The sequence below is a fragment of the Oncorhynchus masou genome, chromosome 28 (genome assembly GCF_036934945.1).
Source record: "Oncorhynchus masou masou isolate Uvic2021 chromosome 28, UVic_Omas_1.1, whole genome shotgun sequence".
NCBI classification, from domain to species: Eukaryota; Metazoa; Chordata; class Actinopteri; order Salmoniformes; family Salmonidae; genus Oncorhynchus; species Oncorhynchus masou.
This window is the reverse complement of record NC_088239.1, coordinates 59,813,771-59,885,859: the sequence shown is the minus strand read 5'-3', so window position 1 is coordinate 59,885,859 and position 72,089 is coordinate 59,813,771. Positions and strand designations below refer to the sequence as shown.

At 43.5% G+C, this 72,089-nt stretch overlaps 3 protein-coding genes across 5 annotated transcripts in view; 2 read left to right on the top strand and 1 right to left on the bottom strand.

Moving 5' to 3' along the window:
* The first annotated feature begins 18,849 nt into the window (after positions 1-18,849).
* On the top strand, positions 18,850-27,001 carry wbp1 (WW domain binding protein 1). Its single transcript, XM_064942788.1, is given in 5 exon segments — positions 18,850-19,108; positions 20,034-20,136; positions 20,386-20,553; positions 20,818-20,865; positions 20,868-27,001. Coding segments are annotated over 5 exon segments (810 nt in total). The 5' UTR covers positions 18,850-19,045; the 3' UTR covers positions 21,296-27,001.
* Positions 27,002-27,553: 552 nt separating this feature from the next.
* lman2la (lectin, mannose-binding 2-like a) lies at positions 27,554-43,582 on the bottom strand. Of its 3 annotated transcripts, none has more exons than XR_010452098.1 (8): positions 43,361-43,582; positions 39,441-39,543; positions 39,195-39,312; positions 39,026-39,088; positions 38,588-38,620; positions 38,184-38,287; positions 32,221-32,323; positions 27,554-29,949 (listed from the first exon to the last, which is right to left on the bottom strand). XR_010452098.1 is itself a non-coding variant. In XM_064942787.1 (7 exons), exons 3-7 carry the CDS (start codon positions 39,240-39,242, stop codon positions 29,943-29,945), a joined length of 255 nt encoding a protein of 84 aa, XP_064798859.1. In that variant the 5' UTR covers positions 39,243-39,312; positions 39,441-39,543; positions 43,361-43,582; the 3' UTR covers positions 27,554-29,942. The 3 variants fall into 3 exon arrangements, 1 of the variants encoding a protein (XP_064798859.1); XR_010452099.1 differs by having other exon boundaries at positions 38,588-38,614; XM_064942787.1 differs by lacking the exon at positions 32,221-32,323.
* A 26,701-nt stretch (positions 43,583-70,283) lies between these two features.
* Positions 70,284-72,089, top strand: part of mtfp1 (mitochondrial fission process 1) — a 5,730-nt gene continuing 3,924 nt past the window's right edge. Inside the window, exon 1 of the mRNA XM_064942786.1 lies at positions 70,284-70,446. Coding sequence (XP_064798858.1) covers positions 70,377-70,446 — 70 coding nt within the window. The 5' untranslated portion in view covers positions 70,284-70,376. The remainder of the gene's footprint in view (positions 70,447-72,089) is intronic.

Genomic DNA, 72,089 nt, shown 5'->3' with positions numbered 1-72,089 from the left:
TTCCGTTGTCCTGGGTGAAAGGCAGAACATAAGATCCGCTTCGCGAAAGCCATATTCTTGGTCGTACTGATGGTGAGTTGACGCTGCTCTTATATTCAGTAGTTCTTCTCGACTGTATGTAATGAAACCTAAGATGACCTGGGGTACTAATGTAAGAAATAACACGTAAAAAAAACAAAAAACTGCATAGTTTCCTAGGAACGCGAAGCGAGGCGGCCATCTCTGTCGGCGCCGGAGGTCTGATAAGAATTCAGGGAACGGTGGATATGGTCACTAGTGTAACCAGGAGGAGAGGCCTCATTTAACATAGTAAATTCATCAGGCTTAAGCCACTGTTTCAGCAGTGATAAATTCATGAACTTCTTTGAGGAAAATATCATGATCATTAGAAAGCAAATTACGGACTCCTCTTTAAAACTGCGTATTCCTCCAAAGCTCAGTTGTCCTTAGTCTGCACAACTCTGCCAGGAACTAGGATCAAGGGAGACACTCAAGTTTTTTAGTACTATATCTCATGACACATTGATACAAAATAGTCATGCTCTCTAAATAAACCTTCAAGCTGCATACTGGACCCTATTCCAACTAAACTACTGAAAGAGCTGCTTCCTGTGCTTGGCCCTTCTATGTTGAACATAGTAAACAGCTCTCTATCCATTAGATGTGTACCAAACTCACTAAAAGTGGCAGTAATAAAGCCTCTCTTGAAAAAGCCAAACCTTGACCCCAAAATATAGAAAACTATAGGCCTAAATTGAATCTCCCATTCCTCTCAATTGTTTTAGAAAAAGCTGTTAAGCAGCAACTCGCTGCCTTCCTGAAGACAAACTATGCATACAAAATGCTTCAGTCTGGTTTTAGACCCCATCATAGCACTGAGACTGCACTTGTGAAGGTGGTAAATTACCTTTCAATGGCGTCAGACCGAGGCTCTGCATCTGTGTTCGTGCTCCTAGACCTTAGTGCTGCTTTTGATACCATCGGTCACCGCATTCTTTTGGAGAGATTGGAAACCCAAATTGGTCTACACGGACATGTTCCCGCCTGGTTTAGATCTCATTTGTTGGAAAGACATCAGTTTGTCCTTGTGGATGGTTTGTCCTCTGACAAATCAACTCTACATTTCGTTGTTCCTCAAGGTTCCGTTTTAGGACCGCGATTGTTTTCACTATATATTTTATCTCTTGGTGATGTCATTCGGAAACATAATGTTAACATTCACTGCTATGCGGATGACACACAGCTGTACATTTCGATGAAACATTGTGAAGCCCCAAAAATGCCATCCCTGGAAGCCTGTGTTTCAGACATAAGGAAGTGGATGGCTGAAAATGTTCTACTTTTAAACTCTGACAAAACAGATGCTAGTTCTAGGTCCCAAGAAACAAAGAGATCTTCTGTTGAATCTGACAATGAATCTTGATGGTTGTACAGTCGGCTCAAATAAAATGTGAAGGAACTCGGCGTTACACTGGACCCTGATGTCTCTTTTGACGAACATATCAAGACTGTTTCAAGGACAGCTTTTTTCCATCCATGTAACATTGCAAAAATCAGAAACCTTCTGTCCAAAAATTATGCAGAAAAATGTATCCATGCCTTTTTCACTTCTAGGTTAGACTACTGCAATGCTGTACTTTCCGGTGACCCGGATAAAGCACTAAATAAACTTCAGTTAGTGCTAAATACGGCTGCTAGAATCCTGACTAGAACCAAAAAATTGGATCATATTACACCAGTGCTAGCCTCTCTACCCTGGCTTTCTGTTAAGGCAAGGGCTGATTTCAAGGTTTTACTGCTAACCTACAAAGCATTACATGGGCTTGCTCCTACCTATCTTTCCAATTTGGTCTTGCCGTACATACCTACACATGCGCTACAGTCACAAGACGCAAGCCTCCTTACTGTCCCTAGAATTTCTAAGCAAACATTTTATGGAATGGTCCGGGTTGGCGCCCCTCCTTGGGTTGTGTCATGGCGGAGATCTTTGTGCGCTATACTCGGTCTTGTCTCAGGATGGTAAGTTGGTGGTTGAATATATCCCTCTAGTGGTGTGGGTGCTGTGCTTTGGCAAAGTGGATGGGGTTATATCCTGCCTGTTTGCCCTGTCCGGGGGTATCGTCGGATGGGGCCACAGTGTCTCCCGAACCCTCCTGTCCCAGCCTCCATTATTTATGCTGCTGTAGTTTGTGTCGGGGGGCTAGGGTCAGTCTGTTATGTCTGGAGTTTTTCTCCTGTCTTATCCGGTGTCCTGTGTGAATTTAAGTATGCTCTTTCTAATTCTCTCTCTCTTTCTCTCTTCCTCTCTTTCTCTCTCTCGGACGACCTGAGCCCTTAAACCATGCCTTAGGACTACCTGGCCTGATGACTCCTTGCTGTCCCCAGTCCACCTGGCCATGCTGCTGCTCCAGTTTCAACTGTTCCTGTTCACCGAATGTGCTACCTGTCCCAGACAGCAGTCTCTTTCGAGACAGCAGAAGCATTAGAGATACTCTGAATGATCGGCTATGAAAAGCCAACTGAAATTTACTCCTGATGTGCTGACCTGTTGCACCCTCGACAACCACTGTGATTATTATTATTTGACCCTGCTGGTCATCTATGAATGTTTGAACATCTTGTCAATGTTCTGTTATAATATCCACCGGCACAGCCAGAAGAGGACTGGCCACCCCTCATAGCCTGGTTCTTCTCTAGGTTTCTTCCTAGGTTCTAGCCTTTACAGGGAGTTTTTCCTAGCCACCATGCTTCTACTCCTGCATTGCTTGCTGTTTGGGGTTTTAGGCTGGGTTTCTGTACAGCACTTTGTGACATCAGTTGATGTAAGAAGGGCTTTATAAATACATTTGATTTGATTTGTTTCAGTCAGACCAATCACATCAAGATTATGATCATTGGTTAGTTCATTGACTATAACTGCCTTGGAAGTAAGGGATCTAAAGTTAAGTAGTCTTATTTTTCCTTGCTATGTTGTTGTCTTAAGGTCTCTCTTTATGTAGTGTTGTGTTGTCTCTCTTGTCGTGATGTGTGTTTTGTCCTATATTTATACTTTATAAATGTTTAATCCCAGCCCATGTCCACGCAGGAAGCCTTTGGCCTTTTGGTAGGCAGTCATTGTAAATAAGAATAAGTAGATATCTCAGATATGGGGAGTGAGGCTTCATTTGTTTTTTAACCTTTATTTAAACAATAAGAATGACTTGCCTTGTTTAAATAAAGGTAAACATTAAATAAAGGTTCAATTAAAAAAAGTTTTAAAAAAACAAATGAAGCCTCACTCCCCATATCTGAGATATCTACTGCAGCCCTCATCCTCCACAAACGACACCCGTTCTGCCAGTCACATTCTGTTAAAGCTCCCCAAAGCACATACATCCCTGGGTCGCTCGTCCAGCTAGCGATTGGAACGAGCTGCAACAAACACTCAAACTGGACAGTTTTATCTCAATTTCTTCATTCAAAGACTCATCATCAATCATGGACACTCTTACTAACAGTTGTGGCTGCTTTGCTTGATGTATTGTTGTCTCTACCTTGCCCTTTATGCTGTTGTCTGTGCCCAATAATGTTGGTACCATGTTTTGTGCTGCTACCATGTTGTGTTGCTACCATGTTGTTGTTATGTGTTGCTGCCTTGCTATGTTGTTGTCTTAGGTCTCTTTATGTAGTGTTGTGTTGTCTCTCTTGTCGTGATGTGTGTTTTGTCCTATATTGATAATTTATAAACATTTAATCCCAGCCCCCGTCCCCGCAGGAGGCCTTTTGCCTTTTGGTAGGCAGTCATTGTAAATAAGAATTTGTTCTTCACTGACTTGCCTTGTTAAATAAAGGTTAAACAAAAATAAAATAAAAATAAAAATGGGGACTAGCCCAAACCATGAAAAACTGCCCCAGAACATTATTCCTCCTCCACCAAACTTTACAGTTAGCACTATGCATTGGGGCATGTAGATTTCTCCTGGCATGCACCAAAAATAGATCATAAGTCAGATTGCCAGATGGTGAAGCATGATTCATCACTCCAGAGAACGCATCTCCACTTATCCAGAGTCCAATGGCGGCGAGCTTTACACCACTCCAGCTGACTTTGGTATTGTGCATGGTGATCTTAGGCTTGTGTGCAGCTGACCGAGTCTCAATGTTAACAGTGAAGAGGCGACTCCGGGATGCTGGCCTTCTTGGCAGAGTTCCTCTTTCCAGTGTCTGTGTCCTTTTGCCCATTATAATCTTTTATTTTTATTGGCCAGTCTGAGATATGGCTTTTTCTTTGCAACCCTGCCTAGGAGGCCAGCATCCCCGGAGTCGCCTCTTCACTGTTGTCTTTGAGACTGCTGTTTTGCGGGTACTATTTAATGAAGCTGCCAGTTGAGAACTTGTCAGGCGTCTGTTTCTCAAACTAAACACTCTAATGTACTTGTCCTGTTGCTCAGTTGTGCACCGGAGCCTCACACTCCTGTTTATATTCTGGTTAGAGACAGTTTGCGTTGTTCTGTGAAGGGAGTAGTACACAGCATTGTACGAGATCTTCAGTTTCTTCGCAATTTCTCGCATAGAATAACCTTCATTTCTCAGAACAAGAATAGACTGACAAGTTCCAGAAGAAAGTGCTTTGTTTCTCGCAATTTTGAGCCTGTAATCGAACCAGATTCGATGCTCCAGATACTCAACTAGTCTAAAGAAGGCCAGTTTTTTTGCTTCTTTAATCAGATCAACAGGTTTCAGCTGTGCTAACATAATTGCAAATGGGTTTTCTAATGATCAGTTAGCCTTTTAAAATTATAAACTTGGATTAGCTAACCCAACGTGCCCATTGGAACACAGGAGTGATGGTTGCTGATAATGGGCCTCTGTATGCCTATGTAGATATTCCATTAAAAATCATCCGTTTCCAGCTACACTAGTAATTTACAACACTAACAATGTCTACACTGTATTTCGGATCAATTTGATGTTCTTTTAATGGACAAACATTTTTTGCTTTTCTTTCAAAAACAAGGACATTTCTATGTGACCCCAAACTTTTGGACGGTAGTGGATATTATTAAAAAGTATTTGTATTATCTGTCATTTGCACCGCCTATTTTTTACATTTATTTTATTATTATTCTTTTTGATACTTTGCTTATTTAATTTTCAAAACCAGCATTTAAAAAACAATTGCACTTGTAAGTTATTTGGTTGTAATATAGAACAACACATCAACGACAACAATATAGCAAAACATAGAGAGACAGAGATAGAAAATACACTGTTTTTTTTAAATACAAAAAAATAAAAATAAAAAGGATAAATGTATAATTTGATACAGTTATAGGTCAACTAGAACAGATAATACCGTCCTTAACATCTGAGATGTCCTGTATGCACATACCAGGCCTCTTACATCACAAATATATAAATATACATCACTCTGGAACTGCATGGAAATGTAGTCGTTTAACATAAGAAAAGAAGGGAGCCCACATTGCATAGAATTTGTATACAGACCCATTGAGTGTGTTGAATTTTTTCCAACTTTATGCAACTCAAAACAGATTTAATCCAAAGAGCATGAGAAGGGGCTGCAGAGGATTTCCATCTAAGTAAAATTAATCGTCTCGCTAACAATGTGACAAAGGCAATTACATCCTTATTAATTTTGGTCAACTGTATTGTGGGTAAGGAAACCCCAAATAGTGCAATAAAAGGGTCTGGCTCGATCTGTGTTTCCCGCTTAATTCTGAGAGTGTGTTAAAGATGTCTTTCCAGAAACCAACAAGAGATGGGCAACACCAAAACATGTGTACATGATTAGCAGGAGACTGATTACATCGTAGACAATTATGGTTCACATCCTTGTTAATTTTGGATAATCTTGCTTTGGTCCAGTGGGCCCTATGAATGAGTTTGCATTGAATGAGGCCATGTCGAGCGTGGATAGAAGAGCTAGGTACTCCTTTGAGTGCCCCTTCCCATAGTTCATCAGATATTTCCTCACCCAGTTCCTCCTCCCGTGAGGATTTAATATTGTTCAATGAGATGGTTTGTAGTGTGCAAATTTGACTATAGATTATTGACACGGTGCTTTTCAGAGTAGGAAGTGAGATAAGAAATGTGTCGAACTGTGTTTTACCAGGAAGGGTGGGGATTCTTGGATCTATGCTGTGGACCTAACTCTGGACTTGTAAGAACCTAAAAAAATGATTTAGCTTATAATTGTTCAAACGTACTAAATGTGTCACGGTTTTCTTCTATCTCCTCCTCTGACGACGAGGTGTAGCAAGGATCGGACCAAAATGCAGCGTGGTAATTTTCATACATGTTTAATAACGAATAAACACGAACGATACAAAAACAAGAACCGTACCACCAAAACAGCCTATACTGGTGAAAACTAACACAGAGACAGGAACAATCACCCACGAAACACTCAACGAATATGGCTGCCTAAATATGGTTCCCAATCAGAGACAACGATAAACACCTGCCTCTGATTGAGAACCACTTCAGGCAACCATAGACTTTTCTAGATAACCCTACTAATACACAATCCCAATACCTACAAAAAACCCAAGACAAAACACACCACATAATAAACCCATGTCACACCCTGGCCTGACCAAAATAATAAAGAAAACACAAAATACTAAGACCAGGGCGTGACAAAATGTATTGTTAATATACAGATCTCTGAATCTTTTAATTCCGAGACTAGACCATGTTGAGAAAGCACCATCAACCACAGATGGGGGAAAAGCTAGGTTTGAGGCTACCGGAGCCAAAGAAGAAGATGTTTGAAACCCAAAGTGGCACCTAAATTGATTCCAGATCTTCAATGTTGTTTTGACATATATACTGTATTTTTGGTGAAGGAAGAGTAAGGGCCTGTAATTGAGGAGTGAGCGAGGGAAGACAATGATGCCGGTATAGACGAGGTGGCCTCCATCTCTAGCCAAATTGGGGGTGGGAATATCTCTCTGCTCTGCAACCATTATTGAATGATCCTAAGGCCCAATAATAGAATCTAAAATCCGGTAGAGCTAGACTGCTGTCTGGTTTGGGCCTCTGCAAAAGCTGTTTTCGCGTCCTGGGGGGCTTTTTGTCCCATATAAAGTGTAGTATTAGGCCGTCGATCTTTTTGAAAAATGCATTGGAAAGAAAAATCGGAAGGCACTGATCGAGATATAAGAATTTAGGGAGAGTATTCATTTTAATAAAATTCATTCTTTCGACTAAGGAGAGGTGTAGCAAAGACCAGCGTTCCAAATTGTCCTTAGTGCGGGTTAAAAGAGGAGCAAAGTTGGCTTGAAAAAGGTTTTCAAATCTTATTGTGACATGTACCCCGAGATAAATAAAACTACTGTGAGCAATTTTAAATGGCAAGTTATGTAAAGGGGATTTTTTTTGCGGCCATATTAAGCGGCATCAATTCGCTTTTACTAAGATTCAGTTTATACCCTGATAAGTGACTGAAGGATGCGAAAGTGGCAAGGGCAGCAGGAACAGAGACAGAAAGGTTGGATGTGCATAATAATAAATCATCTGCATGTAAAGACAGTTTGTGTTCGTGTCCATATCTGACTATACATTGATGAGGGGGTTGGAGCGAAGTGCCATTGCAAGAGGTTCTATGGCGAGGGCAAACAGTAAGGGATTGAAAGGGCAACCCTGGCATGTCGATCGTTGCAAAGGGAAGCAATTTGATTGAGTGTTATTAGTCCTGACAGAGGCTTGAGGGGATGAGTACAGAAGTCTTATCCAAGTCATGAATTTGGAGCCAAAAGCTAATTTATTTAGAGTGTAAAAAAGGAATTTTCATTCCACCCAATCAAACCCTTTCTCCGCATCCAGTGATATAATGGCTTCAGAGGTATTAAGGACAGAAGGATTATACAGTGGGGCAAAAAAGTATTTAGTCAGCCACCAATTGTGAGAGAACTTGCGCAATTGGTGGCTGACTAAATACTTTTTTGCCCCACTGTATATAATATTAAATCATTTTCGAAGATTGAAGAATGAGTGTCTATTTTTAATAAAAACCTGTTTGATCCAGAGAGATAATTAATGAGAGGACTGTTTCCAGACGCGTTGCCAGAAGTTTGGCTAGAATTTTATAATCAACATTTAGCAGGCTAATTGGACAGTATGATACACAGTCAAGAGGGTCTTTTTTTTAAAGAATAAGACAAATGGTTGCCTGAGTGAGAGTCTGTGGGAGAACACCATTTACAAATGCTTCATTGTACATTTCAATTAGAATGGGGGATATTTTGGAGATAAACTTTTTATAAAACTCTGCAGAGTAGCCGTCAGGCCCTGAGCTTCTCCCAGAATGATGGGATTTGACAGCATTAGACAATTCTTCAACAGTGATCGGCTGCTCTACTTTTTTTTAACCAAATCCCGGCTGACCGAAGGCACAGCAAGTAAGTGGAAGAAAGTGGAAGAAATCCAATTCCAATATATCCATATCTTTACTTTCAGAAGTATATAGAGACTGGTAAAATCTATTGAACTCATCATTGATCCCCCTAGGGTCTAATGATATCCCAGATGATGTACGCATTTTAGGAATCTGAAATGATGAGGATAGTTGACGTAACTTGTGAGCTAATAATTTCCTGACTTTATCTCCTTGTTCATAGTAAGGGCTCCTAGACTTGACAAGCAGTTCAGTAACCTGGTCTGTTAATAATGTGTTAAATTCTGCTTGCAGAGTTAAACGTTCCTTATAAATCTCCGGGGATGGTGAAACGGCCCAGATGTTAACACTCTGGGCAATACAGAGTGTTAACATAGACAGCCTATCCCTTTTCAGTTTGTTCTCATGTGCGGTGTAGGAAATAATTTCCCCTCTGATATAAGCTTTCAAAGTTTCCCAGAGAGTAGATGCAGAGATGTTTGGGGTTCTATTTGTAATCATGAAAAAGTCAATTTGACTCAAAACAAAACTGACAAAGTGTTCATTACTGAGCAGTTGAGTATTTAGCCCCAAGGAGGTCGCAGATTGTCAACATTTTGAAGGGCTACTTCCATAGCAACAGGGGAGTGGTCAGATACAACAATTGGATTATATGAACCTGACAATATGGAATGGAGGAGCCTGTCATCTACAAGTAGTCTATGCGCGTAAAAGTCTGGTGAACCCATGAGAAAAAAGAGTATGCTTTTCCAGCTGGATTAAACATTCTCCATGGATCGAAGACTGTAAATTCAGACATAAAGGTTTGTGTTTCAGTATTATATGTTGGATAAAGGAATAAAGACAGACACCAATGTCAAGTTCAATAGCCTTGTTCATGCACTGTACAAATCCCCACATGCAGAGTCCGGGGACCAGTCCGGCTAGTCAATTACCTATCAACTAGACTCCGTAACATCATCCTTTTCAATAGAAAGTGCAAACATAACGACATAACATTAAGTTCTTAACAGTCAAGACATAACAATTGAAAAAGCATCCTTTTTACTTCAGTTGTCATCTTCCTCTTTTATTATTTTTTATAAACAGAGGACAAGTTAATGCAGTCTCTTGCTCCTGTCTGGTGGCTTGCACAGCTGACCCATCCGTGAGTAAGCATTGGCTCTGACAGGGGTAGGATTAGGGCCACGAGCTGGAGAGCTTTGTGGGGTAGAAGCCTCACCTTCAGTTGGCTCGTCTCAATTCTGCGCCCCTTACCCTTAGGCCTGGGCTGTGATGCTGCTTATCTAAGTGAGTGTATGGCGTGTTCAGGTTTGTTGTCTGCTCTGCTAAGCGCAGATCCACCCGATTGCTACGATAGAGGGAGCCACCAACATCCACCAGGTAAGAACGTGGTGCAACTCTCTGCAGGCACGTGCCCAGGCTACAAAGTCCTTTGTGGTCTCCAGGCAACAGTTTCAACCTTATAGTTTCACCCACCTCCAGCTCTGGTAGGTCTCGAGCAGTCCGGTCGTAGAAGCACTTAGCGAGATGCTTTCTTTGACCTAGTTTGTCAGTGACGCCAACTATGACGCAGGGGTCAAGTATCTTGTTAGCTACGGGGATGGTATGGTAGTCTTCAGACGTCTGGGCAGAAGGTGGGTGTGTTCCTCCACTGTAAGATCGCTTTCCATGGGTCCTTGCTGTCGTGCAAGACCCTACTTAACAGGTTTTTTGCAATCTTGACAGCTGACTCTGCCTTGCCATTTGCTTTTGGGTGTCTTGGAGAGGAGGTCACGTGGTCAAACTCCCATTCTGAGGCGAAATGCTTGAACTGTGCAGTGAATTGTGGGCCATTGTCCGTGATTACCTTGTCAGGCTGACCTTGCAAAACTGCGTCTTGCAGTGCTTTATGACCGTCTCTGCAGACAAGTCAGGGAGCAGTTCTTCTACCCCAACCTGCGAGAGCCATGGACTTCACTGATTGTAGGTGTTCGTCCTTGCTAGTGTGTTGCCTGATCTGGGCTAGGCGGTGATCTGTGACGTTTAAGTAGTCTGCCTGATTGATCTTGTTGTTCCTGCTGTAGCGAACAGCAGGAACAATAGACAGTGCCTCTGTCTGTACATTGTGCTGTTGCCCTGCTCAGTGTGTCGTTGGTCCTGGCTTGTAAATGACCTTCAGACTGTAGTTTTGCAGTCAGGAGCATGCTTTGAAGCCACTTGGGCGCGTTAAGGAGAGGTTTACTGAATATGGCAATGAGTAGTTTGTGGTCAGTTTCAGCGGTGACCAGCTCTCGACCATATAAGTAGTGATGGAAGCGCTGGCAGGAGAAGACAATGCTGAGGCACTATTTCTCAATTTGTGCATAGTTTTGTTCGGTGGGGGTGAGCGTTTGAGGCAAACGCAATGGGCTGGCCTTCCTGCATAAGGCAGCATCCAAGTCCCCTTTGGCTGGAGTTGCTCTGGATTGTGACAGGCTTCGGGATGTCATAGTAGTGCAACACTGGCATGGATGAAGCCAGAGATTTCAACTCCTGCACTGCGGCCTCGTGCTTTGGTAGCCAGTGCCATGGTGTGTCTTTGTCCAGCAACCGGTGCAGAGGCTCACAGACTGCTGATAGGTGTGGCATGAACTTTGCAACATAGTTTGCAAAGCTGATGAGATGCTGTACTCCTTTTCCATCAGGCGGGTTTGGCATGTCGAGGATCGCTCTGACCTTGTCTGGGTCCGGGTCCAGACCTTTTGCCGAGAGAATGTGGCCATGGAAGTGGACGTCTTTCACCTTGAACTGCAGCTTCTTTAGGCCAAGACAAAGCTTAACTGATCAGCAGCGCTCCATCAGTGCCAGGAGCTTCACATCATGAATACGTTCTGCTTCTCCAGAAGGTAGTCATGAAGCTGTGTCCAGCCACAGCCTATGATCAGGACATCATCGGCATGATGGGTTCAATGCCCTTGAGCCCAGCCAGTAACTCGTGCTGCTTGCGTTGGTATACTACATTTTCAGGCGCCACTGAGACACAAAACGGGAGCTTGATGGCAAAACGGGGTTCTGAGACCGGGGTTTCCAGTGGGGTCCAGAAGGTAGTCATGAAGCTGCTTTATTCGTGAAACGAAACACGCGGACCAGTTTGCATTGAAGGAATGCATCTCGCCAAATCACAAGGCATCCACCAGTTTTAGGGAAAATTCTGGCCTTGGGAAGCTTGTAGAGGACATCCTCTAGTGTCGGCATGATGTAGTGGGATGAACATTCGAAAGTCCGGCCCTCGGCTTGTAGCGTTTCAGTTGGCTGTGGATGAGAGCTAAATTTTTTTTTGGTTCAGATGCTTTGGGTTGATGCAGACCTCAGCTTCTCTGTTTTTTTCACTATGACCATATTGCTGATCCAGTCAGTTGGTTCAGTCACAGATGTCATGTGGCCATCGGCCTCATACTTGTCCAGCTGGGCCTTCACAGCCACTTTCATTGCAATGGGCACATTGCGAGGAGCACACTGGACTGGAGTGATGCTCTCATCCACTTCAAAGTGTACCTCCCCAGGCATGGATTCAACGGGCCTGTTGAATACATCGTCATATCTGCTGAGTAGTTGATCTTTGGACAGGGGTCCATGCTGGACATGCTCCACAATGTGCAGGTCATTTGGTACAGTGAACTGCATCAGTCCCAGGCGTTCGCATGTAGAACCTGAGAGGAGAGGATGTTGACTGGTTTTCACAATCTCAAACTCCAGCTTGTGTTTGCGTCCCTGAATAACACATTCGTCTAAAAGGTACCCATAGTGCTCATTAGCTCTCCTGAGTACAGCTTTAGTCTAGTATCGCTGGGCAATAGATGTGTGTCAGATGCCAGATTGATTTTGTCTTTGTAGCTCATTACGTTGCACGTAGCACCGGAATCCAGTTGACATTGTTGTTGCTCATGGTGTAATCATAGTGTCACCAACCATTTATTCCCTCTTGAGTGTACAGCCCCAATGGATTCATGCATGTAAATGTCACTTACTGTACTGTACTTAGCTACAAAAATAACAAATGTGTGGTTTTTGAGCCTCTTCTGATACCATGTTTCAGTATGATATGTTGGATAAAGGAATAAAGACAGACACCAATGTCAAGTTCAATAGCCTTGTTCATGCATTGTACAAATCCATACACGCGGAGTGCGGGGAACAGTCCGGCTAGTCGATTACCTATCAACTAGACTCTGTAACAGTTCGGACAACTCTAGCTGAGGTTGATAAGGTGGTAGGTTTAGTGGAGGATCGATTCAAATGTGCGTCTAACCAACAGTTAAAGTCACCACCTAAGATCAACATACGGGAAGACATATCTGGGTGTGTAGAGAAAAACGATTTGAAAAAAAAATCACTGTTGCCCCAATTAGAAGCATCAATATTAACAAGAAGTGGCTTTGTATTGAGCAGCATACCACTGACAATTATATATCTACCATGGGGATCTGCAATCACATTAGAACATGTAAAAGGCACCGATCTGTGAAGTAAAATAGCCAACCCTCTTGCCTTACTATGAAATGAGAAATGGAACACCTAACCCACCCATCTGCACCTAAGACTTGAGTGTTGTGATACCTTCAGATGAGTTTCTTGGAGAAAGATGATGTGAGCTTTAAATTGATGAAGGTGGTGTAGCACTTTACTACGTTTAACTGGGTTATTTACGCCCCTGCAGTTCCAAGTAAGAAAATGAAAGCCATTCCCTCCAGCAGGATGGACTACACTAGGCTGAGTCATGTCTTAAGAGAGAGAGGATGTGTAAAGGACAAGGTACAATGTAAACTGAAGATCTTAGTTGAACCTAAAAGCGCAAATTTAAAAAACAAAGACAAGCGACGAGGCACAAAAAACATAATAAAACTATATACAAATAAAGAGGGAAAAACCCCGTCCCTCACAACCTCCCCAACTGAGATGCAAGCAAAACCCTGAATACAAAAAAACGTTTAGAGCAAAGCATGATAACTCTTACTCTGTGCTACCTGAGATGTGTGACCATTTAACTAGAGTAAGCCAAACATGCATAGATTGGTCCCCAGCAGAGTCTAAGGAAAACTAACCTCGGTTAAGAGAGGTTTAACAGCAATACAGATGGTAAAACTACGACTGAACCATGAAAACAGACGGATATTGGCATTAGAGGCGGCAACCTGGGTTGGAAATGAAAAAATAAAAAAAGAGAATGACATTCAAATGTCTATGAACCCAGCAAAGTTGGCTTCGGTAGCCAACCATTCGGCCTGCTAACTAGCCTGCTAAAAAGACCAGCTAACCAACCATTTGTTCCACACCATGCAATACAACAGCTGCTTTCACTTTCTTGTTGATGAAATCTGCCCGCTAAAGCCGGGTCCTCGAATTTGTGCGTGGAGCCGCCCGGTAAAGTCAGTCTCAGAACCGCAGGGTAGATGAGGCCGATCTTCACGCCCGGGGAGGCGTGTAGCTAGCGCTTCACAGCTCCAAAGCTAGACCGCTTCTTAGCCACAGTTGTGGTGTAGTCCGCAAATATCGAGACTCTTTTACCCTTATAGAGGAGAGGGGATGATTCTCCTCAGTATGTCATTGCGGACGTGAAAGAAATGCACCCTGATGACAAATGGTCGCAGGGGTCCTCCATCCCGGGGTCGGCTACGCAGAGTGCGGTGGGCCCGGTCTAGCTGTGGCTTCTCCTCCAGACCGAGCAGCTCCTGAAGCAGCTGGGCCATGAACTCCGTGGGTCTTGAGCCCTCCACTCCCTCCGGTATACCCAGGAGATGAATGTTGTTCCTCCGCATTCTACTTTCCATATCTTCGCATCTATTGTCGAGGTATGCCACCTTAGTTCTTAATGAGCTAATGCGAGTGCTGTGGTCTTTAGCACCTCGCTCCAACTCCGATAAGGCCACTCCGTGTGCGTCGAGCTTATTCTGTATACTCTCAATAGATTTTTTAAGCTCGACTTTGACCATTGATATCTCTGACCTGAGAATGGTAGAGAGAGAGTCAAATTTGCCGAAAATATGGGTTTTGAGGGTGCCTCTCACGGATTGTAGCATCTTCACAGTCAGTGTTTCCGTGGGGCCGGCGTTAGCAGCATCCGGTGGCGGGGGTGAATCAGGAGAGGGCGGGGGCTTGCTGCGGCCTGCTCTTGCAGACTCCGTTTTTGGCCGGATAGACAACTTTACAAACTTTAATTTCTAAAACTTGATCTGAATTGTTTAGCTGTCTCTCCATATGCCTGGCCAAACAGAAATATATACAATTTCGCAAGGTTAAATATATACATTTGGTCACATTTGGTAACTCAGGAGTGATAGGGAAATGCGTTCTACATCCTTGGCTTCCAACAGCGCCCCCCCCAATTTATTTGTATTTATTTACAGTTTTTCTCAGTCGCTTTGGTGCATTTTTCACATCATCCCTAACATGTGCAAAATAATAAGTGCATTTCTCAGAACAATTTGTACAAACTGCAATATACAATAGATATGTTTCTAAAGCTAGTCAGTCACTAAAAATCCTTAGTACATCTCTCAAAAGTAAATATTAATGCCAATGATCATGTCAGTGTCATCCAAATGATAAGTCATTGAGTCATTGTTCACGAACAAGGTCGTCAAAATGTTTAGGCATGTTGTCAATGTAACTGTGTACTTTGACAGTATTACCTGATGTAAACTTAGGCTACAGTTTGGATGGCAGTTACTGTATTGAAAATGCACAAGGCTGCACTTCTATGGCATATATCAATTTCAGCAGTACTATTTACATATTACTGTATGTGGGTTATTGATTGAAAGAGACAGGACAACCCAAGGGGCACAAATTATTTATTTTTTAAAGAAAGAAACACAGGAAACCACCCCTAAGGCACAACTTTGCCCGCAGCACTGTTGTGCTGCCTCTACATATCCAGACATTCCTGTCTGTCGGCCCACATATTCTCATCCACATCACACCTGATATTTTCCCTTCCAATGCAACGTGGAAAGAATCTTTTGGAATGCCTTAGCCATCCTCTACAGGTGTCTACAATGATGTCCTCACATGCTGCATCCATTGCAGCCAGCAGGGTCATCTGTGTGTGTGGCTGACGAACGTACACCTTCCACCTCCATGCTGAAAATAACTCCTCAATTGGGTTAAGGAATGGTGAATAAGTTGGGAGGAATTCTATGAGCATCCATCGGGTGGGTGACAAACCATTGCCTTATGATTTTTGATCGATGGAAACTCACATTATCACAAATGACCACATACTTTGGCAAATCCTCTCTAAACAAACCCCTCTCATCATCATGGATGAGAGCCCTGTAGAGAGTCGCTAAAAAGTTGAGTAGATGATGGGTGTTGTATGGCCCTATAAGGGGGATATGGGTTAGGATACCATGCTCCGAAATAGCAGCACACATGGTGATATTTCCTCCCCGTTGGCCTGGCAAATCCACAGTAGCTCAGTGACTGATGATATTCCGACCCCGCCTTCTGCATTTGGTCAGTTTGAAGCCAGCCTCATCCACGTATACAAAGTTGTGAGAGGGTTCACTTGATTCCAACTCCATTATACGCTATATCCCAGAACACACAGTTGAATTTGTTTTGGTAAGGAAGAGTGACAAAATGTACATATATTGCATGTTCCTTCCACAGCAATGGAAATGTGTGCAGTTTATGCTTACTGTACTATGTATCACTATAAAATGTTGCTGTAAAGTAGTTACATAGATATGTTTTACCTGTACATACTGGTACCGTAGCTCCTTAACTCTGTCCTCATTCCTTTGGAATGGTACACGGTACAGCTGTTTCATACTCATCTGGTTTCTATGCAGCACCCTGTCGATGGTTGAGATGCTAACCGTATGGATGTTTTCAAAGACTTCGTTATCTTCTGTAATGGCCCTTTGTATTTCCCTGAGTCTCATGGCATTGTTTGCTCGGTCCATGGTGCAAATAGCCTCCTCCTGTTGAGGTGTGAAAAGGCGTCCTCTGCCACCAGTTTGAGGTAATCTTGCAGTCCTATGTGGGGAAAAATGCAGTGATGCATGGCACACTTTCACATAGACAAAAACTATGCGAACACACATTTTACTGTAAAACATACAGGTGGGTGCATGCAAGGTGCAGTATGTATCTGTATAGAGTATATTTCTGTATGCTGTGAAATACAAGTGGACTACTGGAATATGAAGCATTGTAGGAAGTATACAGTATACTGCTTATATACAGTAACAGTGCACTGTACATTGGTGGACATACCCATTCTCTCTTCGAAACGTTTGAACTATTGAGGACACGGTTGATCTCCCAATATTCGGCGGCACCCTTCGACCCGCCTCAGCCATTGTAAGACCATGATTGACAACATGGTCTACAATAGTGTTTCTTATGTCATCAGATATGCGCCTATGTCCTCTTCTGCCTCTTCCTCTGTTTTGCCTTCCACCACGCATCCTTGCTCCTCTTCTTCCTCCGCTTGGCTGTTGACCCTGTTTGTTTCCTGGTCCATCCATTATTGAAAAATTACAACTCTGTGTTGTGGTCTGTCTATATATGCTTGCCAATTGATTCCTCATGAGATGCACCTTTGAGCAATTTAGACAACTGGTTGATTGTTGGTTGAACGAACACTTTACATTCCTTCATGAGTGAGGGTCAATTTCACCTGCACGATTCATCAATTCCTGTTTTTGTACAAAAAGTCTAATAGAAATGTGTAAAACTATGCTTGACAGTTTATGACAAATATTTCAACAATTTTGCATGTAGTGGCTTATGCAAGGAACTAATGCCTAGATGTTTTGAGGGGTAAGACTATTCAACAGAGAACCATCTACTATATTTTGATCAACATGACATGAGCAATTGATAATGTGGAAAAAAGCTGACACTTGTACATTATCAATTGCAATTTGTTCAAAGGAATAAGAAATTGCTTTAATTATGTGCATAAGTGACTAGATTATTTGGAATTTGTACAAGTAGTATCAAGAATTGCACTTTTGATCTAAGAAATGCACCAAAGCGACTGAGAAGAACTGTAACTAGGCAAGTCATTTAAGAACAAATTCCTATTTACAATGACAGCCTACCAAAAGGCAAAAGGCCTCCTGCGGGGACAGGGGCTGGGATTAAAACTTTAAAATAAAATATAAATATAGGACAAAACACACATCACGACAAGAGAGACAACACTACATAAAGAGAGACTTAAGACAACAACATAGCAAGGCAGCAACACATGACAACACAGCATGGTAGCAACACAACATGGTAGCAACACATCATGGTAGCAGCACAAAACAGTACAAACATTACTGGGCACAGACAACAGCACAAAGGGAAAGAAGCACACAAGCAGCCACAACTGTCAGTAAGAGTGTGCATGCTTGAGTCTTTGAATGAAGAGATTGAGATTTACATTACATTTAAGTCATTTAGCAGACGCTCTTATCCAGAGCGACTAACAAATTGGTGAATTCACCTTCTGACATCCAGTCAGAAGGTATAACTATCCAGTGTTTGTTGCAACTCGTTCCAGTCGCTAGCTGCAGCAAACTGAAAAGAGGAGCGACCCAGGGATGTGTGTGCTTTGGGGACCTTTAACAAAATGTGACTGGCAGAACAGGTGTTGTATTTGGAGGATGAGGGCTGCAGTAGATATCTCAGATAGGGGGAGTGAGGCCCAAGAGGGTTTTATAAATAAGCAGCAACTAGTGGATCTTGGGACGGGTATACAGAGGTGACCAGTTTACAGAGGCGTATAGAGTGCAGTGATGTGTCCTATAAGGAGCATTGGTGGCAAATCTGATGGCCGAATGGTAAAGACCATCTAGATGCTCGAGAGCACCCTTACCTGTCGACCTATAAATTATGTCTCCGTAATCTTACCCATTATTTTGCTACTATATATATATATATATATATATATATATATATATATATATATATATATAAAGAACCAAAGATAGACCATAGCCTATCGTTTTCAATAGGCGCAAATGAATCATAGTGGGCAGAACAAGCATAGAGGTGGCAGAGCCAAGCAAGAGCTAGCGAGATCCTATTGGCGCGTTGTTCTAGCATTATTTGCATATTTCCGTTAGGGAACGTCGACTCTGTGAAGTGCGCGTGGTTAATAACTGCGCTTTTAAATACTTTGGCAAATGGTAATGTCTACAAAACTTAGTCCACTGTGTTAGTAACATATTTTAGTTCTTGGGAGCAGAAAACTGTATTGAGATCAAATATTTAATCGATGAGAAAATTAGCAGAATTTCGGCCAAAATCCATATCGCTCAATCTTCTCCCACTGCCGGCCACTGGACTTCCTTTCATGACCATATTTGGTGGTGAGTGGACATGCCAACCGGATGCTTCAGATTGAAACATCTGGCTCATTGTTCTGTCTCTGGTACTAGTTTAAATCGCACCAGTTGCACAAAAGTAATGCTTCTCCGGTTGGTGTTGTATAGACACAACACCGCCCTCAAGTGGCTGGTGCAAAATATAACTCTTATTTTCTGGTTGAGAATTCAAACGCCTTTCGACAGGGACAAATTATGTCGCGGACGTAACGGTTTGAATTGGCTGTTCATTTCACAAGTTCTGGATCAACTGCTATATGATTCCCGTCGTGTTCTCAGCCAACAACGGGGAAAGATGCCACAGAAAACACTGGGATCCATTGTTGGTCTGCTTTGCACCGGGACCTGGTTGGTACAGGTAAGCGGCAGTTTGCTTTCATAGCGCTGTTGGCGCTTTCGACCAAGCCCGTGGATTGCAGCTGGAAGTAGGCCTTCTATTGTGCCTTTTTGTTTCCCCACAAAGGAACTTGGGCTCGCTAGCAACTCCAACTTTGCGTGACATCAGTTTGACCAAATCGTGTGTTTCTTGATATATTTACACAATGTTTATAGCTTGAAATACTTATACGATATTATCCGAAATCTTACCATCTACCAATTTAGCTGCAGCGCAACATCTTTCAAGACTAGCTGATAAACTAGCCACAGCTAAATATCTCGTTAGCCAACGTTAACGCTTTCAAACATTTGTAGACAATAGGGCGACATTTTGTTATACAGTAAGTTGCCACAATTTGAAGTATATAAAACAAATAAATAACATAAATTGCTGGCTGTTAGCTAAAACCCGTAAACAAACATAGCTAGCTAACATGCTAAATTACCAGTTAACGTTAGCTGGCTAACTGCGTTTTTCCTGTTGTTTATTTGTTGGCAGTGATGCATAGCTTGCTGTTACCGTCATTAACTACTGGCCAAACATGTTTAGTTAGCTTACCTCTGTAACGTTAGTACCTAGTTAAAAAGGTAGTTAGCTAACCTTTTAAAACTAATTTGTGAGGTCATTTGGTAGCTTCTACTATGACATTGTTGTATCATCCTGAAATGTCACTTAGCTAGCTATCACTGCAACACCTATTTTGATTTTCCGAACATTGAATGTGCCTACAATTTTCATCCCCAGTGAAAGTAGGTCTGTGCCTTTGCAGGCATGCTTTCTACAGTGTTTTGTGCAGTAAATGCCAATGTGAAGTTATGTCAAACAGTTGTGTATGCATAATACATAGCTTTCCTCATTTGTGTTTTGTAGGATGTCACTGAATAACATGCCTGTGTTTGTTTAGGGAAAGGAATTCTGTTTTGGAGTGAACAATGAGCAATACCGGTGTGAGATGGGCTACTGCTGCGGGGAGACAGAGTGCTGCACTTACTACTATGAGCTGTGGTGTATGTTCAGTGTCCTTTATTCTCTCCTTTTCTGGCACCACTCAGTCCCTCTTCCCCCGTTCCCATATTTATTTTCTGACGATATTTCCATGATTTATTCTTCATGATAGTAATCTCTGAATGTGTCACTTAGTTTTTTCTAGTCACTAATTTGACATGTTTTGGTGCTGAAATCAATAACGTTAAACCTAATTAACATAAGCTGAAATGATTTGGTGGAGAATGTAACTATGTGATTGTTTTGTGTAGGGTTCTGGCTGGTGTGGACCCTCATCATAATGCTGAGTTGCTGCTGTGCCTACCGTCACCGTCGGGTCAAGATGCGGCTGCAGCAGGAGCAGCGCCAGCGCGAAATCAGCCTTATGGCCTATCAGGGAGCTTCTAGTTCTTTCATCTCCCCTCCTCCCCTCAACTTGAGTGAGTCTTTTAAACCCCACGGGACACTTATTGCCCCCATCTGCACTGGGCTGGATGCCTCCAGACCCTACAGCCCTGAAATTACTTCACTTCTCCCTCTGAGTTAACTGTTTACAGTAACTAGGCCTGGTAGTTGGAGATGGTTCTTAGCAGATTCAGAACCATATCTGACAATTAGTGAATTAGTTTAACACCGGCTAACCCTATCTAGACTGGTAAGATGGTTGACTCCAGTGTGTTTTTTTGTTTTGTATTTACTCCCAGGGTTTTGGACAGACTGCAAGCTTCCTGACTATGAAGAGGTGGTGGGTCATCCCCGACTCCACCTCCGCCTTACTCTGAGATCCCCCCAGAGACCACCCCTCCTATCCTACTGCCCCCCATCCAATCAGAAGCTGCTGTGGTGCTGGAGCCCCCAACTGAGGACACTCCAAGAGAAGAGCATGCCGCTAGTTCCTCAGCAGACCAGGAATCCACATCTGCTCCCAGCAAATCAGAACGACCGGTGGAAGAGGAGCTGGTGACCCGGCGCAGGCATGTGACTGGCGACTCAGGGATCGAGGTGTGTGTGTGCCAACTGGACGAGAGCTCTGGGCCGGAAGAGGACGAGGAGCAGGTGTGTCAGGGGGCCAGGGGGGACTGCTGCTCTGCCTCTGAGCACCACCACATCAGGCACAAAGAGAGAACCCCAGGGCCTCAGCCCAAAGGCCAGACCGCCAGCACCGGAGACCGCCTGATCTGAGCTCCACCACCAACCACCCAGCGGCTGCTGCTGCTGCCGGATCTGCGCTTTAGGGAGGGAGTGCCCTTGTCATCATAACAATAACCCAGACACCACCAGCAAATGAAATGTCCCAAAACGACTCACCAAATGAACCAGGTTGTCCTGCTCTTTGACATGCTTGTCAGTTATGATCCATAAAATGACGCCAATGATGACAAAGTTTATTTAAAAGATGCTTAGTTTGGCTAACGGTTTAATTCTTTAATACCCATGGATGGTCCCTCATCTGCTTTGTTTAGTTCTTGCAATGGTGATGATGAAAATGCCAACTTCTAGAGATCTACCAAGTGGCAAGAAGAGGTGCTGATGCTGGTACAGAATTGACTACATCTACCCACCCACTTGTCCCTCACTCTCCCACGCAACTGTTTAGCCTGGACAACTTTTCCTTTGGTCCTTCTAACATTTCACCTCTGTGGGGACAGGGCAGGATGGCATACCACCATGGTCATCAATCCCTAGGCCAAAACATAAGATCATGCTACCAGACACAGTCCTGACCAGGGGATACAAACTGTTACGGATAGAACTTGTTTTGTTTTTGCAGGGGTTTGTGTGTGTGTGTGTGTACTGTGTAATCTAGGACACAGCTGCAAAGTGATGTCACCCCTGAGGTAATCTTGGCCTGCATCTGGTTTCCTTGTGGTGTGACAGCAGGGCTATTTGCATCCGGGGCGGCAGTGTAGCCTAGTGGTTAGAGCGTTGGACTAGTAACTGGAAGGTTGCGAGTTCAAACCCCCGAGCTGACAAGGTACAAATCTGTCGTTCTGCCCCTGAACAGGCAGTTAACCCACTGTTCCCAGGCCGTCATTGAAAATAAGAATTTGTTCTTAACTGACTTGCCTGGTTAAATAAAGGTTAAATAAATCCAGAGAAAAGGCTGGGAAGTGAAGATGTGCCTGTCTCTTATAGCGTCTTTCTGAACTGTGTCCCAATAACATCAGACTCCACCCCTCCTACACCCATCCCTCATGTCTCCACCAGTACTCCGGTCAACACTTGGCCAGACTGAAAGGTATTGAATGGACTGGAACGGATGTTTTGATGTGTGATTATCTGGTCTGACTGGCCAAGTGAACTGAAGACGTGACAATATCCCATCGCTGTGCCTGCAACTTGGTATCTATAAAAAGCATTGTGGTGGTCGACCGTGTATGTGTTTTCACAGACCGGCGGTGAAATAACGTGGTGGGGTCAGCAGCATTTTGAAGGACTGACAGTCTCACCGAGTGGTAAGGGGTATGTTGTTGGGAATAAAAGTACAAACCAGAGGGTGGGAAGACTGAAGTTTCAGCAGTGTAGTACTTTGTCCTGTATCATTTTCTTGTCTTTTTATTACTTCTCTAAAAACCTGCTTTAGCTGAGGCCACTATAACCCACATCAATGGCAAAGAATCTCTTATCCAAGGGATGCTGTGAGTGTGGAGTAGTGTAGTCTTATTTAGTGTATCCTCAGTGTCCTGGCCCCTGGTGTAAGTTAGTGCACTCAACTCACCAGGCTTTAGACCACTTTTCTTTAAAAAAAATGCACTGGGTTCTTGTTTAGAGGGCATGAGTAATTAATTTGTGTGTCTGTGTAGGTAGATGTGTGTTCTGATTCGTCCTGTCAGCAACAGTGTGTTTTCGGGCCCGTGTTTCATATAGTCTACTACTCCCAGGCCATTGGCCCCGAGCTGACAATGATGAATCACTGCTGTTTTTACCCAGCAGCAGCCGGAGTCTGATAGTGTCACTCCCTTTCCGCCACGAGTCCCCTGGCCGTGTGGGACTTGGACGGAGTGATCCAAGGTTTAAGTATAGACCCCATGTATCTAGTTTCATCATGTTATGACTTTGCACTGGGCCTGCAATGTGCTGTTGCATACGCCCTTGGCTTGCAGTGGTGTGAACATTGTAGAAGCAATGTGACAGATTTGTGTTGGTATTTTCCATTCAGTGGGATGGGTTTGGCTTTGCTGTTAGTGCAGCTGCACACTGTTATGATAAACCAGTGAAGTGCGTTGCTTGCCCAGCATGTGTCGAAGCACAGCCGTAGAATCGGGAGTGTTTTATTCTGCCGTTGCACCTAAAAAATAAGCACAAAAGTCCAGCTGTCTTGGGTGTGTTTTAAATGGCAGTGAAGATATGATAGTTCTATTATTTAGGGTATTGATTTGCTTTCATGCAGCACTTATTGATTAAGTAGGTTATGGACTGATGCACTGTTTATTATTTCACTGCTAATGAAAAAGGACAGACAAAGACATTCATTTCAACTATCAATAAGTTGTCTGTCTTCAAGTGTTAAGACTTGACACTATAAAAGTAACGCTGAGGATAGTCATGCACTCACAAAGACTCACCCGCTCACATTAGGACACTAACATGTTTTTGATAAGACACCATAAGTTGCCTTGGTAGGTTGCTAGGGAACAGACATGAGGCTCAAGGTGCACCACAACAGAGGGGTATCCTACGAAGCAGGTTTGATGAGTTGGCGAGATACCTTTGGTGAGTCCTGAGTTCAACTTGGGATAACCAGTCATACGAAAGTGGCTCACATAGAATCAGGAATTAGAATACTATGGTGGCTCAACTTTGAGCCAGGTACATTTCTATGGCAACGAATCCTTCAGCACTTACCTGCTCTGAGGTCGGCTAACTCCACTTATCATGAATGAAATGACTGGGCTGTGAGTTAAGGTCTATGAAATCAGATTCCCTCCCACTTGCAAAGATTGTGTCATCACCCCCTTTATTTGAGGGATATGAATGATTTTAAATATTATCCATGGTCGTAGTACAGAGGAAGCCTGTGCTGTAATGTGAAGCTAACTGAAGTTGGTTAGCTTTAGAACACCCTGAGTAGATCTAGCTTGCTTTGTAGGATACCCCTCAGAAGGCATATGAACACTCATTTTATGTGCTCCTTCTGAGGCATAAGTAGTTAGGGACAGGTTGACTAAATGTGTTTTGGCGTCTGTGTTTGAAGAGTAGGCGATTTATATTCCAGTCTTGTGCTTTGGAAGAAACCTAAAATGTTTTAGCCCCCCTCCCCCATGTTTGAAGCATGGTGTGCATAGTTTCTTCTAGTAGTCCAGAGGAGTCCTTTTTATACAGATGGAGTCCGAAGTGTAAAATTATCTCAGTCTGATGTATCGATTGGCTCAACTTATTCTAGACTGTGGTTATGAGTTGCAGGAAATGTATCCGAGTGAAACCACAAGACGAGATCATATGTTGTAAAAGCTGGCATGTAGAATAGGTAACATTTGTTTAGTCAGAACTCTTGTGTATCTGCTTCTCCCTGGTTCTGTGGTTATTTGATCACTTTTTTTCTCCTTCCCCACCCCCATTTTTCTTTAGTTATTATTGTATTTTTATTTCAAGGATATGATCTAGATAAGTTTGATATTTGAACTGACCTGAAAGGATGTTGAATTAGTACCAAACAAAATGATGTTAAGAAATCCTTTGTTTTAGTTTTTCTTGTACTCATCTGAGTTGTTTGTTTTTTGAATGGTTGGGGGGGAATGACAAATGTAGATGCTAAAGTGCATTTATTTTTATGCAATATAGATAAATTAAGATTATGACGTTGAGGGTGTTTCATGTTTCTGAAAAAGAAAATGGGGACCCATAGTTTCAGTCCCATTGCTCACTACTTACTGGGCAAACTCTTGTTTGGCTTTCACATGTTTACCTAGATAAAGGGCTATCAGTCAGTCATGGACAAACACCCATCCATTTCATTCATCTGCTCTGTAATTTTCCTCTTACCTACAGTTGCAGACACCGGCGATATGTGAACGTAATTCTTTGGACTTTTGTAGTATTCGTGTGAATAATGGCCGATTTGTATATTTTCAAGCATCTTTGGCCTTTTTGTTCTCTGTTCGCTTTTGTTTCAATGTTCACAGAGGCGCGTGAAGCTCTTATCCCTCGCTCGGTCTCTTCTATCTCTCAAACCCCACCCAGTCCCCTATGGCCTCTCACCATATACCAGCACAGAGGGCACAAGCTAGGATCAGTGTCAGGTTGGGTATGTGGCCACTGATGAGGTAACTAGCCCCAGGTGTGATTAGTGATGGGGGCTTTAGCCATGGCTCATTGCATCCCTCTAGACCATGAGACACCCCCCCCCCCTCCTCCGGGGGCCCGACCATACCGAGCATGGTAACAGAAACTGTGGCAACCCACACCAATGTTTGTCTTTGTGAGATGGGGTTTTGCCTCTGCATATATCATCCTTAAGATCATGCAGACACAATTATCTTTTGAGATTGTTTGCCTGTATCTAAATTATCACTGTACTCAACCCACACGTTGTCTCATACACGCGATCCTATTGTCATGAATAGAAAACATTCTTTTTTTTAATGGGCATCAGTATTTGGCATCTTTCAGAATCTACCATTAGCACCAGTGCCATCAGTTGTCTGTTTCATTTACCTTGCTCACTACACCAAAGGCCTCCTTTCACCCTAAATTGTTCCTCTTTTCTGCTCCACGCTCCTCTGTAATGTACTGTAACTGACTAGCCTATGCAAAAAAAACAAACCCATTGATATGCTGCAATAACTCTTCTGTGTGGTTGCCAGTACATGCAATATTACTCTCAGTACATGTCGCAAGTGTACCTCAGTTGATTTTTTTGTTTTTATTGCTACTATGGTGTGTTTTGTGTGTATGCTTTGAAAGTAAATGTGTATATCTACATGTTACCTCTTGGTGGGTTGGGGAGTAAAGATAAAGCCATTCTAGTTAATTTTGTCTTTTGTTTCTGTTAGTCTTTAGTGACATGGATAGAAGTACAGTCTGCTGTCATTCTGATCTGCTAAGAATATTACTCCTGCTTATTATGAAGAAAAAATACATCTGTTTAACTTGTGTAAACTAAAGGAGTGTTTTGAATTATATTTAGTTGTATTAATACTATTTAATCTCTCCTCAGAATAATATTATTCTGTTGGTCCTGTGGGTACCTTTGCCATTGTTCCACCCCTTGTGTGTTGCGCTGTCATGGTGTATTTGTAAACAGTGAGATGGCTTGTTTTTATTGTATTTGAGACATTTTCAGTGACTACTTAATGGTTGCCTTCTCTCCTTGATTGCCCAACCTTTTCATATAGAAGATAGTGAATGTGACCTTTTATCAAGTATGGAAGCAAATCTAATCCCAGTGCTAGATAACCGAGTGGAGAAAATGATCAGGTCTCTTAAATGGGTTGTTTAGGGTACACCTCCGCTAGCCCAGGAGTTTGTTTTAGATGATCTCTCACTAAGGGGTGGGTTGCACTTGTAATCATACATCACCAAGGCAACAATGTACTCACAACATAATCTAAGGAGGCTCTGTTTAACCAACATGAAACCCAGATGTTTCTTTCATTTCTCCCTCAACCATAGATAATGTCAGGCGGATGTCGATGTTGTGGCTGATGCATATGTAGAAAGACTTTGCAAAAACAAACACCCACGCTAGAGAAGGAACCGGTCGACCATAATCACAGACCCTTTCGTGTTCTTTTTTCCTTTTCCTATCTCGATCAAAAAAAGTGTAGGGAAAAAAAACACTAAAATTTGTGGTACATTTGAATGCTTTGGTTTAGTTGGGGGTCTGCTGTGTACTGTTGGGTAATTTGGATTTTATTTTTGTATAATAAAACAAACATTGGCACTGTTGTTTGGCTCTGACTTTGTTGAATGCCGTACTGTTTCTCAAGCCTATAGTGTTGACATTGATGGACTAGCTGAGGGCATAACCTACTCCACTCAGCCGGAGTGGCCCCACACAGGCATCTGAAGCAGTTGAGATATTGATCTGGAGGAGGAGCACAGAAGGGCAGTGTGAGATGGTGCCTGAAGCATGCGGCTGTCATTATTGATGAGTACCCCAAGGCATGGCCTCTTAACCTGCCCTTCTTTAAGGACAAAGACAGTCACATATAATAGTCCCACTTTGCCTGACATACCTGGGGTAAAGCTTCAAGTTAATGAGTGCAGAGCAAGCAGACCTTGTGTTTTATCATGATATACAATCACATGACTTGTGAAGAGTATAATACTGGTATTTCCTCTGCAGCATTACTAGACTTGTAGGGATAAACATTACCTACCATTTGGTTGAAATTAGAACAATCTATCGACACAGTACATCTCTGAATGGTCACTTCCATGTAAATGACCTACAGTACCATCTCCAGAGCAGAAGTCCAACAAGTAAGGAAACTCATGTCACTCAAGATCGTTCTTTAATGGCAACAAAAACAAGTGTACCATCAGCATAGTAAAGGATCTCCCCTATTTTACGTTCCTCAGTGGAAAAATGTCAAATAGGGGGCGCTTATATTTGTCCTGTTTCACATGTAAAACTAGTTTGTTTTTGCACAGCCCACTCCTGAGACACCCGTTGACAGCAACCTGGGAGCAATTAAGGTTAAGTGCCTTGCTCAAGGACATTTGTTTTACCTAGTCGGCTCAAGGATTCTAACTAACAACCTTTCAGTTATTGGCCCAATGCTCTAACTGCTAGGCTACCTGCCGCCCCACACTGAGATAACAAGAGGGATAAAAGGCTGCATTGGTAATTGATAGCAGTGCACCAAGGTCTTCAAACATTGTTCATTAGGAGACAAAACACAGGGTTCAGTGTGAGGCTCAGTGAGTTTATATTGCAGAACATGTGGAATTATAATGGATTGCATCTACAGTGTCCCATTTCCCAACTATCCCTTTCAGAGCAGGGATTATATAAATCCTTAAATTACTGAAATGTTATTGGTTGCATTCTGAGGTCGATTCTGGGAGAAACTGCAATGTACACGTTGTTCTGGAATCCATACTACTGGCGAGGGCTATTTGGTAATATGACACAAAACGGTACAGAAAAGCAAAGGGAGCACAGCCTAACACAGTGAAACAAAGTGTCTGACTTGAAAGTAGTGTTTTTTTCCACCACACATGAGATGCAGAAAAACCTCACTTGTGCTCTCTTCCGCAGTATCAACCAACCCAATACTTTCTGTGGAAAGTCCCAAACTCAGACTCGTCCTGTAATATATAACTATAGATAGCATGTGCAAGAATGTGAGGCATGTCATAAGTTACAAATTTGAGTATACCACACATAACAATTAGAAGACACAGGCAATGTAGACAAAGTTAAAACGGTAGTAGGAACAATAAAAAGAACAGGCAACTAATTTAAATAAATTCCCTTAAGAACATGCAACCTGAAGGGAGAGGGATTGTTCACCTTTCCATTTCATACAGTCATATACACAATAAAATCAACAAACTACCTAATTGTGACAATCATGACAGAGTTAAAATGAACTCAATTACCTTCAGTAACAGTAACTATTGTACATTGACAAGACATGATAAAACCCATTTGCGACCATACATCTTTCAAACTAACAAAATAAGGGAAAGCCAACAATGCCTTCAGCATTTAACACAACTCCTCTGAATCAGAGAGGTGCGGGGGGCTGCCTTAATCAACATCCACAGTGACTGGAGAACAGTGGGTTAACTGGGGCAGAATGACAGAATTTTACCTCGTCGGCTTGGGGACTTGATCCAGCAACCTTTTGGTTACTGGCCCAACGCTCTAACCACTGGGCTACCTGCAGCCCCCAATAGAGTATGAGACCGTCTGAACCAATTGAAATGCACAAAGACTTACATCGATTGCAAGCGCCATAGAGTCAAATATGACATACATGTAACTATCCTAATGCTGTTTCTAGAGCGAAGCAGAAAAGTGACGCATCAATTGCCAGTGTTCTGCTAATGGGAGCTGGTTATGTGGGCTGTTCGAGAAAGAACACATCGGATACTTTGTCCCTTTGACATTCTCATCTGTCAGTATAAATCAATCTCTCCAGACCCCCAAAAAGACAAAAACAAAACCAGCAATGGCAGAGTCCAGTGTAGCCAGCAGGGGGGAAATGGTGTGTTTTGTGATAAAAGACACCAAATTTCACATGCAGCTAGGGCATGTCTAAATAAGTATTTTTGGATATAGTGTCACCTCAGATTTTGTCCATTACCCCCCTGGAGGACAATTTGTCGCTGGACTATGACAACAGGTAATTTTCACATTGTCAGTACATTTGTGTGTAGAGTAAGGCCTGGTTGGTGAGGGTGGGGGTAGGGACAGGGAGTAAAAAGGTATCAGTCTATCTCTACTTATGGCAGGGGTCAGTGTGGTTTGTTGCTGTAGTGTTTAAATGCATCCATCTATTACTCAGTCTTTCCCAGGATTCACTAGTGTTGTCCCAGGGGTACCGCTTGTCTGTCAGCATATTGGTTTACATTGAGAGGTCAGTGTCTCTGTCTTGTTCTCATTTCAGTCTTGTCAGTCATTTCAGTGGCCTAGTGTCTTAGGAGTCTCATTTCAGTCTCGTCAGTCATTTCAGTGTCTTAGTGCAGTTTTGTCCTTAGTCTGCAGTAATAGAGGTTATGATGACAGGCCTCCCTTCCTCTCAGTAGAAGCGTTTGTCTGTTCTTGTTCCAGTGGCTGTAAACGACGAGGCCGACCACGATGAGCAGGAAACAGCCCAGCATGGATAAGAGGATGGTGAAGAACATGGCAATTTTACTCCATCCCTCTTCATTCTCACCCACTGACAGAGCGAAAGAGAGAAAAATATGTTAGGATGGATAGAAAAGGTAAACAATTGAGGTGACAAGAGTGACAAGGAGCCCTAAGCCTTGGAAACAGAGCGGCACATAGGTGGCCGTTCTGGTTTGATGTACAGTTATAGCCCCCTTGACAGCTTGACGTACAATTATACCCCCCTTGACAGCTTGACGTACAATTATACCCCCCTTGACAGCTTGACGTACAATTATACCCCCCTTGACAGCTTGACGTACAATTATACCCCCCTGGACAGCTTGACGTACAATTACACCCCCCTGGACAGCTTGACGTACAATTACACCCCCCTGGACAGCTTGACGTACAATTACACCCCCCTGGACAGCTTGACGTACAATTATACCCCCCTGGACAGCTTGACGTACAGTTACACCTCCCTGGACAGTTTGACGTACAATTACACCCCCCTGGACAGCTTGACGTACAATTACACCCCCTGGACAGCTTGACGTACAATTACACCCCCTGGACAGCTTGACGTACAATTACACCCCCTGGACAGCTTGACGTACAATTACACCCCCCTGGACAGCTTGACGTACAATTATACCCCCCTGGACAGCTTGACGTACAATTATACCCCCCTGGACAGCTTGACGTACAATTACACCCCTGGACAGCTTGACGTACAATTACACCCCCGGACAGCTTGACGTACAATTATACCCCCCTGGACAGCTTGACGTACAATTACACCCCCTGGACAGCTTTGATGTACAATTATACCCCCTCGGACAGCTTGACGTACAATTACACCCCCTGGACAGCTTGACGTACAATTACACCCCCCCGGACAGCTTGACGTACAATTACACCCCCTGGACAGCTTGACGTACAATTACACCCCCTGGACAGCTTGACGTACAATTACACCCACCTGGACAGCTTGACGTACAATTACACCCCCTGGACAGCTTGACGTACAATTACACCCCCTGGACAGCTTGACGTACAATTACACCCCCTGGACAGCTTGACGTACAATTATACCCCCCTGGACAGCTTGACGTACAATTACACCCCCTGGACAGCTTGACGTACAATTACACCCCCTGGACAGGACACTAGTCTATCGCAGGCCAGGGCATCTCCAATCCATCTCCTTATTGCTGAGTGACAAGCAGAAAGGCATTTTTTGGTATGATCGGGGATCAAACCCCCAACCTTCCAATCTCAGGGCAGACACTAACCATAAGGTCACTGAGTTGGTTAAGGAGCTCTAATTGTTTAACCTAATAATTTGATAGTATGCATTTGTAGTTTAGCTTTTCACCAAGAAAAACTGTGTTACCCAAATAGGGTAACGCCAATGAATGTGTATGTTCTTCTATTTGTGTGAGAGCGATCCTTACGCCTTAGTAGGTCTGTTATCTACACTGGGTAGAGGGGTCTCACTACGTAACACCGTCAGCTGGTACAGTCTCAGGGAGATCACATCGTGATTGTCTGTGAGGAACATAATGTTTCTATCATTCAAGGCAAACTGCAGCAAAAACACCTCAAATGAAAAATAAATACAATAAAATATCCACAGAAATTCTATATTATAATTCTATATGTAAATCTATGCGAATATCTTCGTTTCCTATTAGACTACATGCCCTCTGAATTTCACTTATGCATCACATTGTCACGCCCTGGCCTTACTTATCTTTGTTTTCTTTATTATTTTGGTTAGGTCAGGGTGTGACATGGGGGACTAATGTGTTTCCCTGGTCTAGGGGTTTTGTATGTTTATGGGGCTGTTTCCTTTCTAGGTAGTTTTGTATGTCTATAGTTGCCTAGATTGGTTCTCAATTAGAGGCAGCTGTCTGTCGTTGTCTCTGATTGGGAACCATATTTAGGTAGCCATGTTCTTTGGGTATTTTGTGGGTGATTGTCTTCTGTCTTTGTGTCATTGCACCAGATAGGACTGTTTCGGTTTTCACTTTTGTTGTTTTGTATTTTGTAGTGTTCTCGTTTATCGTCGATGTTTGGTCCTCCTCTCCTTCCCAGGAAGAAAACCGTTACACACATGTATTTAATTCTGGGCAGTGTGGTCATAATGAGTTAATACAATTTATCATGATAATAATCTGGGATGGCCACATCTAACTGGAAATTAGACACCTCAATGAAACACCATCAAGTAAGCAATAAATTAAAACTAGGTCATAATTCATAGGCAATAAAACAGTTAATGTAAATGCCATTTCATTAACACTATGTCAATCACAGTAGAGGAGAGTACTACCAGAGAGATCTCCTGTGATGGCAGAGGATCCAAAGTAGTAGCCCTTGAGGCAACCGCACCCCCGGTATGTCCAGGCAGTCTCTCCATCCATGTCAATCATAATCTAGTGGAGACAGAAATTGGGAGTATGCTCCACAGGGTATGCCAAGGCACTACCTAGTACAGTCAAGGTGTCACGCCCTGGTCGAAGTATATTGTGTTTGTCTGCATTTATTTGGTCAGGCCAGGGTGTGACATGGGTTTTTTGTGGCGTGTTTTGTCTTGGGGGTGTCGAGCATAGTCTATGGCTGCCTGAGGCGGTTCTCAATCAGAGTCAGGTGATTATCGTTGTCTCTGATTGGGAACCATATTTAGGAAGCCATATTCTTTGAGTATTTCGTGGGTGATTGTTCCTGTCTCTGTGTTTGTTGCACCAGATAGGCTCAGTCACTTTGGACTTTCTTTTTTCCTGGTTTTGGAAGAGAAGAGAACGAGCGCCATTCTCCTTGCGGAGATGGTGCAAAATACATCAACACGGTCGGTCCCTGGGATTGGGCTGGCCAACACGATTCGGTTTGCTTGGAAGGAAAAGGAGTTGGAGCCTTTAGGACGGGAAACTTTTGGAAGGATAATATTGATGGGGATTCTAAAGCTGACGGTGAAGGACGTGTTTTGTTTCCAAGGCAACTCGTTGGAGGGAGCATACGACGTGGCACTATATACAGAGGAGAAACACGATGATATCCTGAGAAGGGCAAGAGCAGTGGGGGGTGAGAGGCCGATGAGCCACTATGAAATAACAAGCCTGGCGAAGAACAACTTTAGGGTTGTAACTGTCAACATTTACAACCCATACGTTAAGGACGAAGAGGTGAGGGCCTTTCTGGGGAGATATATGGATAACGTCTCCTCAGCAAGGCACCTCAAAGACTCCCTTGGGTTTTGGAATGGGAGGAGAGGCTTCCAGGCCCTCCTCAGGGAGGACCCAAAGGGACATGGTGGCTACCTCCATCCTCCTGCTATGTTCTCCCTAGTGGCTGACAGGGGGACGTTGTTTTATGCACGTCAGCCCCCATTTTGCAGGCGCTGTATGGCCTACGGCCACATTTTCGCCTCCTGTAGCACGAGAAAATGCAGATTTTGTGGATCTGAGGAACACGAGGCGAGGGATTGTGACAAGCCTAAGGCGTGCCACGGGTGTGGCTCGTCAGCACACCTGTGGCGGGGGTGCCCGGCTCGTCAGAGGTCATATGCGTCTGCAGCTGGGGGGGGAGCAGGAGCGGGGGATGGGGGAAGAAGAGGAGGGGAAGGAAGCACGCCTCATGACCAGAGTACAGGTCCAGAGGGGAAGGCCACAAGGAAGGAAGAGGAGCAAGAAGCAGCGGATGGAAGAGAGAAGGAAACAGAAGGCACGGGAGTAGGAGAACCAGGAAAAGTGGCGGAAGAAGGCAACCGAGTGGAGGAGCATGAGAGAGAAGAAAGCGAGGGAGGAGTGTTGGAGAAGGAGACGGTGGAAGAGCAAGTGGACTGGGGGGAAAGTGCCCTGGTGGAAGAGATGAGGGGTATGGTGGAGGAGCTGGTGGGGGGGGGAGGGTGGTATCTCTCCACTGCCGCCATCACCAAAGAAGAGAATGAAGAGGAGGGTGCGATTGGCCGACAGTGAGAGGGAGGGGATGGCCAAGAGAGTGATGGGGGTGGGAGAAACTTCTGGATTGCTGCTGGTTTCCCCAGGCCCTCAACTTCTGTTGGGTGGGGACACACCTAACAAGACTCAGGACTGGGTACAGGAGGAGGTGGGGAGTTTTTTTGTTTGGGGACAGCCTCCCCAATTTTTTTCCAATCCAGCTGCAGCGCTGGGGAGGGGGAGGGGTGTGGGGGTAGACCCAGGGTGCAGGGAACACCGGAGACAAACACTATTCCTGCATCCTGGGTTGGTGAGATGGAGGAAGAGGGGGGGATGTCGGGAGTACGGATGGTGTTCTCACCGGTAGATATGGAGCAGGGGAGCATCGGGTGAGTCTCCTGTTTTTTTTTTTTTTTCTGTCTGAGTTTAGAATTTGAGTGTATTACATGTTTTTATTTTATTCTTTCATGGGGTCTAATTTTACTTTTGTTAGTTTAAATGTAAGGGGTTTAAGGGATTTCGTTAAGGGGAGGGGGGTTTTTAGTTATTTGGAGGGTGTGGGGTTTGATTTTTGTTTTTTACAGGAGGTTCACCTGAGGGATGGAGGGGATGTTAGTAGGTTTAAGAGGGAGTGGGACAAGGGGGAGTCAGTTTGGGGTATTGGGGGGGTGCACTCATCGGGGGTAGGGATTTTGTGTGGGCACAGGGAGGTAAAAGTGGAGGATTCTTTTGTGGTAATGCAGGGGAGGGTTATAGGGGTGGATGTCACGATAAGGGATTGTAAATTTAGATTAGTGGTGGTGTATGGGCCACAGGTGGTGGCAGACAGGAGGGAGATGGTGGACTGTCTGACGCCCCTGTGTGTCACAAATAGGAAATTAGTGATAGGGGGGATTTTAATACAGATTTAGGAATAGGGGGGATAGCAGTGCAGGCGCCATTGCCGGGCTAATGGCTTGCCATGGTCTGGTAGATGGTGGTCTGCACACTACTCCGAAAATGGCCGGTCCTACATGGCGCAACTCCAGGGGGGTTGAGCGGAGGCTCGACTATATTTTTGTACCCAGGTCTTTGGGTAAGTTGTCTGGGCGGCTGTTGCCTGTTTTCTTTTCGGATCACAACGGGGTGCTCCTGCAGGTGGGGTCGCCAGTCTGCCTCTTTGGTAGGGGTACTGGAAGTTAGATCGGGATGTGCTGGAGGAGCAGGCTTTTGTTGACGGGTTTTTTTTTTTTTTTTGGAGGCTTGAAGGCCTCCGGTCCATGTGCGAGGGGGTGTTAGAGTGGTGGGAATTAGTTAAGGTGAGGATTAGGGCTTTTATAATAGGGTATTGCAAGAGGAAAAAAGGGAGGAGAGGAGGGAGGTGGATCGTATCCAAAGGTTAATTGAACTCGAGTACGAGGCAGGCAACCTCGGCGGGTCGTTTGACTGGGAGAGATCCGCAACCCTAAAGGCGCAGCTCAGGGAGTTGCAGGAGCGGAAGGCTCGAGCTTTCCTGGAGTGTGCGCATAGCGGCTTTCTAGAACATAATGAGACTTGTTCTGCTATGTTCTTTAAGTCGGTTAGGGCCAGACAGAGTAGGAAGGTAATGCATGGCGTTGGGGAAGAAAATGGTAGTATAGTTAGAGAACCAGAGGATATGGTCAGGGTGACAACTGATCATTTCCAAGGTTTATTTAAGGAAAGTGAAATAGATGTAGAGCAGGGAAATGAGTTTTTAGAACACTTGTCCAGGTGGTTGCCGGAGGACATTAGAGAAGTGATGGAGGCCCAGATTTCACTAGAAGAGGTTGAGAGCACTCTTAGGAGGATGGGAAAAGGGAAGGTGCCTGGGATGGATGGGCTGCCGGCTGAGTTTTATCTCAAGTTTTGGGGTATACTTGGACCAGTGGTCCTCAAAGTCTTGAAGGCCATCCTTGAGACGGGGGTCCCGGGGGGGATCAATGGCTGTTGGTGTGCTGTCACTTTTATATAAGAAGGGGGAAGTAACAGACCTTGGCAACTGGCGGCCGTTGACCATGCTGTGTGTAGATTACAAGCTACTTGCAAAGGTTTTAGCAGACCGGTTGCGCACAGCCCTTCCCTACGTCGTCCATGAGGATCAGACGTGCGGGGTAGAGGGCCGCTCTATTAGATGGAACCTACAGTTAATCAGGGACTCCATCGCTTGGGTTGAAGATAGAGGACTGCCTTTAATGGTAGCAGCGCTAGATCAGGCGAAAGCCTTTGATCGCGTGAATAGATCCTTTTTATTCAGAGTGTTAGATCGATTAGGATTTGGGGAGAAGTTCATAGGATGGATTCGTACATCATATGTCGGAGCGGGGTGCCGAGTTAGTGTAAATAGTCACTTGGGTGATGTTTTTGACCTCTCGTCTGGGGTCAGGCAGGGGTGCCCACTCTCGGCTCTCCTCTTCGTTCTGTACATGGAGCCTCTGGGGGCTGCCATTAGGGCAGACACAGGGGTGGAAGGCTTGTTGATCCCTGGAAGTGGTGGGCTGCGTGTTAAGATGACGCAGTACGCCGATGACACTTCCTTGCTGCTGTGCAAGGACTCGTGCCTGACAAGGTCCCTTGCCATCTTTGGGGATTTCACCCGAGCGTCGGGAGCAGTTCTGAACCATGCAAAGTCTTCCGTCAAGTTTTTCGGAAGATGGCGCGGTAGAACGGATGTGCCTGGGGGGTTCTCTCTCTGTGAGGGGGCCCTGAGGATTCTCGGGGTCCATTTTGAGACCTCCGGCTCAGCGACGCTAAACTGGAACATGCGTATCGCAGTGGTACAGAGGAAGCTAGCAATGTGGAAGGCTAGGAATTTGTCTTTTGTGGGCAAAGTCCTGGTCCTAAAGGTGGATGTGTTGCCGTCTCTTTTGTATTTGGCGTACATCTACCCATTGCCGGCTTGTCTGAGGAGGCCTCTAGTGAGGCTTGTGTTTCAGTTCATGTGGAGTGGCAGGTGCGAGTGGGTCGCCAGGGCACGCATGATCTGTCCCATCGGGGAGGGAGGTAAGGGGGTACCACATTTCCCCCTCAAGCTGGACGCAATTTTTGTTTCTTTCTTGTTAACGGAGCTTGCTCATCCAGTGATACACCCATCCGGTTACCTCCTGCGGGTGTTCTTCTCGTATCAGGCGAGAAGCGTAATGGTGTGGTCTAACACGGGTCCTCGGGCGGAACAGCTGCCGTGGCACTTTGGTCATGCGGCCAAGTGGCTGCGTGCGCAACCTGAGGTTGAAGTTGCCCGAGTAGGTTTAGATCACAGGCACCTGTACGAGGAGGTCAGAAAGGCAGGGAGTCCGGCGCCAGTAGTGGGCATCTCGGAAGTGGTCTGGGAGGGAGTGCAGGCGCGGGGTCTGGACAACAGGCTCAAGGACCTGAATTGGTTGAGCCTCCATAAGTGCTTGCCGGTACGTTCCATCATGTACCGGTATAGTTTGGTGCAATCCCCCACCTGTCCAAGATCCTCTTGTGGCAGGGAGGAGACTGTGCGCCATTTCTTTTCGGACTGTGCCTTTGCCGGAGTAGTATGGGCTAGGGCACAGGTGTTGTTAGGTTTGGTAAGGGGGGATTTTGTATTGATGTGGGCCAGGTTAGAGAGAGGTGTAGGGAAAGCGAGAGGGACGGATAGGGACAGGTTTCTGCTCTGGCTTCTCATGAGTCTCTTTAAACAGGGGCTGTGGGAAGCCAGGCAGAACATGTTGAAGACAGGGAGAGATTGGGGGGTGGAAGGGATAGTGAGGAGGGTGGAAGAAGATTTGAGGGGCAGGATGAAGAGGGAGGAGAGGAAGTGGGGGCAGCATGCTGCTCGGGAGAGGTGGAAGGGGGGTTTAGGGCTGGGTGTCATTTAGATTTGTAAGGGGATAGATTAGGGACGGGGAGATAGGGAAAGGTAGTTTGTAGGGTGAATGGGAGGGAAGATGCTCCCCTGAGGTTTTGTTTGGGGTTTTTGTTTTGTTAAAATTAAAATACCATTATTGGAGTATGTATGAAAATTATGAGTTGTAAAGAATGAATGGTATTGAAGGTAAATTATTTTTTATAAAAAATAAAATAAAAAGATAGGCTGTATAGGTTTTCACGTTCCGTTTGTTGTTTTTGTATTGTTCGTATTCATCGTCATTAAACATGTCTCAAAGATACCACGCTGCATTTTGGTCCGCTTCTCTTCCACCACACGAAAGCCGTTATACAAGGCATAATATACTTGACATGTATTAAAACAATTCACTTCAACAAAACTGTTTTCTCAGACTCCAGAGTGACCCAACATGCATCTCGGATTACATCATTATTTATATAGTTATTACACAATAACTTGGATAGTGATATTTCGTTGAGCCTTTAAAATGAGTGTGTGTATTCTCACCGTGGGCCTGCAGCGGACGTATCTGATGAAGATGAAAGTGTTGTGATTGTGGTTGCGCAGCATGGCGGTACAGACACCATCGCCAACACAAAGGGGTAGATCCTCTGTTGGAAGTTGTGAAAAAATAAAGGAGTGAGACACAGAAAACAGTGAGAGAGAAGGAGAACAGGTAAAAGATACAGCAGTCACAACAATACAATACTGCTGGTACAATTTACCTTATCCTTTGCCTGATCCCCGAGTCATGCAAATGCTAATTATACACAAGGTGCAAAGAAATGTTACTGGGTAATAAACAACAACAACATGGGGAAGCAAGCTCATTATGGGTTGATGGGAGTGGCTAAGGAGAGGGGTATGGGGAGCTTTTGGTATGAGAGGTGGGTGGTCCAAACATTGGGTACCTGTGTGCGTGTGGTGTACCTCATCTTCTGCGCCTCCATAGGGATGCACAAAACAGAGGAGCACAACACAAGACAAGGCCCTTTACACAGGTCTGTGAGCCCTGCCCAAGCAAACGTTCCAACAATACCTCATAAATATTCCACTGTATTGGCTTGCTTGTATGACACACGTCTGTATTGAGGTGGGATGTGTTGGGTGTCAGTTGTCTAAAGCCCCTCTCGGAGCACAGGAAGATCAGGACATGTTAATCCAGATTTGACAGGATATGACACATAAATAAACACCCCTGCCAGACAGCACAATGAGTGGGAAAAAAAACAGGAAGTAGTTGAGATAAAAGTCCTATTATATAATGTGACATAACATGGAACAGTACTGTAGCTACTCCTACACTCCACAGAAACACACAGAAGAGGCTGGCAGATATATGCACATACCTCCAGGTGTTTTTCCTCATTGGGGTACGAGTCCACCAACACACCCAGCCCTGTGAAGAGGTCCTGGTTTCCAAACACAGGACCGACACAACAACATAAATGTATTTATACAGTTGCATTGCACCTACGCTGTGATATTTCTGTTGGAACTACATTGTTGGGACAGTACTTTCCTGCATGTGCTCCTTGGTGTACCAAATCGCCAGTACATCCCCATTAAGATTCTTCATTCCTTGGCTATGAATCTTAAAGTGCATTTGTAACTCCAAGGCCCTTAGGTGACAGGGCTGGACACACAAACACACATAGATATGACAATTTAGACAAAGCCATGCAAAATGTGATATGCATAGAGAGAATAAGTATCATTTATGTAGACATAATAACAGTGTGCAGTGTTCTAAAGGCTACTCACAATGTGGCTCCACACTGCCCTCTGCTTGCTCTGCATGTCAGATGTGAGGCGCACCTGCTCTGTGGTTACCATGGCGTCGCCCATCAATTCCTAATGGGAGGAGCTGGAGGAACCCACACATGAACACACAAACTAGCGGTCGACCGATTAATCGCAATGGCCAATTAAATAGGGCCAATTTCAAGTTTTCATAACAATCGGAAATCGGTATTTTTGGGCGCTGATTTTGCCGATTTAAATATTTATATATATATATATTTTAATAACTTTATTTTACTAGGCAAGTCAGTTAAGAACACATTCTTATTTTCAATGATGGCCTAGGAACGGTGGGTTAACTGCCTTGTTCAGGGGCAGAACGACAGATTTTCACCTTCTCAGCTTGGGGGATCCAATCTTGCAACCTTACAGTTAACTAGTCCAATGATCTAACCACCTGCCTCTCATTGCACTCCACGAGGAGCCTGCCTGTTACACGAATGCAGTAGAAGCCAAGGTAAGTTGCTAGATAGCATTAAACTTATCTTGTAAAAAACAATCAATCAATCATAATCACTAGTTATAACTACACATGGTTGATGATATTACTAGTTTATCTAGCGTGTCCTGCGTTGCATATAATCGATGCAACGCTGGGAGATGATTTAAAAAAAAGCACAATCGTTAGACCACTGTACCTAACCATAAACATCAATGCCTTTCTTAAAATCAATACACAGAAGTATATATTTTTAAACCTATTTAGCTAAAAGAATTCCAGGTTAGCAGGCAAATTTAACCAGATGAAATTGTGTCACTTCTCTTACGTTCATTGCACGCAGAGTCAGGGTATATGCAACAGTTTGGGCAGCCTGGCTCATTGCGAACTAATTTGGCAGAATTTTACGTAATTTTACGTAATTATGACATAACATTGAAGGTTGTGCAATGTAACAAGAATATTTAGACTTAGGGATGCCACCCATTAGATAAAATACCGAACAATTCCGTATTTCACTGAAATAATAAACGTTTTGTTTTCGAAATGATAGTTTCCGGATTCGACCATATTAATGACCAAAGGCTCGTATTTTGGTGTGTTATGTTATAATTAAGTCTATGATTTGATAGAGCAGTCTGACTGAGCTATGGTAGGCAGCAGCAGGCTCATTCAAACAACACTTTTGTGCGTTTTGCCAGCAGCTCTTCACAAGCACAGCGCTGTTTATGACTTCAAGCCTATCAGCCTAATGGCTGGTGTAACGGATGTGAAATGGCTAGCTAGTTAGCGGGGTGCGCACTAATAGTTTCAAACGTCACTCGCTCTGGGACTTGGAGTAGTTATTCCCCTTGGTTTTGTGGAGCGATGGGTAATGCTGCTTTGAGTGTGGCTGTTGTCGATGTATTCCTGGTTCGAGCACAGGTAGGTGCGAGGAGAGGGACGGAAGCTATACTGTTACACTGGCAATACTATAGTGCCTATAAGAACATCCAATAGTCAAAGGTATATGAAATACAAATTGTATACAAATGGTATAGAGAGAAATAGTCCTAAAAATATTATATTAACTACAACCTAAAACCTCTTACCTTGGAATATTGAAGTCTCATTTCATATGATCTCATGTTCTGAGCAAGGAACTCAAACGTTAACTTTTTCACATGGCACATATTGCACTTTTACTTCTCCAACACTTTGTTTTGCATTATTTAAACCAAATTGAACTTGTTTCATTATTTATTTGAGGCGAAATGGATTTTTATTGATGTATTAAGTTAAAATAAGTGTTCATTCAGTATTGTTGTAATTGTCATTATTACAAATAAATAAATAAATAAAAACAATTTTTTTATTATTATTATTTTTTTTAAATCGGCCGATTACTCGGCATCAGCTTTTTTTGGTCCTCCAATAATCGGTATCGGCGTTGAAAAATCATAATCGGTCGACCTCTGACATAAACTCAGCAAAAATAGAAACATCCCTTTTTCAGGACCCTGTCTTTCAAAGATAATTCGTAAAAATCTTTATTGTGAAGGATTTAAACATTGCTTCCCGTGCTTGTTCAATGACCCATAAACAATTAACGAACACGCACCTGTGGAACGGTCATTAAGACACTAACAGCTTACAGACGGTAGGCGATTAAGGTCACAGTTAACTTAGGACACTAAAGAGGCCTTTCTACTGACTCTGAAAAACACCAAACGAAAGATGCCCAGGGTCCCTGCTCATCTGCGAGAACGTGCCTTAAGCATGCTGCAAGGAGGCATGAGGACTGCAGATGTGGCCAGGGCAATAGATTGCAATGTCCATACTGTTAGACGCCTAAGACAGCGCTACAGAGACAGGACGGACAGCTGATCGTCCTCGCAGTGGCAGACCACGTGTAACAACACCTGCACAGGATCGGTACATCTGAACATCACACCTGCGGGACAGGTATATGATGGCAACACCTGCCTGAGTTACACCAGAAACGCACAATCCCTCCATCAGTGCTCAGACTGTCCGCAATAGGCTGAGAGAGGCTGGCCTGAGGGCTTGTAGGCCTGTTGTAAGGCAGGTCCTCACCAGACAACACCGGCAACAACATTACATATGGGCACATGGACCAGACAGGACTGGCAAAAAGTGCTCTTCACTGACAAGTCGCGGTTTTGTCTCACCAGAGGTGATGGTCAGATTCACGTTTATTGTCGAAGGAATGAGCATTACACCGAGGCCTGTACTCTGGAGCGGGATCGATTTGGAGGTGGAGGGTTCGTCATGGTCTGGGGCAGTGTGTCATAGCATCATTGGACTGAACTTGTTGTCAATGCAGGCAATCTCAACGCTGTGCGTTACAACGAAGACATCCTCCTTCCTCATGTGGTACCCTTCCTGCAAGCTCATCCTGACATGACAATGCCACCAGCCATACTTCTCGTTATGTGCGTGATTTCCTGTAAGACAGGAATGTCAGTGTTTGCCATGGCCAGCGAAGAGCCCGGATCTCAATCTCATTGAGCACTTCTGGGACCTGTTGGATAGGAGGGTGAGGGCTAGGGCCATTCCCCACAGAAATGTCCGGGAACTTGCAGGTGCCTTAGTGGAAGAGTGGGGTAACATCTCACAGAACGAACAGTCCATGAGGAGGAGATGCACTGCAGTACTTAATGCAGCTGGTGGCCACACCAGATACTGACTGTTACTTTTGATTTTGACCCCCCCCTTTGTTTAGGGAGACCTTATTCCATTTCTGTTAGTCACCTGTCTGTGGAACTTGTTCAGCTTATGTCTCAGTTGTTGAATCTTGTTATGTTCATACAAATATTTACATATGTTAATTAAGTTAGCTGAAAATAAACACAGTTGACATTGAGAGGACGTTTCTTTTTTGCTGAGTTTATATAAAACAAACCTATTCACTATAGATAGGAATATACTTTTGATGGAGTGGGAGGAAAGTATTAATCTTATAACCAACATTTAACAGTCAGTATAACATTGTCGCAATGTCGCACAATTATATTTTGATTATTGCTTGCATATTTGGTTGTGACCTTTGCAAATTCACTATTTTGGAAACAGCAGGTGTTTACTACAATGCTAACGCTCATTGATATAAGCTGTAGCAAAAGCTTGTCAAAGAGCAATTTTACTGGCTGAGGTGTTTAAGTATAACGTTAATTCGGTTGATTTGCGAAGATGACATGAACATTATATTTAGCAGGAATTTCATACAAGGTTTACAAACCAACTATAATCCCAAAGTAGTGTGAAATTCACGTATAATCAATATGTAAATAGAGGCGTTTTTGGCGCGCAATAAGAACTCCCCCTTGGTCTGCCACCAACTTGACCATATTGTCCTGGAGTGGTATGGCAATTTTTGCAAACACAGAAAGAGGTCTATAATAATAATAATAATAATAATGATCCTGCACAATTTAGCTACCTTGATAGAGCTTTGACAATGAATGCTCCCTTTTCAGAAACTCCTCCATTTCATAATGCCCATCTTCAGCAAAAGATCGACCTGCTAAAATAAGAAGAAACACAAAAGTCCAATATAATTTTAGAGCCAGAGTCTGACGAATCAAAGTATCTGGCAGTTCTTGTTTATCATGGCGGCCATCATCGTTTGCGACTCCACTCATTCAACCAAAGATATTCTACTTCAACCACGTTATTCTTCTTCTTTGATGAGGTTTAATGGCAGTTGGCATCCAATAAATGTTTCATTACCGCCACCTACTAGACTGGAATACAACTCCCTCATACTTTTATTTAAAATTTGAATAAATAAACAAACACTCTACCATCTAATACTACAATCACACAAAGAAAATAGCACCACCCTAAACCACTATTTAAATCTATTTAGTCCTACCTCAAGTCAACAACCTGAAAGGATGTGACACCACCACTTAACACACCCTGTACCTCTTCTGATGTCAAATCTCGCACACCCAAATACCTCTCGGCAGCTGCCACCACAACCTCAATTTTCTGCGACTTACATTCCATCCCAGCAGTACAGTTGATAACCATTGCTATAAATGCATTAAATCCAATCTTACTGAAACATATATCACTTCTTGGCCTATCCCTCTATACTGTACAAATCTACTACTCACACCACTCCTCTCAGGATCCCTCCCCCTTGACCCATCTTCCTCTACTTTCTTCACTGCCTCAGCATATGACTACTTCTGCACTACTCTGACCCTGGAAACCTCAACCAGCCTCTCTCACACGGGACATTTCTGATCCCCAGCTCCATGGGCACCCCTACAATTAACACATACCACAACTTTCCTTAATGCTCCACATTCTTTTGTCTCATGCCCTTCTACATACTTCTCACACCTAGGACCTTCCCCCGAAACACTGCTGCCACATGCCCATAAGCTTGACACCTGTAACAACGTAATGTATTCGGTACAAAAGCTCGTACAGGATAACTTATACATCCTAACATTTTTGCATTTGTATTTATTATAGATCCCCAGTGAAATTAAGGCACTTTATACAATTTTAAAAACATCACAATACATTCACAGACTGTGTGCCCTCAGGTCCCGACTCCACCACTACCACATACAGTTGAAGTCGGAAGTTTACATACACCTTAGTCAAATACATTTAAACTCAGTTTTTTCACAATTCCTGACATTTAATCATAGCAAAAATTCCCTGTCTTAGGTCAGTTAGGATCACCACTTTATTTTAAGAATGTGAAATGTCAGAATAATAGTAGAGAAAATTATTTATTACAGCTTTTACTTCTTTCATCAAATTCCCAGTGGGTTAGAAGTTTACATACACTCAATCAATTAATCACTCAATTAGTTTATGGTAGCATTGCCGTTAAATTGTTTAACTTGTGTCAAATGTTTCGGGTAGGTTTGTATAGGCCTCCTTGCTCACTCAGGCTTTTTCAGTTCTGCCCACACATTTTCTACAGGATTGAGGTCAGGGCCTTGTGATGGCCACTCCAATACCTTGACTTTGTTGTCTTTAAGCCATTTTGCCACAATTTTGGAAGTATGCTTGGGGTCATTGTCTATTTGGAAGACCAATTTGAGACCAAGCTTTAACTTCCTGACTGATGTCTTGAGATGTTGCTTCAATATATTCACAATTTTCCATCCTCATGATGCCATCTATTTTGTGAAGTGCACCAGTCCCTCCTGCAGCAAAGCAGCCCCACAACATGATGCTGCCATCCCCGTGATTCATGGTTGGGATGGTGTTCTTCGGCTTGCAAGCATCCCCCTTTATCCTCCAAACACAACGATGGTCATTATGGCCAAACAGTTCTATTTTTGTTTCATCAGACCAGAGAACATTTCTCCAAAAAGTATGATCTTTGTCCCCATGTGCAGTTGCAAACCGTAGTCTGGCTTTTTTATGGCGGTTTTGGAGCAGTGGCTTCCTCCTTGCTTAGCGGCCTTTCAGGTTATGTCGATATAGGACTCGTTTTTACTGTGGATATAGATACTTTTGGAACTGTTTCCTCCAGCATCTTCACAAGGTCCTTTGCTGTTGTTCTGGGATTGATTTGCACTTTTCACACCAAAGTACGTTCATCTCTAGGAGACAGAACACGTCACCTTCCTGAGCGGTATGACAGCTGCATGGTCCCATGTTGTTTATACTTGCGTACTATTGTTTGTAAAGATGAACGTGGTACCTTCAGGCATTTGGAAATTGCTCCCAAGGATGAACCAGACTTGTGGTCTACAAATATTTTTCCGAGGTCTTGGCTGATTTTCCCATGATGTCAAGCAAAGAGGCACTGAGTTTGAAGGTAGGCCTTGAAATACATCCACAGGTACACCTCCAATTGACTCAAATTATGTCAATTAGCCTATCAGAAGCTTCTAAAGCCATGACATAATATTCTGGAGTTTTCCAAGCTGTTTGAAGGCACAGTCAACTTAGTGTATGTAAACTTCTGACCCACTGGAATTGTGATACAGTGAATTATAAGTGAAATAATCTGTCTGTAAACAATTGTTAGAAAGTAGATGTCCTAACCAACTTGCCAAAACCATAGTTTGTTAACAAGAAATTTGTGGTGGTTGAAAAACAAGTTTTAATGACTCCAACCTAAGTGTATGTAAACATCCGACTTCAACTGTATCGTGTGTGTGTGTATGCATGTGTCTCTGCCTATGTTTGTGTTGCTTCCTAGTCCCCTGTGTTTTTTTATTCGTTTTTTAAATCAAACTTTACTGCTTGTATGAGTTACTTGATGTGGAATAGAGTTCCATGTCATGGCTCTATGTAGTACTGTGCGCATTCCATAGTCTGTTCTGGATTTGGGGACTGTGAAGAGACCTCTTGTGGCATGTCTTGTGGGGTATGCATGGGTGTCCGAGCTGTGCACCAGTGGATAAAACAGACAGCTTGGTGCATTCAACATCTCAATACCTCTCAGAAATACAAGCAGTGATGAAGTCAATCTCTCCTCCACTTTGAGCCAGGAAAGATTGACATGCATATTATTAATTAGGTCTCTGTGTACATCTAAGGGCCAGCCATGCTGCCCTGTTCTGAACCAATTGCAATTTTCTGAAGTCCTTTTTTGTGGCACCTGACCACATGACTGAACAGTAGTCAAGGTGCGAGAAAACTAGGGCCTGTAGGACCTGCCTTGTTGATAGTGCTGTAAAGAAGGTAGAACAGCGCTTTAGCATGGACATACTTCTCCCCATCTTAGCTACTGTTGTATCAATATGTTTTGACCATGAACGTTTACAATCCAGGGTAACTCCAAGCAGTTTAGTCACCTCAACTTGCTCAATTTTCACATGATTTATTACAAGATTTAATTGTGGTTTAGGGTTTAGTGAAGGGTTTATCCAAAATACAATGCTTTTAGTTTTATAAATATTTAGGACTAACTTATTCCTTGGCACCCACTCTGAAACTAAATGCAACTCTTTGTTAAGTGTTGCAGTCATTTCAGTCGCTGTAGTAGCTAATATATATAGTGTTGAGTCATTCAATACTTAGACACTGGCTTTCCTCAAAGCAAGTGGCAATTCATTAGTAAAGATTGAAAAAAGTAATGGGCCTCAACAGCTGCCAAAGGGAATTCCTGTTTCTACCTGGATTATGTTGGAGAGGCTTCCAGGCCAGCAGCCTGGGAGGACGGAACACTATCGTTCAAAACACCTTGTTACTATTCTGCAATAAAATCTCGTACACCCAAGTACTTTTCTGCAGCTGCCAACACAACATCTATCCTCTGTCATTTACATTCCATTCCTACAGTACAATTGACAATCATGGCAATACCCCCCCCCACACACACACACACATGTTTTTTTTTTCCTGAAGCACATGCCATTCCCATCACTCTTTATTGGCCTCAGCCTACCCACCGGGATCCTTTTAGGATCCCTCACCTGTTCCATAAGAACTCCCCTTTGTTCTGCCACCAACGTGCGCACATTGCCCTCGTGCGGCAATGTTGGCAAACACAGAAAGGGGTCTATAGGGGGTCATCTTCGTCTACTACTCTCTTCACTGCCTCATTATACAACACCTTCTGCACTACTCTGATCCAGACAATCTCAACCTGCCTTTCTCTCACCGGACACCTCTGAACTCCAGCACCATGGGTGAAAAACGATTTCCACCGATACTCCATATTCCTATGTCTCATGTCCTCCTGCACACTTCTCACATCTAGTAATTTCCCACTTACACACTGCTGCCACATTAAAATAAGCTTGACACCTAAATCACTGCAATGGATTCGGGACAAAAGCTCTCACAAGATAACTGACATCCTAACATGACTTCCTCTGGCATCAAAACTCAGTAGTACAGACAGTGTCTTCTCTTTATCACCACGCGTTTCATCAGGTCTGTGTCGCACCAAACAGTGGGCGTCACAATCACAGGGAATCTTCACAACTCCAGTTGATCCTCAACACTTATTAACGCTGTCACAACTCCTACCGAAGGTGGCTCCCCTTCCTGTTCGGGTGGTGCTCGGCGGTCGTCGTCACCGGCCTACTAGCTGCCACTGATCCCTTTTTTCCCCTTTTCTGTTTATTGGTTTCACCTGTGTTTAGTTTAGGCTGATTGGTTGGGCTTTATTTACCAGCCGGCCCGCCTGCTGGTTGTGCGGTATTATGTCGATGTACATGTGTACACGGCTGTATGTCACGGTTGTCCGTGTGTTTGGGTTTTTGCTGGACTGTTTAAGTCCCCCGTGTTTGGGGCATTTGTTTTGGTTGGCATCTGTTCACCGTTGTGGTGCAATAAAAGTTAGCGCTACACTGAACTCTCTGCTTCCTGCGCCTAACTTCTTCCCCACTACACCCCGGGCGTTACAAACGCCACCCCAGTTATCACTACTTTCAACAACAGAAAGGAAAGCTAGTCACAGTTCTTGTCTGCAGTTGCGTGAGGAGGAGCACACTCTCCCTCTGGATGGCAGAAACACAAAACATCTACACAATTCCACTTTCGAGTCGCTTTCTCCAACCAACCTGACACAACATATGGATCTGCCAGAAGGCAAGGATCCATTCTTTCCAAAAATCTCATTCCCACTTGGCCAGAATAATCTTTGTCAACATCAGGATGAGGCTCAAACCCGACTGTCTTCACAGCACCTGCCCCCGCAGTTAATTCATCGCCAAGTTAAATTTCCTTCTGGAGCTCTTCCAAATGTTCTGTGTGATCCACCACTCCATATTCACTCAAAACATGTTAAATTTTTCTCAATTTGTTTCCTGTTCGCCATCTTCTCCTTTGTCAGATATTTCAAAAGGATTGTGCAATCCCCCATTGCACATTTACTTATGTTCCACTTTTCCACTCTTAATCCTAATTTATGGCCAAACTGGCTGCCAATCTCCCCATTCAATCATACAACATCCTGTGGATTGTGATTTGTTTGTAGGGTTGCATGGCATCTGGTTATTTGTTCACAAGTCTAATTAGTCAAATTATAGACTTTACATTTCATATGATCTGACATTTGAGAGGTGGGTTTCCCTTAAAAAAAATGTAATTTGTGTATTTCTTCCCATAAATAACAATGTAACAGACAGAAGGACTGACTAGCCATGATATCAAAATGATAGTTTTACTTTGTTTAAAAACATTGAAGTAAAATAAGCTTATATTTTGGGTTATGATGTGGTACGACAGTTTAACTAAGCTCCCAAGGCATTTATACATTATATTCATCAATAATCAATGGGTACATATTATTCATTCATAAGTTAAAAAATTAACCAAAATAAGATTATCAGAATTCATCTTCATTTACGGTCAGTGATCTATTATAATTCTATCTTTGAAGAGGTGACATTGTGATGTTGATCATAATCAGTAGAAACATGCAGAGGTTGTTAAATCAGGTCAATATCTAGGCCTATGTATGATGCTACAGTCAGAGAGGAAGAGGTGATCCATTATCTCTGCCAGAGACGTAAGAGGAAGCGAGACATCCCACTCCCTCATTATTTATGGTGTATATACAGTCAGTGAATTAAGCAGACTGTCACGACTTCCGCCGAAGTTGGTCCCTCTCCTTGTTCGAGCGGTGTTCGGCGGTTGACGTCACCAACCTTCTAGCCATCACTGATCCATTTATAATTTTCCATTGGTTTAGTCTTGTCTTCCTTCACACCTGTTTCCAATCCCATCAATTACATGTTGTGTATTTAACCCCCTGTTTAACCCCCTGTTTCCCCTCATTTCCTTGTCGGAGATTGTTTGATTGTATGTTTTGTGCAAGGCATGTGTCGGTGTGCGACGGGTTTGTACGCACTTTTATTATTTTTTTGTATATTTTGGTTTTTGGAGTTTTATGAGCACTTATTAAGTGCTTTATACCAATTTCGTTCTCTTGCGCCTGATTTCCCTGCCGCCAACACGCACTTTATTACACAGACAAGAACTAGCTGCTATGGCATTGGTGTTTTATTGGAGAGACACTCTTTAAAGTGGCACTCCAGCCTCCTTTTCACCTTACCTATTTACTCAATAAATGACACATCTCAATAGGTTCAGGTATTTAATGATATCTGTTCTCTATTGCTTCTCTATTGTTCCTCATGCAAGGGGGAGGCAGATGACGTCATGGATTTCCATCAGACCAATTCCTTGAATGACCTAATTCTTGAAGTTTGCAGTTGTTTCTGAAAAAAAAACACTATTTTGCTTAAAACATATATTTTTTAGTCTGTGTACTTTACTGTATTTATAATTGGGATATCACTTTTCAACAGTAAAAGTTCAAATATTGTTGGTGGATGTCTGTAAGTACTATTGAAACTGTTTGAGCGGATCACTTTTGTTAAGTCGATGGTCACCGCCTTTCAAATTGTGTTGCATTATGGGGATAAAAATGATTAGACTTGCATGTCAACATATCGACTGCATGAACTTTACAAAAAGAATGATCAAAAGTCATGAAGTTTTGACTGCAAGTTTCTGCAGTTGCTTTTTACCAACTTCATCCTACATTGTGGGAGGATCTATTACCAACCAATCGTTATGCTGTTTTTATTTGACCATATGAAAGTGACCAAAGGCATGACTGAAACAGGAACCAACTTTGTCGCTAATACATTGGTATACAAGTGCAAATAACTGCACTATTTGAGTCTCTATTTCGCTTATTGATTGTACAATGTAGGCCTACACACATGCGATTTTAGTTTGTAAGTGTGTTCATTCTGGGTTGTAAACAAAATCAACACATAAAACCAAACACTTCATCCTTTCTAACCCTTCATTCTGGGTTGTACAATCCAACTTGTAAAACCATTGCAGTCAAATGTTTTAACTTAAGTCCCTCCTGCGCGACGGTTGAGCTAACGTAGGTTAATGTGACTGGCATGAGGTTGTAAGTAACAAGACATTTTCCCAGGACATAGACATATCTGATATGGGCAGAAAGGGTTTACTTTTGTTAATCTAATGGCACTGTCCAATTTACAGTAGAAATTAGTGACAAAATACTATGCCGTTGTTTGAGGAGAGTGCACAGTTATGAACTTGAAAATGTATTAATAAACCAATTAGGCACATTTGGGCAGTCGGGATACAACATTTTGAACAGAAATGCAAAGGTTCGTTGAATCAGTCTACAACTTTGCACATACACTGCTGCCATCTAATGGCCCAAATCTAAATTGCACCTAATCTGTGATATTACATTTTGTCCTTTCTCTTGCATTTCAAAGATGTTGGGGGAAAAAACAGGGGGAAAACGCATGTATTATCTTCTACCAGATCTAATGTGTTATATTATCCTACATTAATTTCACATTTCCACAAATGTCAGTGTTTCCTTTCAAATGGTATCAAGAATATCCATATCCTTGCTTCAGGTCCTGAGCTAAAGGTAGTTAGATTTGGGTATGTCATTTTTGGTGACAATTTAAAAAAAAAGGGTCCGATCCTTAAAAGGTTTGACCTTTGCTTCATACAGTTCCACATATTACACAATTCATTACACAATTTAATTTATGGATTCTGGCAATTACATTTCAGCCGAACTTTTGTCAGGAATGGCATGTTAATGGCAGATCGGTATCTCAATGCATTTCTAGTCTAAATTACTATAACCTTTGCAGTGTGCAGCCTCCACAATCAATGTGATCCCCAAATAAACACTTTTGGACAAGCCTAAATCAATTACGGGCACGGTTGACCCCCTCCTTCATGGCACTCATTCTTCTGGTGTTTCTTCATTAGATGTTTTTCAGTTCATCCTCCCAATGACACACATGTTCAAAGTGGATGGCCCTTAATAATGTCCCAATTATAATATCTGGGGAATAATCAGATTTTCCCAAGCAGACAAATCTCTCACCTGAGCCACCACTGTCCTTTACGGTCCATTATGTCTTGTCCATTTTACTACTAGTCCACCAGCAGTATGTAAGAAGTTTGGATCTCTCTCCATGCTCACTCCACGTGGACTCATGCCGCACTCCTGAGAGAAATGGCATGAGAGAAAAGGCAGTTGATACCTTCGGCTGGATGCAGTGTACACGTTTCTGGCTCGAACACAGGTCTCACGGTAGAAGTGTTGAAGGACCATAGTGAACGCAATTGTTGGCATTACTTCAGCCAGTTAGAGGGGGTGGGGCTCACACTGTTCTTGGATGAATTATCCCTTCCATGCATCTAGATACCATCTGTGGTCACTGTGGTGGTTAATTTATTTACTATCAAATGAGGAAAGACAAACTTATCACACAAGTCAGAGTTATACATAAACTAAATCTTTATTCGCTAAGTTAATAAGGGAGCAGGTCAATACAACACACACTTATAAAGTGAAGCAATTGAGTGCTCTACATTAATGATGGGTGGTCGATGAATCACCCTCAGATGATTTGTTGAGAACCCCGAGACAAAGGTACAAAGGTATTTTATAGCCAAGATACACCCCCTTCAGTCTACATGACAAACAACCGATGTATGGAAATGGTCACAATAACTTAGTTTGCACATCAAAATAAGTCCTAAAAATTCTTAATCTTAATCGAGTTTACTGCATCTTGGGCAGGAAGTCTTGATAAAACCATGCGTATACAGAATTATACTTCAGACACATCAGATGATGCAGTGTCCCGTTAAGCGGAATAGGCACCTACTAATGTAAACAATCTCAGAGCCCATGTTTTGTAAACCTTATAATGTTGACCTGTTGAATTGACATATGTCCCTGTGACATCAACTAGTCAAAATATGAAACCTGTTGTTGAACAAATCTGCTAGAACCTTCAAAAATGTTGGTGCTGGCTTATCAGCTCAATATTCAGTACTAAAAACATTTACTTTGATCTACTTCAATTCTGGACACAGTTCCACGTAATGGAAACAGATTATTGTTTTAGGTGACATTACTTTCTTACTTAAATCACTGGTATTTTCCAAACTATAGAATTGAGCAATAATAATTGGAAATGGTCATAAATTTATCTTATTCAATGATTCTTACATCTGTCCCAAATATTCCCACTGTGTCCCTTACAGACTGCTTGAGTTCAGTGAGTACTGGCAGCTATCTATTTATCCACAGGAAGCTTATTTCTAACCCAAACCACAGATGGCAGCCTCTAATTTAATATCAGTCCCATTGCTCAATCACTCTGTTCATCATGTGATCTTGTATTGAAACATTTACTTCTTCAAAATGCTAAAGCATTGCAGTATTAGAGTGCTATCTGAAAGCCACTAATATTACCATTCACTTTGTTACTTTCTTCCCAATAGGAAGACCATGGACAGGGTAGCCTATTGATTAGAGCGTTGGACTAGTAACTGGAAGGTTGCAAGTTCAAACCCCCGAGCTGACAAGGTACAAATCTGCCGTTCTGCCCCTGAACAGGCAGTTAACCCACTGTTCCTCGGCCGTCATTGAAAATAAGAATTTGTTCTTAACTGACTTGCCTAGTTAAATAAAGGTTTAAAAAAATCTCAATCACTACTGCTAATACACACATCTCATTCTCAAACAATGTTCTGCCTTCACACCTATTTAAAACAAAACAAATATGACAACTTTCTCTGTATTGGAAGGTGTTGTTTTCATTTTAGTCTATCCCAACAATGTTACTCTATATATTTATTACCAATTTCTGTTGGATATTCACTCTATGCTTTAGACTTATTACATGTCTATTATTTTGAGATTCATATGTAATGTGCCAAAATTATAAAATACATTGGCCAATTCAGAAGGGAAGAGATAAACATTCTGCGATCAACATGTTTTAAAACTGGGCTGGCAATGTCTATCAGTCCCCTGTAGATGGCATGCTCTATCCATAATAAGCCTCTACCTGGCAAGTTAAACTCTAGTAACCCATTATACATTCATATATTGTTCATACAGTCTGGTATGGTAATCTGAGTGTGAGGAGCAAAAGCAAACTGACCAGAATAGTAAACACAGCCAGCAAAGTAATTGGTTGACCACAGGCACATATGAGCATTCTGTTCCATAAGACAACCAAAAAGAAGGACCTGGCTGTTGTTGGCAACCCCTCCCACCCTCTACACCCTCAGTTGGAGAGGCTTCCCTCTGGCTGGCACTTCAGAATGCCTATGGCCAAGAAGAACTTGTTCAAACATTCATTCATTCTCTGTGCTGTTGGAATACTAAATGCAAGGTAAATTGTATTGGTATATGTACTTATCTATCTAGTGCAGTTGGGACAGTGGTCATTGTATTCATGTCCTCTTTGTTGTTAGTGTATACACTATACATTAGTGTATAGAATATGATGGATTGACTGGTTTAAATGTGTATGATTTGAGAATGTATGTGCATGTGATTATTTTAATGGAAGGTGAATCCAAAGAAAAATGTCCATCCAGGATGGAAAAGAAAGATTTATTTTATTCTATAACTTTATCAAATCTAGTGTCATGACTGTCATGATCAGGTCAGGTTACAGGAGACCACAACCCTACAGATTATCTCTCAACCCCAACAGAGGAGAGATCTAGGGGTCTGAAGATGTGGGGGTTTTATGACCCCTCACGCCCCTGGTAAATCTCAGGCCACAGACACATTTCTTTGTCCTGTTACTATGGAGAACCAGCCTCAGAACATTCAACATTAAATAAAGGGACTTTGGAAGAATGGTTTCCGTCAGCCACAATGGTGTTCATGACGATAGATGGAATATGAAAATGTATGTCATTTTTGTTTTGTTATTAAAGGTTAATAGATAACGTTATTACGAAAACATTGTAACGTGAAGAGTTTTCCTAGTATACGTTGGATGTTTATACATTGTACGTTGTATGGAAAATATCCAAATCAAAGAGAATGTTTTGGGGAAGATGAAATGTGAAGTTAGTTGTCTAAAATTGGATTTGAGTAAAATCTAGACCTTGCCCTCTTAACTTGGTACGCCCAGAGAATTGCCCTAAAGGCGGTTACGCCCACTTCTGACCTAAGGGTATAAAACCTGTGAGTAAAGAACTTCCAGGGAAGACTACGTGACCCAAGCTGCAGCCAAGGTCTAAAAAGTCAACGAACCCAGAACGCAACACAAGTTTGAAGACAAATAAATATTTTTCTACCCAAGCTACGGATGAGTAGCTGTGTCTAAGTGGGTGAATTCAAGCTGGACCCCCTTAGCATCCAATCCCAGCGAATTGTGGTATCTAAAAGGTTTCATTCCTATGCTGTGAGCTCTGAGCTACAGAGCTGTCTGTCCTCAGAAGACCCCTTCCAGAGCAAGGGTGAGGGAACAGACTCCTAAGCCAAAAGGACATTGACATCGTGAGGACGACCAGAAAGGCGCGCCGGAGAAGTGCATCATCGAGCAGCCTGAACGGTCCATGCGGAGGATCCACAGATAACTTCCCCCGTAATTACATCATTATATTGTGACCCATAAGAGCGGCAGTTTGGGGCAAGGCTAGGGTTAGAATAGCACAAATTCACCCAAATGTATATTTCTCTCGTGTACTTTCTTTTTTCTCTCTCTCTTTGAAATCCCCATTTTGGGTAACACGCGCCATAGTGTGTTAGCCCATGATACTAAGTTCTAATCAATAGCCTATAATGTGTTTTGTCTATCTTTTATCATCATTTTAGCTTTTTAGTAAATAAATATTCAACTAAGATTGGTGTGGTACGAACTCATTGGTGAGACCCGGGTCCGTGCAGATTCACGGACTATACGACGTTCAGAACGAGATGGTAGAGGCAACTGGTTAATTAGCGGCTGTTGTAAAATCGATATTCTGATATTCTTTGAGATAATTTGGGAAATAGAAACTCAATAAAAACTAGTTTTCCCATGGTGCCCCAGGTTAATGAGTTAATAATTGCTTGATTCAGTTAATCACGCAATTAGAAACTTTAATCATTCGATGACACGACACTAGTAACCCATTATACTATTAATTTCTCTTACTACTTTTTACACCACTTACCTATGTCTACGTGTGGTTGTGCAAGTTGTATATTATTATGATTTTCCATTGTTACTTCATCAAATCTTTAGTAACTGATTATATACACATACAATTTAATCTCTCTTTTCATATCTTCCCACACACACACTAGGGTTCATTCACACATACAATTTGCCTACCTCTATATAAGGTTATAAATTAACTTCCACACCACCAGCGACGATCACAGCACAGCCAGCCCGAGAGGTAGTGTCCGGGGGCATCAATAAACAGCCCTTACCCATATAAGGTGTTTCCCTCTCAAACTCTTATTATCCAAATTTCAATCAGCTTAACATGTCTTTTCCACACTCACACAACTCTCACATCAACATTCATTTAGTTCCATTCCCAAACACACTCAGTAATCTCCCTTACTACTCCCTATGCATCTTCAACAATTCTCTTGTCGTTACCTCCTATGCATACATATGTATCTTCTGCTGTTCCTCTATAGTCTCTTCAGTCACCATAGACTCTACAGTATCTATAGTCCCTGAGTATCATTAGTCCCTAAAGCATCACAGTCCCTATAGCATCCATAGTATCTATGGTCCCTATAGCATCATAGTCCCTACAGCATCCATAGTCTCAACCAGCCTGGGGTTCTTTCTGTTGGACAATAGCGGCTCAACAATCCTGCACATCGCCTCCCCATGACAAAAGCGATGGCCTACCATATTCACCGACATAGGTGCCCTGACCACTTTCACACCTAAGCCCCTCATCTACCTTTCGGTGACTCAAATCATTAATCCTCTACGTCGTATTCCACTGACTTTACGTGAGGAGGTCACTAAGGATCTACACAAGCAGCTGGAGGATGTATTCATGGAGCTGGTGGATGCCTCCCATGGGTGTCCAACTTGGTCATCACTAAAAAGAAGTCTGGAGAGCTGCGGGTCTGCTTGGATCTGAGAGCTGCCAATGAGTTATGTTGACCCAGTGTAGGAACCTGACAGCCTTCGTCACTCATATTGGGGTAAAAAAAAAGTTAGGCCCCCAGCTGTTTCCAGAGAATAATGAACAGAATCCTTGCCAGTGTCTCTGGAGTGCCTGTCTACTTGGACGACATCGTCCATGACCAACGTCTGCAAGCAGCCTCCGCAGTTCTCAGTCAACACATCCTCACACTCAACACTGAGAAGTGCATGTTAGTGCCAAAGATCGGCTTTGTCAGGTACCGCGTATCAGCCCGAGGGCTCTCGCCGCTGCAGTCAAACATGGAAGCCATACATTGTGTCCCAGAACCGACATCTGCTACACAACTTGCCTAATTTCTGGGAATGACCAGTTACTACATGTGCTTCCTGCCCCAGTACTCCGCCATTCCACTCTGTGTCAGCTGTTGAAGAAGGAGGTGTACTAGGCCTGGACACCCGACTGTGCACAGGCTGTCCACTCTCTCAAAGAACTGCTGACCACTTCACCTGTCCTGGCCCACATTAACCTCACCAGCCTAACTCTGATTACCTGTGACACGTCAGCCACTGCAGTGGGAGTGGTCCTCTCCCAGCTTCAGGACGGTGTTGAGAACCCGGTGGCTTTCATGCGTCGCACATCGTAGCCCCCCGAACCAAACAGTGGAGGCTGCTGAGGGGAGAACGGCTCATAATAATGGCTGGAACTGAGCAAATGGAATGGCATGAAACACATGGAAACCAAGTGTTTGATGTACCATTCCACAAATGCAGCTCCAGCCATTACCGCGAGCCCATCCTCCCCAATTAAGGTGCCACCAACCTCATGTGGAAACAGAAGTACCCCGTTAGAGAGAGGGAGGCACTAGCATGTGTCTGGACCTTCGAGTGGTGGCACATTTACCTCCACAGACATTCTTTTATCCTGGTCAGACCGCATCCAGCAGTATAACTTTAAGCTGCAGTTTAGGACGGGCAGGGACAATGTGGTGGCCGACCTCCTTTCGCTCTGTTCTCCCAGACTCCACCTGTGCCCAGGTGGACTCAGAGGAGGACCTCATCCAGCTCCTACACTCACCTCTCCAAGACACAGTGTTCCTCAAGGGGACGACCCAAGAAAAAGCCAATGACCTCATCTTCATGACAGTGTTTTAAAAAAAACTTTATTTAACTAGGCAAGTCAGTTAAGTACAAATTCTTATTTTCAATGATGGCCTATGAACAGTGGGTTAATTGCCTGTTCAGGGGCAGAATAACAGATTTGTACCTTGTCAGCTCAGGGGTTTGAACTTGCAACCTTCCAGTTACTAGTCCAACGCTCTAACCACTAGGCTACTAGGCTCCCAACTCATAGGAATCCCCACCCAGTTGACAACTTTAAAATGGTGGAAACTCTCAATGGGTTTCAATTTATCTCAATATATCTATGAGGAGTATTCTATCACTCCATCAACAGGCACAAGGCTGAAATAAATTTGTTTTTCCCCAAAGTTGCCGAAATGCCACTGGCTTCCACTTATATCAGTGCATATATAACAACCTAACCATTATGGAACATCTATTCAATCAGGCTCACATAGCAAATTAGAAATGGAATGTTTTGTTGACCAAATTCGACACTTTCTCATTGACTTTACTTTGTTGTCTTTGATTCGTGGACAGATTTTGGGCGGATTAAATCTCTCGCTTCACCTCTTTTTCACTGGTTGAGCCCAACCTGTGCACATGCCTGCTGCCTACTTTATCCGCTTTAATAAAAAAAAGAGATAATAGTAGCTAGCAATATGGAGATCACTGTGGTTATTTATAATGAGTGCATTTCCGAAGTGGCTCGTTTGCATCAACTACATTAACTAAAACCACTGGAAAGGTTTTGCATCGCAATGTAATGTCATGTCTATAGAGCGATTTCAGTGCCAACAGAATTGTATTTGAATTCCATAATTTTGAATTTGTATTTTGAATTTGAATGTCATATTAGTATTATTTTTATGCACAAATTGAATCATTGAATTCATACATTGAACTGGTATTTCATGATTTCAAATTGAATTGAGTGAATATTGCATTTTGTTTTAAAATTCTATTTCAATTTAGTTTAATATTAAAATTAAATTATATATTCCACCCCTCTCCTAATTGGAGAAAACAAATTAAATATATTTTCCACCTTTATTATTTTACCCTAACCCTACCACCCCTCCCCTAATTGGAGTAAACTTATGGACAACAATTCTTAGGCTTCCACTTACAGTTTATACGTACAAAATACATTTCACAGACAGTATATTTCACAAATGGGTCTTCCAAATGGACAATGACCCCAAGCATACTTCCAAAGTTGCGGCAAAATGGATTAAGGACAACAAAGTCGAGGTACTGGAGTGGCCATCACATGGCCATGACCTCAATCCCATAGGAAATTTGTGGGTAGAACTGAAAAAGAGTGTGCGAGCAAGGAGGCCTACAAACCTGACTCAGTTACACCAGCTCTGTCAGGAGGAATTGGCCAAAATTCACCCAATTTATTGTGGTGTCATGACGCTGGCCTTGGGGTAGGTTTATGACAGTCATAAATACCTCTCCCCCTTTTTTCCTCTCTCTACCCTACTGATGTGACTATTGAAAATCCCTTGGTTAACATAGAGATTCTGGGAACATCAGAAGGTGAGGGGAAATTAACCATATTTTGGTAATCCAATCAGTTGAACATATGCGCTGGTACTTAATGAATATGATGTCAGTTTGGTTGTCATCTGAGACATTCTTATCAATGATAGGATGACATAAATGGTACAGTGGAAAGTCTACACATTATAGTTCAAATCAAATCAAATCAAATTTTATTTGTCACATACACATGGTTAGCAGATGTTAATGCGAGTGTAGCGAAATGCTTGTGCTTCTAGTTCCGAAAATGCAGTAATAACAAACAAGTAATCTAACTAACAATCCCTAAACTACTGTCTTATACACAGTGTAAGGGGATAAAGAATATGTACATAAGGATATATGAATGAGTGATGGTACAGAGCAGCATAGGCAAGATACAGTAGATGGTATCGAGTACAGTATATACATATGAGATGAGTATGTAAACAAAGTGGCATAGTTAAAGTGGCTAGTGATACATGTATTACATAAGGATGCAGTCGATGATATAGAGTACAGTATATACGTATGCATATGAGATGAATAATGTAGGGTAAGTAACATTATATAAGGTAGCATTGTCTAAAGTGGCTAGTGATATATTTACATAATTTCCCATCAATTCCCATTATTAAAGTGGCTGGAGTTGAGTCAGTGTCAGTGTGTTGGCAGCAGCCACTCAATGTTAGTGGCGGCTGTTTAACAGTCTGATGGCCTTGAGATAGAAGCTGTTTTTCAGTCTCTCGGTCCCAGCTTTGATGCACCTGTACTGACCTCGCCTTCTGGATGATAGCGGGGTGAACAGGCAGTGGCTCGGGTGGTTGGTGTCCTTGATGATCTTTATGGCCTTCCTGTAACATCGGGTGGTGTAGGTGTCCTGGAGGGCAGGTAGTTTGCCCCCGGTGATGCGTTGTGCAGACCTCACTACCCTCTGGAGAGCCTTACCAGGCGGTGATACAGCCCGCCAGGATGCTCTCGATTGTGCATCTGTAGAAGTTTGTGAGTGCTTTTGGTGACAAGCCAAATTTCTTCAGCCTCCTGAGGTTGAAGAGGCGCTGCTGCGCCTTCTTCACGATGCTGTCTGTGTGAGTGGACCAATTCAGTTTGTCTGTGATGTGTATGCCGAGGAACTTAAAACTTGCTACTCTCTCCACTACTGTTCCATCGATGTGGCTAGGGGGGTGTTCCCTCTGCTGTTTCCTGAAGTCCACAATCATCTCCTTAGTTTTGTTGACGTTGAGTGTGAGGTTATTTTCCTGACACCACACTCCGAGGGCCCTCACCTCCTCCCTGTAGGCCGTCTCGTCGTTGTTGGTAATCAAGCCTACCACTGTTGTGTCGTCCGCAAACTTGATGATTGAGTTGGAGGCGTGTGTGGCCACGCAGTCGTGGGTGAACAGGGAGTACAGGAGAGGGCTCAGAACGCACCCTTGTGGGGCCCCAGTGTTGAGGATCAGCGGGGAGGAGATGTTGTTACCTACCCTCACCACCTGGGGGCGGCCCGTCAGGAAGTCCAGTACCCAGTTGCACAAGGCAGGGTCGAGACCCAGGGTCTCGAGCTTGATGACGAGCTTGGAGGGTACTATGGTGTTGAATGCCGAGCTGTAGTCGATGAACAGCATTCTCACATAGGTATTCCTCTTGTCCAGATGGGTTAGGGCAGTGTGCAGTGTGGTTGAGATTGCATCGTCTGTGGACCTATTTGAGCGGTAAGCAAATTGGAGTGGGTCTAGGGTGTCAGGTAGGGTGGAGGTGATATGGTCCTTGACTAGTCTCTCAAAGCACTTCATGATGACGGAAGTGAGTGCTACGGGGCGGTAGTCGTTTAGCTCAGTTACCTTAGCTTTCTTGGGAACAGGAACAATGGTGGCCCTCTTGAAGCATGTGGGAACAGCAGACTGGTATAGGGATTGATTGAATATGTCCGTAAACACACCAGCCAGCTGGTCTGCGCATGCTCTGAGGGCGCGGCTGGGGATGCCGTCTGGGCCTGCAGCCTTGCGAGGGTTAACACGTTTAAATGTTGGGCAAAAAAGTTATTTAGTCTGCCTGGGAGCAAGACATCCTGGTCCGTGACTGGGCTGGATTTCTTCCTGTAGTCCGTGATTGACTGTAGACCCTGCCACATGCCTCTTGTGTCTGAGCCGTTGAATTGGGATTCTACTTTGTCTCTGTACTGACGCTTAGCTTGTTTGATAGCCTTACAGAGGGAATAGCTGCATTGTTTGTATTCAGTCACGTTACCAGACACCTTGCCCTGATTGAAAGCAGTGGTTCGCGCTTTCAGTTTCACGCGAATGCTGCCATCAATCCACGGTTTCTGGTTAGGGAATGTTTTAATCGTTGCTATGGGAACGACATCTTCAACGCACATTCTAATGAACTCGCACACCGAATCAGCGTATTCGTCAATGTTGTTATCTGACGCAATACGAAATATGTCCCAGTCCACGTGATGGAAGCAGTCTTGGAGTGTGGAGTCAGCTTGGTCGGACCAGCGTTGGACAGACCTCAGCATGGGAGCTTCTTTTTTTAGCTTTTGTCTGTAGGCAGGTATCAGCAAAATGGAGTCGTGGTCAGCTTTTCCGAAAGGGGGGCGGGGCAGGGCCTTATATGCGTCGCGGAAGTTCGAGTAACAGTGATCCAAGGTTTTTCCGCCCCTGGTTGCGCAATCGATATGCTGATAAAATTTAGGGAGTCTTGTTTTCAGATTAGCCTTGTTAAAATCCCCAGCAACAATGAATGCAGCCTCCGGATAAATGGTTTCCAGTTTGCAAAGAGTTAAATAAAGTTCGTTCAGAGCCATCGATGTGTCTGCTTGGGGGGGGATATATACGGCTGTGATTATAATCGAAGAGAATTCTCTTGATAGATAATGAGGTCTACATTTGATTGTGTGGAATTCTAAATCAGGTGAACAGAAGGATTTGAGTTCCTGTATGTTTCTTTCATCGCACCATGCCTCGTTAGCCATAAGGCATACACCCCCACCCCTCTTCTTACCAGAAAGGTGTTTGTTTCTGTCGGCGCGATGCGTGGAGAAACCCGTTGGCTGCACCGCTTCGGATAGCGTCTCTCCAGTGAGCCATGTTTCCGTGAAGCACAGAACGTTACAGTCTCTGATGTCCCTCTGGAATGCTACCCTTGCTCGGATTTCATCAACCTTGTTGTCAAGAGACTGGACATTGGCAAGAAGAATGCTAGGAAGTGGGGCACGATGTGCCCGTCTCCGTAGTCTGACCAGAAGACCGCCACGTTTCCCTCTTTTTCGGAGTCGTTTTTGGGTCGCTGCATGCGATCCATTCCGTTGTCCTGTTTGTAAGGCAGAACACAGGATCCGCTTTGCGAAAAATATATTCTTGGTCGTACTGATGGTGAGTTGACCCTGATCTTATATACAGTAGTTCTTCTCGACTGTATGTAATGAAACCTAAGATGGCCTGGGGTACTAATGTAAGAAATAACACGTAAAAAAACTGAAAACTGCATAGTTTCCTAGGAACGCGAAGCGAGGCGGCCATCTCTGTCGGCGCCGGAAGGCTGTTATCAGTTATCAGATGCACATGGAATTGTTGTGCAATTTAAATGTTTGAATATGAAATTATTTGTGAGGGGATGAAATGTGATTTTAGCTTGTAAAATGTGAGAATTGGGTTTTCATGAGTGAATTAGGCCCGACTCAGTGGCCCGCCCACGTGAAGAGACATTGGTTATAAACTATGAAACACTCCCTCCTCTCCCTTCCTATATAAAGCCTTGATGACAATATAACTTCCTGTTTCGGGTACATTAGGATGACGATCCGATGTCAGGAGGGTTCAGATAATAGCTACAGAACGAAGCCAACCACAGCGTGAGCTTTGGTTGTGAATGGTATGTACTTTAAACTCTTATCCATGACAGAAGTGATACCTCCTAGCTGTTGAGTTGGTAACAGCAGCTGCAAACGTTGACTAGGAAAGAACAGACAGAGAATCCCGTCTACCACACAACGACGTTACTACAACGTATCCAATTTACCACCAGAGACATTATTCCGAGGACAGGAAGATCTGTTGGCCAACACGACCAGCATCTACGACCAACCTACCGAAGTGCAGCTCAGAGTAAATATTTATTGCATTTTCCTTTTCCAAATGGGCGTAGTTTAGAATGCATAAAATTCTGTATTACGATAGAGTAGATGCCTACGGCCCGATAGAGACATCGCTTCTCCCTTTGTTCTTCAGTCTTCCCGCTCTCACTCAAACCCAGTCCCCTTTTCTTCGTGTAATCAGCTGTCATATCTGTTCTGTCCACTAGGGACGTTTTCCTTTATGACATAATTTGTAATCAATGTATGGTTCTTTCTGTGTATATGTAATTCTGTGTGATTAGTTAGCTATTTAGTAAATAAATAATTAAACCCAATTTTGTATTGCTGATTCAACTTGTTAGCCAGGGTTCGTGAAGATAACCAAGAATTTACAACTTTCAGATGAGACTGAAATAATATGAGAATATATATGCATATATGAGAATATATGAGAATATATAATATTACTAGGTCTTTAAGAGTTTATTCGGAAGATAACTTCTCTATAAATATTATTTCGTGGTGCCCCGACTTTCTAGTTAATTACATTTACACGATTAGCTCAATCAGGTAATATTAATTACAGAGAAATGATTTTATAGAATAGCATGTCATATCACTTAATACGGCATAGCCAAAGACACGATAGTGGGAAGCTTGTGGAAGGCTATCCTTTTGAAGTTAAACAATTTAAAGGCTACGCTACCAAATACTAATTGAGTGTATGTAAACTTCTGACCCACTGGGAATGTGATGAAAGAAATAAAAGCTGAAATAAATCATTCTCTCTACTATTATTCTGACATTTCACATTCTTAAAATAAAGTGGTGATCCTAACTGACCTAAAACATGGAATTTTTATTAGGATTAAATCTCAGGAATTGTGAAAACTGGCCAACAGACCAGTGCCTTACCTTCTCCTCTTTCCACTTGCCTCCTCCATTTTTGCAGTAATGCTGCAATCTGTTGGTTGTCATTTTGGCTAGAGCAAACATTTGCAAAGGTTATACCGTTTAATTTTTTTGTTGTCTTTTAATCAATTAGTATATTTCAGTTTAACCGTACTATTTGTTCTGAGGTTTCTGGTGGATTAAACTGAAATTGCAACCTGCTTTCTATTGATTGTTTTAAAAATAGCGATATTTTGGAGATTATTTCATTTTCAAATAACAAAAAGTCAGAGGCTGTAATCAGCATGACTAATCTGAACCTTCGTCCCAGTCTGAAGATCTGGAGTAGGTTTTTATCAAGGATATTTCTGTACTTTGCTTCCTTCATCTTTCCCTTGATCCTGACTAGTCTACCTGTCCCTGCCGCTGAAAAACATCCCCACAGCATGATGCTACCACCACCATGTTTCACTGGATGGTGCCAGGTTTCCTCCAGACATGACGCTTACCATTCAGGCCAAAGATAATCTTGTTTCTCATGGTCTGACAGTCCTTTAGGTGCCTTTTGGCAAACTCCAAGTGGGCCGTCATGTGCTTTTTACTGAGGAGTGTCTTCAGTCTAGCAACTCTACCATAAAGGCCTGATTGGTAGAGTGCTGCAGAGATGGTTGTCCTTCTGGAAGGTTCTCCCATATTCACAGAGGAACTCTGGAGCTCTGTCAGAGTGACCATGTGGCTCTTGGTCACCTCCTTGACAAAGGCCCTTCTCCCACGATTGCTCAATTTGGCTGGGCGGCCAGCTCTAGGAAGAGTCTTGGTGGTTCCAAACTTTTTCCATTTAAGAATGATGGAGGCCACTGTGTTCTTGGGGACCTTCAATGCTGCAGACATGTTTTGGTACCCTTCCGCAATCTGAGCCTCAACACAATCCTGTCTCGGAGCTCTACAGACAATTCCTTCGACCTCATGGCTTGGTTTTTGCTTTGACATGCACTGTCAACAGTGGGCATTTATATAGGCATTTTAAAAAATTGATCTAAAAACCTGTTTTGGCTTTGTCATTATGGGGTATTGTGTGTAGATTGATGAGGAGAATGTTTCATTTAATCAATTTTCGAATAATGATGTAACGTAACAAAATGTGGAAAAAGCCAAGGGGTCTGAATAGTTTACAAATGCAAAATCCTGTAGGACTGAGCTCAGGGAAGTCATGTTTGCTGTGTCCCTCCATCCCCCTCCAGGGAAGTAGGCAACACCCAACACGGCCGTCCCAACCTGGTTGTCGGGAGCTACATTGACTCGATAGTACCTAGAAAAAGTGCTAGATGATGCCCAACTGGCCGAGGCGTTAATTTCATCAAGGGGAATTCCTTGGAGCATGGCCCACGATGGAGCTACTCCTCTAGTAGAATGTGCCACCATAGCAGACGGCAAAGTCCGGCCGGCCAGCTGATATGCTGTAATAATAGTGTCCACAGTCCAATGTGAGTGTCTCTGTTTAGATAGGCTCTTCCCCAGAACTCTCTGACCATAACCCAAAAACTGCTGTTCCGACTGTCATATTGTCTTAGTCCATGTAACGTACAGCACACTGGCACAGCACACTTGGTGAAAAACCCAGCCCCCTCGCAGCCATGGGAGGTGCGTATGAGGACAAATGTAAGGGCCATTTCACATGCCTGTCAGACAGGACCTTCGGCAAGAAAGAGGGGTTAGGCTAGAGGATAACACTCCCCTTGCCTGCATGCATTCGGAAACATTCAGTGCTCACTGAAAGAGCATGACGTTCACGGACCCCCTTAGTGGAGGTAAGAAGCAACAGGAATTCCACCTTCATGGATAGGTGCTTCAAAGGACGCTAACCCCAGGGGCTCGAGGGGGCCTAGCAAGTGCTGTCAGCACCAATTCAAGGTTCCAGTTTAGCACAGAACGGGTATTCATTGGACGCAGATGTCTAACTCCTTTCATAACTTAGGAGAGCAATGGGTGGCCACCCATGGATCCCTCCGGGCCATTGTCATGGCATGCCAAAATTGCGGCCAAATACACTCTCAAAGTAGATGGCGCTCGGCCAGCATCAAGCAGTGTTTGTAAAAAGTGGAAAACTGTTTGTACATCACACAGCTCGGGGGAAACATTATGACGCTCACACCAAGCACAGAATATGCCCCACCGCATTTGATATGATTTGTTGGTGGAGGAATCCCTGGCGATTGGCAACATATTCACCATATTGTTCTAATGCCTAGACTGGCCCGTTAACGCCACTCAGGGGCCAAGCCCAAAGCTAGAGATGGCATAAGTCCGGATGCCAGAGCGCCCACCCGAGACTGAGAGAGCAGGTCAAGTCTCAGTGGCAGCTTCCATGGGGTCCCAGAAAGGAGGGACAACAGGAGGCTGAACCATGATCTTCTCAGGAGCAGGCGGTGGCTGGGTCTTCAAACTGACCCTGTTAGCGTAGCTGTGATCAGGAGAAATGGAGGGAACACATAAAGTGTTGTTGCCGGCCAATTGTGAGCAAGGGTGTCCAAACCCAGAGGGCCTGGAGGGTCCGACATCGAGAACCAGCTGGGACAATGAGTGCTCTCCTGAGATGCAAACAAGACTACCTGAGCTCTCCTCCGAACCTTTGCCACAGCTGTAACACCACCTGAAGGAGTAGACCAGTCCCCCTCTGGCGGGCCATTTCTCAAATATAGGTCCACTGCCCAGTTCAAAACCCTGGGGATGTTACATTCCACATTGATGATAAGCGGCTCTGAGCCTACAGTAAGAGCTTCCGAGCCATTTCATGGAGGTGCCGTGATCTCAGTCCTCCATGGTGATTGATATACGCCACTACCGTGGTGTTGTCTGATCTGACCAGGACATACTTTCCCTCCAGCATGGCAGGAACTGTTGGGAGTGCCAGGCAAACTACCCTGAGCTCCAGCACATTAATGTGCTTGCCACTCCCAACCCGCTAGCGAGCATCGGTGCACACTAGCTCCCTGCAGTGGACTCTGTTCAGTATAACTCCCTCCAACAGGAAGGAGTGATAGTGCCATTTCAACAGAGTCCTCACATGCATTTTTCACCGATAGCTGACGATGTCTGTGTTGTCTCTGGTGTTGGTGGTGAGAGTTTAACCATCACTGGAGTGGCCTGAGGTGAAGAAGGCCAAGCGGAATTAACAGAGAAGCTGACGTGAGTAACTTCTGGCACACTAATACGGACATGGCTCGTCTAAGCCGGAAATGGTCATGGTAGGCCTGTATTTTCTCCGATCTCACCTGAGGGAGACGTGCCCTCATAAGAGTTGAGTCGATCAACGTCCTAAGGTAGACCACCGGCTGTGAGGGAGTCAGGTTGCTCTTCTCCCTGTTTAGGGTGTGTGTCTGCTGAAGCTTGCTCTCTTGAGTACACACCAGCCAGTCAGGCAGGTAGTACATCACTAGAATTCCCTGGGACATGATAGGTGTTCGGACTGTGTCCATGCACTTTGTGAATATATGCGGTGCCAGTGAGAGTCCAAACGGGAGGCCTTTGAATTCGCAAGCCACTCCTTTGAAGGCAAACCGGGGGTACTTCCAGTGATCTCGATGAACAGGAATGTGGAAATACGCATCCTTCAGGTCGAGGGTGGTGAACCATTGTTTGCTTGAGACTGCCTGCAACACCCACGCTGGTGAGAGCATCTTGAACTTGAGCTCCTTCAAACATTTGTTTGAACCGGACGTGCTACCTGTCCCAGACCTGCTGTTTTCAACTCTCTGGAGACAGCAGGAGTAGTAGAGATACTCTTAATGATCGGCTATGAAAAGCCAACTGGCATTTACTCCTGAGGTGCTGACTTGCTGCACCCTCGACAACTACTGTGATTATTATTATTTGACCATGTTGGTAATTTATGAACATTTGAACATCTTGGCCATGTTCTGTTATAATCTCCACCAGGGCACAGCCAGAAGAGGACTGGCCACCCCTCATAGCCTGGTTCCTCTCTAGGTTTCTTCTTAGGTTTTGGCCTTTCTAGGGAGATTTTTCTAGCCACCGTGCTTCTATACCTGCATTGCTTGCTGTTTGGGGTTTTAGGCTGGGTTTCTGTACAGAGATATTAGCTGATGTACGAAGGGCTATATAAATACATTTGATTTGATTTGGATTTGTTGAGGCCGCGCAGGTCCAGGGTCAGCCGAAAGCTGCCGTCCTTTTTCGTGGAGTAGAACCCACTTAGTTGTTTGAGCGGCTCTACCTTCCTGATTGCGTCCTTGTGCCGTTGGCACATGCCATGTACGTCTGGAGCATAGTGAGCAGCCTTGACACCTTTGTGGCCTCCTTAAGAATCTCGTCACCACCTCCTGGGAGGCAAGGGATCAGCAGGGTGAAGTAGGATTTCAGCATCGTATTCACGTTTACGAGGCGCGCCATGATGGAGAGGGTCCTGAAAATGCTTTGCATCCGTTCATCGCTTCAAGGTCCTGGTGTGAGACGAGGCACCTTGCCAAGATCTCCTTGTCAGGGAGGATCATGGCAGCCACCATGTCATCCATCACCGGATAGTGGTCTTGCCCCAAGGACTCTGCATCCATGAGGAGAGTACACAGCCTGGTCTGGCTTTCGCAATGGAAACGCCCTCCCATGTTGCTCCAGTATTCACAGAGAGCCAAAGCGAACTTGGGGCAGATCGAGATAAGGAGCTGCTGAGATGGTGCTTCTTACAGCTTGATATTAAGGGCGGTAGCCACTCTTGCTAAAAGCGCCTCTGTTGCTTCCGTCACCATTAAAGCGTCCAAAGGGGTGCTGCTGCGACAACCCCAGGGGTGCTAAGTGCTTACGTTCTCCAAAGGTGGCACAGGCCAAACAACTATTGGGTTCTCGAACTGCTCTCTATGCATGATCTAACCCAAGACAGGTCATGAAGGCAGTGTGCATCCCCCGAAGACAGGGGTACCCCGCATCTCTCACAATGAAACACCCTAATAGTTATGCAATTTTTCTGTGAAAGTAAAGCCAACAGTGTGATATTACTGTGTCTATAGTATACACTTGCAATACTGTAATAGTCAGATACTACAGACCTACAGTACCAGCCTTAGTCTCATACACTATCTGAAGGAGAGAAGACGTGAACTGGGTGTGAACTGCCTAATCGTGTTGAGGGGCAGAGCACACAAACTCACACACAGGTTGGCTCAATCTTTGCTAATACGTGTGGGTCGGCTGTAACTTACACCAGGTTTTAGTTTATTCTACTATACGTGGGTGTGTTGGCAGGATGTAAGGAATGTGCCTAGTCCTGCGATGGTCTGCTCTTGTTAAGTTCGACACATACAACAACAGAGTTACACATGGAGTAAAACAAACATACAGAAACAAAGATTAGGGATACACTGACAAGATACTACATGTCTCTCCGCCCTAACAATGGGACTCGTTGTCCACAAAGAGGCATGGCGGGCTGCATGGCTCCAGAGGGTTGTTGACGTCAACTGCCGAAGCTATGCTACAAGCCTCCTGCAATGATAATGCATAGCCATCTCGAGACAACTCCAATATAAAATGTTTTTTCTCAAAGTTGGTGGGTGAAAAAACGCCACCTGTTGGAGGGATACATATTTTTCACCGAGTTGAGTCTCTCTCTTCCTACATCCGCTAACTTCCGGCATATGAATTATGTAAATTGTCATCAGGGACTATCTAGAAATTCTTAACTTTTGTCACGGGACTCGAACTTTATCCCTCTGTGGAAGGTTCAATTTGTAAATTTATACTGGTTGATTCTTAAGATAATAGACCTAATAATTTACCAATAACAAATGTGAAGTCAGACAAATACAGTAGGCTTTTTTCCCTTTCTGAATAGCACCATACAGTCTTAGACACTCCCTCGGTGTGGCGCAAGAGACTTGACTCGCAGCTTCTAGTTGGGACTCTATCTACACTTGAGACATCTCTGTACATGGGGTTAAAGACGAAGCATGGATCAAATTCAAGAAAAAACAAGCAAGGAGGTCGATATTTATCGTGACACATGGGTCCGCTTCTTAGGTATGCAATAAAAGTGGTGTTTTTGGATGTCTTGAACCAGGGGGATGTCCCCATCACGCTAAGAACAAGCGTAAACTAGTAGAACAAGCTCGAGCTGGGTTGCTAGCTCGTGAGCTATTCAGTTTTACGGCTGAATTTGAACGACTTATAAATAGATGGCTCTATACTTTACGTGATATTGTTTTGTAATGGCTGCATTCGACCAATTCAAAGCTCAGCAACCCGATCAAATACCAATGTATTCAAATAACGTTAGCTAGCAATCTAATAGCTGCCTTCAAACAGCTAGTTAGGTTAGTGGGTTGGGTAAATTGCATGGCACTTCCTAGTAGTGATTCATTATTGACAAATAAGTAAATGCTCATCACATATTTAAGCACGAGTTCCATTGAAATGATACAATGTCTGGAATCTCAGCGTAGTAGGCCTGATAGCTACATTTAATATAGCTGTCCCTGCATTGCAATACCATTACTCCATACTGACATCGGATTCAACTGTACAGAGGATATCTGTTCCTCATTGTTATAAGGCAATCAGGTTGATTTCAAGCTAAATGGGCCTTCTACATTTATTTTAAGGGATCAATAACACTAGCCATTGTACAATGCGTTGACATTTTCTGCTGGGTTCTTATTGGCTGGGGGTGACATTGAAATGTGCTATGTTACTAAAATAAACCCCAGGGCCAGCTGCAAATTGGTGACTGTTATGGCCTGCATGCACAGCTCTCTATCTCCTCTAACACTGACTCTGACTGGTTCTCTCCTTGCCTTCTCGCGGGCTTTCTCACACACGTAAACATTTAGCATACAACTACTTCTTTATGTTTATCAAATGAAGCATCTTTATAGCATTATAATGAACTCCAATCAATTATTAAGTGTATTGTAAAGCACATTCAGTAGCCTACATAGTTAGAAATGACAATGTTTGAGAATCTGTTCAGAATGTATTGTTGTTCTGCTGTATGAGTAGCGTAACCTCTCCCAGAAACAGATTCACTGAAGTAACATAATTTTGTTTAGTGCTGCCAGTGTGTTAGCACAAGCAGGGCTCTAAATGAACTTTTTCTTTGGTAGGCTGGTCCCAGATCTGTTTGTGCTTTTGAAACCCACGTCAGTGTGTTGCTAATGGTATAGCCCATAACCGGGCTCATCTGATTGCAAACACACGTGACTGCCCTCTTTGACAACTTACAAACCAGTTGAACCATAGAAAAAAAAATACATTTCAAGCTAGCTGTGGAGTGAGTTTACAGCACGTTCTTAACTCCGCTACACTATCATTCTCGCTCCTTTTGACACCAAACACGACATTGGCATGATAATGAGTGGCGAGAATGACTCGAATGTCAGATAAACAGACTGGGGTACTCAGGCTATAGCACTGATGCTCCCAACTTATAGCACTGGTGCCCCCCGCACCAAACAGTATAGGAGCACTATAAAAGGTTATGCCTATCCTAACTTTTGAAACACATCTCCTGGAGTAGCTAACCAGTACCTTTCCTTTCTTCCAATATCATTTTAAACCATAGCCTACTGGTCATTGGTCACGTTACCAGGTTGTTAGCCAGCTAAGTAGCCTTACCAGGTAAAGGTACACCTGTCAGCAACGGGTGTAGCTGAATAGCCCAATCC

Coding starts and splice junctions, on each gene's coding strand:
- lman2la (XM_064942787.1), bottom strand. CDS start 39,242: ATGGGGATGTACTGGCGATTTGGTACACCAAGGAGCACATGCAGGAAA. Junction 39,089..39,194: donor CAAGGAGCACATGCAGGAAA/GTACTGTCCCAA, acceptor TTTGGAAACCAG/GACCTCTTCACAGGGCTGGG. Junction 38,621..39,025: donor ATGAGGAAAAACACCTGGAG/GTATGTGCATAT, acceptor ATCCCTATGGAG/GCGCAGAAGATGAGGTACAC.